This window comes from Malania oleifera, chromosome 7 (genome assembly GCF_029873635.1).
Source record: "Malania oleifera isolate guangnan ecotype guangnan chromosome 7, ASM2987363v1, whole genome shotgun sequence".
In the NCBI taxonomy this organism is placed as follows: domain Eukaryota; kingdom Viridiplantae; phylum Streptophyta; class Magnoliopsida; order Santalales; family Ximeniaceae; genus Malania; species Malania oleifera.
Genome location: NC_080423.1, coordinates 90,324,693 through 90,396,781, shown reverse-complemented (window position 1 = coordinate 90,396,781; position 72,089 = coordinate 90,324,693). Strand labels below are relative to the sequence as shown.

The window sequence follows — 72,089 nt, the reverse complement described above, 5'->3', positions numbered from 1 at the left end:
AATAGTAATTTTATTTCGTTTAAACAGTGAAATTGTAATGTAGTGTATAGGATAGGTAGTATTTTGGTTTTGGGGGAATTTTCTTTTATAGTTGTAGTCTCCTAGAACTACCCATGTAACCACGGTATTCCTCCGCCATAAGTGAGGGCAGGTAATAAAATAAGTAAACCATTTTGCCTTTAAAGAATGATGAGTTATAGGAATAGTAAATTTCGAGGACGAAATTTTATAAGGAGGGGAGAATGTAACGACCCGAAGAATAATGATATTTAAATAATAAAAAGGGAGGAAAATGGAAACAGTAACAGAAGGAGGCAGCCGACTTCGTCAATGAATGCGCGTTCGTCGACGACGTTGCACTTTGGGATGTAATGACCGAAGAGAATTTATCAGGTCCTCGTCGACGAACATAGGGGATTCGTCGACGAGGGTACAATAGGGCCTCGTCGATAAAGACAAGTTTCATCGATGAAAAGATACTGAGAAAGGATTTTTGGAAGTCTGAAATTTTTCGACGAGGGTGCAGGTTCGTCGACGAATTTTCTACAGGACTCGTCGACGAGGTGACATGTCTCGTTGGCAAATCCAGTTCTATAAATATCTGAAACTTGGATTTTTACGCAGAAAATTTGTAGAAACTCTCTTTTTCTCTCTCTCCTCTCTCTACGATCCTTCCCTTTTCTCTCTTCGATTTCGGCCTCGTTAATCGCTGGATTGACGATCTGAGGCCACCACGATGCTTTTGGGAAAGTTCTTTCCAAGTCTGCTGGAGCGGATTGTCGATGGGACGAAGTTGGATTTCATCCCAAATTCAGGGTAAGACCTTTTTGTTGAAATTTGATTTTCCAGCAGTTGTAGGAAATGCTGTAGACATGGAAATAATAATATTTTGTTTAGAGATATATGGTTTTTAGGGTGTTGAGTGAAGAACCCTACGGGTGTAGGACCCATCACAGTAGGGGGATTTTAGCAAAAATTAGGTAAGGGAAATATGCTATGCTAGACAGTTTTAGAATGATTTTTAGTATGAAATGTATATTTTTACTAGGTTATTATTCACAGCAGAACTTTATACAGTTTATCGATTATAAATAATATGTTTTAAATTACTGTGTGGCTTGAGAATATAGATATAGTACAAAAACATGCTTTACAATATTTTTTAGAGTTATGTTTTACAGAATATACAGACAGGGAATATGTTTTATAGTATTTTCAGAATACCATGATTATACAGTTTTTAGTACCATGACATACAATTTTACAGTTCATTTCAGAAATATAGTTGATACAGATATAGTCTATCATAGCGTCATGGTTAATATAATTATCACAGAATCATAGTAAAACAGATAGTTGTATATAAAGATGTATTATATAGTATCAGATCTTGATGGACCGTTATAGATTACAGAGCACGGTACCGTTGCTACATTCAGTATATAGTGCAACCACCTATTTAGATAATACGTGGTAAGTAGGTCGTTCAAATGCCCATGAGTGGATCCCACCTACGGGCCACACAACTCTGTCATGAGGGGTTAAATCTTGACATACAGTTATCCATCCAGGGAAGTTTTCAGCTATTATTATGTATGTACAGTTTCACAGAAATAAGGAATATATATATATATCAATATTAAAAGTTTTATGTATAGAAACCTAAAATACAGATATGTTAAGCAACATGGGAAATGTGGTGGTTATATTATTTGTACTATATTTACAGATTCAGTTATACATGATTATATAGAAACAAATCTTCATAGTATTATAACTCATTTGCCACACACTAGCAATAACATATTTTGTCTTACTGAGCGTTGGCTCATCCCATTACTTTAACATTTTTCAGGTGATCCAGGTAGGCGAGCAGATCAGGCTCGCAGGTAGAGGGCTTCAGTACCACCCTGTCAGTAGAGTGAGTATTTTTGGGAGTATTTATGTATAACCCTAGCTTAGTTGAGGGTATTTTGGGAAACAATCATATATGTATATTTTGAGGATCATTTTAACACTTTGGTATTGTATATTTTCTTGATTGTGTTTATATGAATTCTGCTTCTCGCTGCTTAGGTTGATGGTTTGGTTTAATCTAGTAGGTATCAGAGCATTATAAATTTCATAGTATAAAAAAAAATCTCAATTAATCTTGCAGGATGTTATAATAAACATTCATATGGATTCTAATAGACATACAAGAGTATCTAATTGTTCCTCACCTACATTCATCCGTATGTAAAACATAAATTGTATTACATTCCCATAAAGAAAACTCATCCTAGCTAAACAACCTAGAACTTATACAAAACTTACGTTAGCTAACCAGATGCTATGCTCCGAAGTCTTTCTAGAAGATTAGGACCGATTTCCTGTAACTTCTGAAATAAAGGTTGTAAGATTGGGGTGAGACACTTCTCAGTAAGGAGGAAGATGTTACGTCAGTGTGTGACTGTACAGTTATATTCTTGTTTGAAAATAGTTACATAGATTGCACATTCTCAATACCATAATGTGTACATAGTACATATATAAATCCCTGATAATATAGAACTCAACATCATTACAAGTGAGAATTCTCGAGGTTAGGGTAGGGTACAGGCTCATACACCGTACAATCCCTCCGCCCAGTACTCAAATCTGTGACTTTGCCCATTAAAGCTTTTAAATCATGTATATGCATATTTAGAACACTGTCTAACTTGAAACTATCATAACTATGCCAGTAACTCCCCGTGGCAAGGGTTGTGCGATAAGAAAGCATTGTTTGAGCCTTGTTCGTGCAGGCATTGTCAGGCATCATAGCATACTGCAGTCTGACTTGGCCATCACCACCTTGATCCCTTTTGACCAGTGACCCTTCTTACAAAGCCTACTACTAGGTACCCACACTGAAAAAATAATTGCGTGTGGTTGTACTGTACCTCTTTTTTGGCAACGATACCAAGCCTACATAATATAAACTTTTTAAGACTTCATATACTATTGAGACAAACTGCTGTCCCAATATCATATATATAATTTACATTAAAACATAATAACCTGTGCGATTCCAGTATTTTCACAATCTCATTCATGCATACGTTCATTCATACTGGGGTAAAAACTAGCTCATAACCTCTCGATTTTACCCTTTTCCCATACTTGGTATGGTATCTACCCGACACCTATTTTTTGCAATTTGTGATAACTACCTGGAACCTTAGTCCCCATAGTTCATACACATGCATCTCAAATCAATATAGAATCAATTCATATCATACGTCACACTTATTTGGTCAAATATACATTTCATATAAACTGGTTCGTAAAATATCATTTCTACTGCTATTAAGATTTTCAAGCATCTCATACTTTAGTTTTAGTGCAAATAAAGTAGTTTAAGAAATTTGGAGATCATATGTCGAAAACCTCATTTTTGCCAAAAACGTAAAATCGTGAAAACCGTAAGAATCATTATTTATACCCGGTAAAACTTTGTAAATAAGTAGTCAATAAGTACATATAAATATAAGCTACATATCCTGTCGTTTCCTTTTCTAAAAATACTGATATAAACAAATCCCCTTACCTTAATCCCAAAAATCGAAACATGAGTGAATCGATCTAAAGCAACGAAACGGGATCCCCGAAACCTAAAAATCAAAGAACAATACTCCACTAAAATCTCAACTATTACGTATCTACCGAACCAAAAATGAAATCAGATCCTTACCTCAATTTTAGGAAAAATCCCAAAAATCCTCAAAATGACGATTTGGTCCGCTATAACTGTAGAGTTTCCTCCCCTAATCCACACAAAAACTTTTGATCGTAGAAACAGACAACGAAAGACGAAGGATCGTAGAGAGAAAGAGAGAGAGAGAGAGAGAGAGAAAGAGCTTTTGGGTTTTATTACCCCTTAAGCAACCAAAAATGATATTTATAGAGCTTTTGACCGAGTCAAATTCGTCGAAGAAGCGAAGCCTTCATCGACGAACCACCTGGACTATTCGTGGACGAAGCTCTTCCTTTGTTGACAAACTCCATCCGGATATTTTCTTGGTTTGCTCGGTATTTCTTTTTCGACGACACTCTGAATTTCGGCGACAAAGAACTAAAGGGATGTCATCGACGAATATACTGACTCACTCGAAAAATGAGGAGCTCGGAAGCTATCCCAAGTATAGGAGTTCTGTCGTGTAATATTAAGCTCAAGGGCTAGATTGTCTCCTCAGGGAATGCGTTTAATCTCAAATTTTACGTTCTTCCAATCGAAATTGAAAAGGTACTGAACTTAATTCAGATTCGGATTTTTCAAGATTGTTCAATTTCACTTTTGATGAATTAAATGACACGTAATTTAAAACTCTAAACTAACATGTACTAAATAAAAGAAAATAAGAATAGAAACCCTACGTCTACTTAAGGAAACATTGGGACACGCGTTAATAAAAATGGTAACATTAATCATGGAATTAAAGCACATAATGGAAACTCAATCACACACACACACATTAAAAATCGAAACTTTAACAAAAATCAAGAATTCGAACCAAAATTTCGTATTTTGAAAACTTAAGAAATACCCAGACAATATATAAAAACACGAACTTTAAAAAAAAAAAAAAAAAAAAAACTAAACTAAATCAAACTTCAATTAAAAATTAAATTTTTTTTTAAGAGAAGAGAACAACTAAATTAATCTACTACTAATTTATGGGAAGACAAAACAAAGCAAAACACAAAGAAAAAAAACAATTAGATAACCATTACAAAATAAAACATTAAAATTCAAACTTGCAAATAACATAGATAAAAAATAATAAACACAATGGTATCCATCAAAAGAAATAAATGAAAGAAGAAAGGAAGAAGAAGAAGAGAGAGAGAGAAAGTAAAACAGAGGGTGGTTGCGGAGGGAGGCCTGCTGTGTTGGATTGGTGCTCTCGGGTCTACTATGGAGACTGGCCGAGATGCTGCTCACAGGTTGTTGGAGAGGTGGAGGTCCACGGCAGTTTCAACAGCAATAAAGCCTACTACTCTGTTCTACTAGAGTGGCTCGGGGACTGCCTGGTGTGGCTGAAGCTTGAGGAGAAGGGAGGAGCTGTGCAGCACTGGTGCTATGTTCTTGGCAGCATACTGCTGCTGGTGTGGCCTGCAGAAGAGAGAGCTCCCAGACTTCAACTGGTTGCAGCAGCTTCTCGGGTGGAGGCTGGATTGTTGTAGCAAGTTGCAGAGTTTCCTGGGATGGTGATGGCTGGAGCTTGAATAGGGGGTTGCGGCTAGAGCAGAGAAGAGCTCGGGTGATGGTGGCCTCTTGGATGTGGCTAGAGCAGAGGGACAGATAGGACTGAGTTGCTGGAGATCCCTAGACTCAGAGTGGCTGTGCAGAGGGAATTTCAGCAGGAAAACAGATGAGGAAAAAGAAGGGAAAGGAGAAGTAGAAAGAGGAAAAAGAAGAAGAGAAATACTAAAAGATAGAAAAGCTAAAAGAAATACCAAAAGAGAAGACAGGAAACAGCAAGGAAAAGTAAGGAGAAGAGAAGAAGAAGAAGAAGAAGGAGAAGAAGAAGAGTATATGGGAGAGAAGAGGATTTTTTTTTTTTTTTTTAGGAGTTGCGCTGGAGGAGTTTAAAAAGAAAATATAGAAGCCCTACCCGGATAGCATTGATCCGACCCGGCTATGTATGGCCGGGTCACATCAAATATTCATTCAAATATATTTTTTATTTTCTCATTTTATTTGTTCTCTGTTCGTCACAAATCTGACTCTTTTGGAGGCCGTATCTCACAAAACGCAAAACATGAAAGTTGTAGATAATCCTTTTCTATTTCTCTAAAAATTTGAATTGTCTCGATCAGAGCTCGGATGGAAAAGTTATGCTTAAAATACGAACAGGTGCTGGTTTTGGTTCCCGGGAATTTTCCTGCGATAAAAAATTACCAAAACTTCATAAATAGTGCAATAAAGTTCAAGAATGATGATTTTGGTACTTTATTAAAATATTGGACAATTTTAGACATTTAATTAAAAATGTAAATCATAAAGCCCGGGTTAAGATGCCCAATTACGCAGTTTTGACGCGTAATCACACCCCCCAACTAACGTTTTCCTAGTCTCTTGCAAATGACGTGAATGAATCTCAGGGTGGTGTCTAGAACTATATACTCCGGTGATCATGGAATCAATGCATATGTGACATAACTTTACCACTTCACATACAAGAACATAACTGAATTTCACACAAGTTCGTTCATATTCAATGCACACGACTCCAAAGCACGTCACTTATGCAAGTTTCATCATTTATATGTGATTTGAGAGCAGTATACTCACATAAAGTTAATCAGTGGCACATTCAGAGTTAATGTAATCATATAAGTTCGGGTATAAATAGGTAAACTCTCAAGGTGTGTGTGATGTGTGTGACTCAATACACCTAGGACGCCAGTGGACACCTACAGAACGGTCGCTTTGACTCGGCCTAACTGGTATACCCTCAAGAACACTCAAAGAAAATGGTTCACTCATCATATGTGAGGAGGAGTGTCGCGATCAAACATCCCACATATTAAAAGGAACAACGCTAAGTATATGGAGTGGACTAGTCTCGAAAGGATCTAGCCTATCTATGAGGTGTCGGGTCCTTCACCCTAGCATCTTCTCACCTACTCGCCATATCCAACTGAGACCGCCCTAGATCAACTTACTCACAAACTTATCGTGAATACATCTGAGGCATTAACCGGTTGAAGAATCTTCATACGTGAAAAAATATGTGTTGTCCTTGACTTTTTGTGATATGTATTTGGGCTGGCATTGACATTTCATTTCATGCGCATGTGTATTGCTTATTCTTTTTTTCTGCTCATTCTTTATTTTCTGTCTTTTCTTGAGCAATAAGGACAATATTAACACTTCTTTTGTAATCTTCATACCATCAATGGGAATTGAGCTCGAATAGAAGTTCATGAATTAAGTCTATCTCTAGGAGTGGCTCAGCCTTCACATTTTGAGTAGGCTACAAGACCTAGGTTTCTATCTTCCCACTAGGTGTCACCTCTAGGCTAATAAATCAAAAATAAGGACTAGTGTACAAAGGAATCATCCAGAAAAAGAGAATTGAGTTCCATGAACTCTGATTTGATATTAACGCTCAAAAGGACGATAAATAACTCAAGAATATCTCACAAAGGTGTCATAGATGCCATGGGTGCTCTCTCAGTGCTCACAGGAAACCCTAAGTGCAATGAGTCACGTGAATGTGTTTATTCAGCCTCGTGAAATACCATGTAAATACAGGAAATTATATAACCAAATTAATATGAGTGTACTACCAATCAAATCTTCATGGAGTCATAAGATCATATAAAGAGAAAACTACGCATGATTGACTCAAGTATGTCATTCTTAAGTTATATGCAAGTATGTGAAAGGTATACACAGTGTTAAACATGACATAGTGCAGTGTAATTCCTTAGTGCTCCTCTTTTCTTTCTCTCTTTCTTTTTTTTGTTTTTTTGTTTTTTTTTTGATTTTTTTTAATAATATGAAACTCAGTATGTGTACGTGCACAGTATCAAATGCGAATGCTCATCCCCCCAACTAAAGTAGAACATTGTCCTCAATGTGAAAGCGTAGGGGAAATAAAATTGTGCACGGTAAACAACTTAATGGAAAAGTACTACTGACGAATGTAAAAAGAAAGAAAAGGGAAAAACACAACTAAAACAAATAAATGAAAAAAAAATAAAAATAAAAATAAAACAGTAGCATAGAAAGGTCAGAAGACTCCCCTAGGGTCTTATAAAAGCAAGACCTCTTTGTCGACATCGAATGGGGTCATGAAAGGCTTTAGGCGCTGTCCATTGACTGTGAAACGGTTGCCATTCTTCGGATTTACAATCTCTACCGCACCATGAGAATGAACTTTTTCAACAATATAAGGACCACCCCACTGGGATTTCAATTTCCCAGGAAACACATGCAGTCGGGAATTATAGAGTAGCACTTGTTGAGAAGGGAAAAGTTGTTTTTCTCTGATGTTCCTATCATGTAGCAACTTCATCTGCTCCTTAGCCAAACGAGCATTATCGTACGCGTTCCTTCGAGATTCTTCAAGCTCGTATACCTGCAATTTTCTTAAACCTGTGACATCATCAAGTGAAAGCTTAATATGTTTGATAGCCCATAAAGCACGATGCTAAATTTCAACAGGTAAATGACATGCCTTACCGTATACTAACCTGTAGGGAGACATCCCTAAGTTTGTCTTGAAAGCTATTCGGTAGGCCCAAAGTGCGTCAACAAGTTTTTCTGACCAGTCCTTACGGTTAGGACGCACAGTTTTCTCAAGTATTGTTTTGATCTCTCTATTGGCCAATTCAGCTTGACCATTGGTCTGAGGGTGGTAAGGGGCAGAGACTTTGTGGGTTACACCATATTTTTGCATGAGTTTTTCAAAAGGTTTGTTACAGAAATGGGACCCTCTATCACTAATGATTGCCTTGGGCATGCCAAAGCGTGCAAATAACTCTTTGAGAAAACGTATGACAACCTTGTGGTCATTGGTCCGACAAGGTATTGCCTCCACCCATTTAGAAACATAGTCCACAGCGACCAAAATGTAAGAATGCCCAAAATAAATGGGGAAAGGTCCCATAAAATCAATACTCCAATAATAAAAAATCTCAAGAGTCAATATGGAGGACATAGGCATTTCATTCTTGGCAGTAATTTTTCCTAATTTTTGACAGGCCTCACATGCTTTACAAAAATTTTCAACATCTTTAAACATGGTGGGCCAGTAGAGTCCACTTTGTAATATTTTTGAAACAGTTTTCTTAGCAGTAAAGTGGCCTCCACATATCCCACCATGGCAAAAATGCATCACGGAACTAAATTCATCATCTGGAACACATCTACGCACCAATTGGTCAGAACAATATTTGAACAGGTATGGATTATCAAAATAATAATGTCTTACCTCAGTTAGGAACTTACGCTTGTCCTGGGTGAGCCAATGGTCTGGCATCCGGTCAGTGACGAGATAATTCACAATGTTGGTGAACCATGGAGCGGTTGACACAACAAAAAGACATTCATCAGGAAAGTTATCATTCAAAGGAGGGGACACCAGTACCTCGGGTAGCTGCAACCGAGAAAGGTGGTCAGCTACAACGTTTTCCACGCCCTTTTTATCGCGTATGGTGATATCAAATTCCTGGAGGAGTAGAATCCACCTGATCAACTTGGGCTTGGCGTCCTTCTTTGCTAATAAATATTTCAAAGCAGAGTGGTCAGTAAAAATAATGACAGGGGCACCAATGAAATAAGAGCGAAATTTTTCTAAAGAAAAAACAACAGCTAACAACTCATTCTCAGTGGTAGTATAATTTCTCTGAGCATCATTCAAAGTTCGACTGGCATAATAAATAACTGACGGCTTGTTATCAATTCGTTGACCTAGAACAGCACCAAGAGTGTAATCGCTAGCATCGGTCATGATCTCAAATGGCAAGTCCCACCGAGGAGGTTGCATGATAGGCACAATAGTCAAATTTCGCTTTAGTGTTTCAACGGCCTGTTGAAAATCATCAGTCCACAAAAATTCAGTTTTATTTTGCAACAAGGTACATAATGGTTTAGCAATACTACTGAAACTCTCAATAAAACGTCTATAGAAACCGGCATGACCAAGGAAGGAGCGAATATCCCGGACTGTCTTAGGGACAGGTAATTGAGAAATCAGCTCTACCTTGGCCCTGTCAACTTCTATACCATGCTCAGAAACCAAATGTCCAAGTACTAAACCACTACGTACCATAAATTGACATTTTTCCCAGTTTAGAAGTAAATTCTTTTCTTCACGTCTTTTCAGAATCGCAATTAAATGTGTCAAACAATGATCAAAAGACTTACTGAACACAGAAAAGTCATCCATAAAAATTTCGCACATATCATCTAACATATCAGAGAAAATACTCATCATACAACGTTGGAAAGTAGCAGGGGCATTGTATAGACCGAATGGCATTCTGCGGAAAGCAAAGGTGCCAAAGGGACAAGTGAAGGTAGTCTTCTCTTGGTCCTCAGGTGCTACGGCAATTTGATAGTAACCAGAAAATCCATCCAAGAAACAATAAAAAGAATTACTAGCTACTTTCTCTAATATCTGATCTAGGAAAGGTAACGGGAAATGATCTTTTTGGCTAGTCAAATTCAATTTACGATAATCAATGCACATTCTCCAACCCGTTACTTTCCTAGATGGGATCAATTCTCCATTAGCATTTTCAATGACAGTCAAACCAGATTTTTTTGGAACTACCTGTGTTGGGCTTACCCATTTGCTGTTGGAGATTGGATAGATGATGTCAACAGCTAATAATTTCAGCACTTCGTTTTTTACCACCTCTTTTATGGCTGGATTCAGCCTCCTTTGTGCCTCTCGAACTGGTTTAGCGTCTCCTTCGAGGAAGATGTTATGAGTGCAAATGGAAGGGTCGATACCCTTGATGTTAGCAATGGTCCATCCAATCGCTCCTCGATGTTTTCGAAGTACCTGCAATAATTTAGTTTCTTGTTCATAAGTAAGGTGTGAAGAAATTACCACAGGGAATGTGCCATCTACTGGACCCAAGAAAGCATATTTCAACTCGGCAGGCAATGGTTTCAACTCAAGTGTTGGAATTTCTTCTGCGGACGACTTCAGAATTTATGGTAGGTCAATGGCCTCAAATGTAGGCTTACGCCAACTACTTGTATAACTCGCATCAAACATATGAGGACCACTATCTGGGATCTGCTCCTCTGATTCTAGCACTAATTCATCAATCCCTTCAAACTGCGCAAAAGAGTCATTTTCAAGTGCGGCATCGATGTCGAGTACCGACAGTAGCTCTGAAGTGTCTAAGTCATCTATCACATCGACTGTATGAGTATCTGCATCATCACACCCACTTGACATCCTATGAGCGTTAAAAACATTCATTTCCAGTGTCATGTTCCCAAATGTGAGCTTCAGGACTCCGCTCTGACAGTTAATCAGGGCGTTTGAAGTAGCAAGGAATGGTCGCCCCAAAATGACAGAAGCTTGATAAATGGTGGAAACAGGCTGCTGCATATCTAAAACAACGAAATCCACGGGATAGTAAAATTTGTCAACCTGAACCAAAACATCCTCAACAATACCTCGTGGAGCTTTTACAAATCTGTCTGCCAACTGTAACATCATAGTAGTTCTCTTCAATTCACCTAAACCCAGCTGGTCATATAATGAAGACGGAAGCAGATTCACACTACTCCCTAGGTCAAGTAGAGCTCTCCCGAAACGAGATTCACCAATCATAGTAGGTATCGTGGGGGAGCCAAGATCTCTAAGTTTCTCTGGAGTCTGACTAAGAATCAATGCACTGACCTGCTCAGTTAAGAAAGCCTTTTTCTTCACGTTCAGTTTCCTTTTTACGGTGTATAGGTCTTTTAGAAATTTTACATATGTAGGGATCTGCTGTATGGCATCTAAGAGTGGAATATTGATTTTTACCTGCTTGAATATCTCTTGAATCTCCGTATGATACTTGTTCTTTTGTCCAGATGTCAAACGCTGAGGGTATGGTAACACAGGTTGGTATTCCGTAACTGGCTCATCCTCTTTATTATCTGACTTTGTTAAACTTGAGCTGACCTCATCTGATTTTTCTTCTCCCTTATCTGTCTCATTTGGCACCTCAGGTGTTGGCGTGGTTGTTTGTTGGTCAGTGGCCATTTCAGGACAGGGAACTTCCTTTCCACTTCACAAAGTAATAATTGCTTTTGCTGACTCAAACGTATCCTCTGAAACATTGTGCACTGACTGTTGTGGCTGTCTATATACCTGGGGATTAGGTTGAGGCTGTGCAGGGAATTTTCCTTTTTCCAAGGTATTAAGCTGTGTACTCATCTTGCTTACGGCATCTTTCAGTTCTCCATTGGTCGTAACTTGCATTTGCATGAATTGCTGGAGCATGGTTGCCACCTGCGCTACACTATCATCTGAAGCTTTCTTTACTAGAATGGGGGCTAACGTTGGTTGGAATCCTGGTGGTGCGTAGCTCCAAGAAAACTGTTGCGGTTGATACTGTAGTTGAGGAGCTACGACTGGATTGTATGTCGGTTGCGGAGGCGGTGCATATGATTGAGGTGCCTGCTGATATCGTGAAGATGATGGACCAGACTGATCATTTCTCCATTGGAGGTTTGGATGATTCCGCCACCCCAGGTTGTAAGTGTTTGAGAGCGGCTGATTCTGCGTCTTGTTAACCCAATTTGCCGATAATACCTGATCAGATCTGCTCTCTTGCAACACAGGTAAGAATTGACAATCCTGAGGTCTATGGTCTGAAGTCTCACAAATCGTGCAAATCTCAGCTTTCGACTTTTCGGATTCCATGACTTCCAATTTTTTAGATAACGCAGCTACAAGGGCCTGTAAGCTAGTGTCCTCTTTAACCTCATATCTGCCCCCGCCACTGATTGCTCGGATAGGTTGGGCAGCTATCGGCACCCGTTCAGGTCGTGCGTTCCACTGCTGGGCACTCTCAGCGAGACAGTCTAAAAATGATAAGCCCTCGTCTGATTCCTTACGAAAGAACATCCCATTGCACATAGACTGGACAAATTGTTTGCATACAGGGGTTAAAGCAGTAAAAAAATAATTCACTAACCTCCATGATTCGAAACCATGGTGTGGGCATATGTTCATCAAGTCCTTGAATCTCTCCCAACATGCCTGGAATGTCTCGCCATCTTTTTGCATGAACTGACTGATCTGCTCCTGCAGGTACTGAGTTCTCTGAAGAGGAAAAAACTTATGTAAAAACTCACGCTGCATTTTGGCCCAGCTAGTAATAGAGTTAGGGCGCAAAGAATTAAACCAGATTTTTGCCCTGTCTTTCAGAGAAAAGAGAAACAAACGTAATTTAATGTATTCATCAGTCCCAGCCCTATTAATGAAAGTGGTGCAAACCATCTCAAAGTCTGTCAAGTGTTGGTACGGACTCTCAGAGTCCATCCCGTGAAATTGGGGAATCACAGATAACATGCCATGTTTAAGAGTAAAATTCGGTGCATCTTGTGGCAACACAATGCATGAAGGTGTGGATGTGCGTGCAAGCTGTAGAAAATCTTCAAGTGTACGTGGTGCATGTGCAGCCATAACTTCTTCAAAATAATGGCCAAATAGATTATTCAGCTCAAATTCAGAATCACTCGTAGGACTAACAGGTGAATAGTCAGACTCGGTGCTATGTGTATCCTTATTGGTGCTAGGTGAAAGTCTATACAATTGATTCGAATTATCTCAAACCCAGGGCATCAAACATCACAATCGCCAGCAGAAATCCACTAACATGGCAACAGACAAAATTTTTTTTGCAATTTTTCAATTTTTTTCTATTTAATAAAAGAAAATAAAAAAAAAATTTGGGAAAACGCAAAATTTGAAATTAAAACTGGCAAATCCCCGGCAACGGCGCCAAAAACTTGACTCACTCAAAAAATGAGCAACTCGGAAGCTATCCCAAGTATAGGAGTTCTGTCGTGTAATATTAAGCACAAGGGTTAGATCGTCTCCTCAGGGAATGCGTTTAATCTCAAATTTTACGTTCTTCTAATCGAACTTAAACGGGTACTGAACTCAGTTCAGATTCGGGTTTTTCAAGATTGTTCAATTTCACTTTTGATGAATTAAATGACACGTAATTTAAAACTCTAAACTAACATGCACTAAATAAAAGAAAACAAGAATAGAAACCCTACGTCTACTTACAGAAACATTGGGACACGCGTTAATAAAAATGGTAACATTAATCGTGGAATTAAAGCACATAATGGAAACTGAATCACACACACACACATTAAAAATCGAAACTTAAACAAAAATCAAGAATTCGAACCAAAATTTAGTATTTTGAAAACTTAAGAAATACCCAGACAATATATAAAAACACGAACTTTAACAAAAAAAAAAAAACTAAACTAAATCAAACTTCAACTAAAAATTAAATTTTTTTTTAAGAGAAGAGAACAACTAAATTAATCTACTACTAATTTATGGGAAGACAAAACAAAACAAAACACAAAGAAAAAAAACAATTAGATAACCATTATAAAATAAAACATTAAAATTCAAACTTGCAAATAACATAGATAAAAAATAATAAACACAATAGTATCCATCAAAAGAAATAAATGAAAGAAGAAAGTAAGAAGAAGAAGAGAGAGAGAGAGAGTAAAACAGAGGGTGGTTGCAGAGGGAGGCCTGCTGTGCTGGATTGGTGCTCTCGGGTCTGCTATGGAGACTGGCTGAGATGCTGCTCACAGGTTGCTGGAGAGGTGGAGGTCCACGGCAGTTTCAGCAGCAGTAAAGCCTACTGCTCTATTCTACTGGTGTGGCTGAAGCTTGAGGAGAAGGGAGGAGCTGTGCAGCACTGGTGCTGTGATCTTGGCAGCAGACTGCTGCTGGTGTGGCCTGCAGAAGAGAGAGCTCTCAGACTTCAACTGGTTGCAGCAGCTTCTCAGGTGGAGGCTGGACTGTTGCAGCAAGTGGCAGAGTTTCCTGGGATGGTGATGGCTGGAGCTCGAACAGGGGGTTGCGGCTAGAGCAGAGAAGAGCTCGGGTGATGGTGGCCTCTCGGATGTGGCTAGAGTAGAGGGACAGATGGGACTGAGTTGCTGGAGATCCCTGGACTCAGAGTGGATGTGCAGAGCGAATTTCAGCAGGAAAACAGAGGAGGAAAAGAAGGGAAAGGAGAAGAAGAAAGAGGAAAAGGAAGAAGAGAAATACAAAAATATAGAAAAGCTAAAAGAAATACCAAAAGAGAAGACAGGAAATAGCAAGGAAAAGTAAGGAGAAGAGAAGAAGAAGAAGAAGAAGGAGAAGAAGAAGAGTATATGGGAGAGAAGAGGATTTTTTTTTTTTTAGGAGCTGCGTTGGAGGAGTTTAAAAAGAAAATATAGAAGCCCTACCCGGATAGCATTGACCCGACCCGGCCATGCATGGTCGGGTCACATCAAATATTCATTCAAATATATTTTTTATTTTCTCATTTTATTTATTCTCTGTTCGTCGCAAATCTGACTCTTCTAGAGCCAGTAGCTCACAAAACTTAAAACATGAAAGTTGTAGATAATCTTTTCCTCTTTCTCCATAAATTTGAATTGTCTCAATTGGAGCTCGGACGGAGAAGTTAGGCTTGAAATACGAACAGGTGCTGGTTTTGGTTGCCGGGAATTTTCCTGCGACAAAAAATTACCAAAACTTTATAAATAGTGCAATAAAGTTCAAGAATGATGATTTTGGCACTTTATTAAAATATTGGACAATTTTGGACATTTAATTAAAAATATAAACCGTAAAACCCTAGTTAAGATGCCCAATTACGCAGTTTTGACGCGTAATGATACACTAGCTTCGTCGATGAACCCTATTGAAATTTCATTTTTATCCTTTTCTTATTTATTTTCCTTATGTACGGGTTCAGGTCTCTAAACGTTAAGTAAGCATTAATAAAATCCTTGGGCTTGCGAGTTAGAGGTTGGGACGTTGGCATAGTTGGCCGAAACCCCGATAACATATTGTGTGTGCACTTTACTTTTCCGTAATTTATTTTCTACACGTGTATGTTATTTTATGAATATTGTGCATGATTTAATTTTTGCATATTATCTGCGCATTTGGGTTTATGTGTATATAGAAAGACCCTACGTTGTGAAATACTGTTGTTGGATTAGCTAAACTTAGGACAAAATTTTAAATATCCAATTCACCCCCCTTGGGAATACACCAAGGCTAACAATGCCTAAACTTCTCAAACCAAAATTTTGCTTTAGTTAAGTTATAGAGAATCTCCCCAAGATCATCATGGTAGCTTCTGATAATTGAATCAAGGAAAAACGGAGTCGAAATGTTAGAGAGAAGGCAGAGGAACCGAAATTCTATAGAGAGAGAGAGAGAGAGAGAGAGAGAGAGAGAGAGAGAGAGAGAGAGAGAGAGACAGAGAGAGAGAGAGACAGAGAGAGAGAGAGAGAGAGAGAGAGGAAAAACAACTAAATTTTCGCCAAAAATCTTATTTTCGCGTAATTATAGATGGCTGGCAACGTGGCTTTGTCGACGAGACACGTGACCTTGTCGGCGAACCGAAGAAAGGAGTTCGTCGACGAAAGTTATGAGTTCGTTGACGAAACTAGGGCGTTCGTTGACGAAACTTACTTTGTCCCCTTTAAAATTTCCTCCTATTTATGGCCCTTTCTCTTTATTATTTAATTACTATTATTTTTCGAGTCTCTACAAAGAGGGTCGCACGCAGACGAGCATTGGTTGCAATCCATTCCATTACACAATTACAAGAGAAAGAGAATACATATTAGTAAACCTAATATACGTACATAAACTAAAATACCCCTAGCTAAATATATATATATATATATATATATATATATATATTATTTAACAGTATTATTAGAAAAAATAAAATTATTCTTAGTGTCTTAATTTTTTTTGTGAAACTATTATTTATTTATTTATATGACATAATGTCACAAACCCTCAAATAATGACTCTAATAATGATCACGTGACACTTTTCGAGAGCTTTCTCCCAATCAAGTCAGCCAATGATTTCACTTTAACCTGGCAGGCATGAGCATAACATAAGTCTTTTTAACCACATGGTAGCCATGAAAGTGTTATTTTAGACAATCATAATTCACATAGAAAAGAGATATTCATACAGAAAACAATCACAGATCAATAAATTATATCACAATCGACCATAATAAGATATAGTAATGAAAAATACTCTCTATTTTATTCAATTAAGAGAACAACAATACATAAATCATTACATATTGATTAATAGTCAATAAAAATTTCTAGAGGATACATATAAAGTTTATATCTCTCTTGCTTTAACTCATTACATTATCATTCCCTAACACATAGCTTAAATTATAACTTTTACTAGAAAAATTGAATCTAGCCAACTCTTTTAGTTAATTATTTTTTTAAAAAAAAGAGAATAATATGACACAAGGCATGGGACGCCCCAATCAATTGAGAATCTCACCACCTTAAGGAAGCTGTGTTGGCTTAGTTTTTGTCGTCAATCATTAGGCAAGAATAGTAATAATTTAAAGTAGACACCCAAAGCACAAAAAATACCATTAAGTAATTGTTGTGTGGCCCTCAGGCCTCAGCCATTAGACCAGCGAGCAGAACAGAGCTGACACGCGAGAGGCGAAATCCTCAAGCCACATGCCACCATACATCATCATCCACAAATTATATTCGTACATTTATATTTTAAAATTGAAAATTTCCTTGTGGACCATGTCAATAGATCAAACGTGCATGTCATCGTCCCATTTTTCAAAAAAAGTTCTCACATATCTCCCGTTTCTTCCTTCGCCTGCCATAAATCTCAACTCAAAACATTCCTCCCCACCATACCACCCCCCTCTTCCAACCTCTCTCGCTCTCTGCGCCTTAGAAAGAAATTGGATTTGTTTCTTTTGATCGCTGTTTGGGTCCGACATCTTTTTCTGGATTATTCTCTCCTGCAGCAGGTTTTTGCTTGAACCCCACAAATTAATTAAGGATGCTAGCAAAGCGTGGCCACAGATTCTTCAAGTTCAGACCCACCACCATCCCCACCGCCATCGCCATCCCCACTTTGTATTTCGACTCCAATTGATCGATCTGTACTGTTTGATTTTACCGAGAGCCTAAAAATTCTCCTTTCCCAGCTTTTTCATCATCACCCACTTGACATATCTATACAAAATAGTTTTCGCTTCTCAATTCTTCTCCTCTCCCAGCTTTTTCATCATCACCCACTTGACATATATATACGAAACAAAATTCTTCTCAATTCTTGTGTTTGGGGGGAGACAAATGGTAGCAGGGAAGGAATACGAGCAGGCAGCAGGAGGAAGGATAGTGATGATAGGAATAATGGGATGGATAGTAATGAGGATTGATTACTCGAGGCTGTTCTGGCTGCTGTTTCGCGTCTTCTCCTACGAAAACCACGAGGGAAAGCCTCGGATCTTCTAGCACATATATCCATAATTCTTTAGTTCCGTCATATACAGATATATTAGTAGCTTCTGCTCCTCATCGATCGGATTGAAAAATCAAATTATACAGATAAATAATATATTTTATACAACTAGCCCTGTCGTGTCTGAACTCTGAAGAACTGAAGAAGAAGAAGAAGAAGAAGCAGAATAGAGTTTGGGGTGTTGATTGATTGACTGATGCATAAGAGACCCATGCAGAAATCGCGGTTGGGAGAAGCCATTAATGGTGTTGGTGAAGCACAGGTGCTGTCCGGGTACATCGAAACTGATCCATCCGGTCGCTATGGACGCGTGAGTTCCTTACTAATTTATTTTGAATTATTATATATGCACGCTAATCTGAAGCTTTTCTAATTAGTTGCTTTAGATTTAAATTTCATTATGATCTCTCGATCTCTCTCTCTCCTGAATTCAATTGAAATGAATTGAACAGCATCCTTTTCAATTTTTGGATGAATTCTTATTGGGGGAATATATGCTGTAGCTCTATGTAGGCTTAAATGAGTAGAAGCTTTGAAAGCTTTACACGGGTCAACGCTTTAGCTTCTTTGTTTTTCTTTTTTTACGTTTTTATTGGTGATGGGAAAATCATCATAATTCTTTTTCACATTGTGACACGGGATCCTCCTCGGTGCTGGACAGTTAGACTTTTTAGACCCAATAATTCTACCCACGTTGTAAAATATCAAATAACTAGTGAAAAATTCTTCATTTTTTTTTTTTCTTTTTTCTTGTTACGAAGAAAATTTTTGTAGTGGGCACAATTGAATGGAGGATTTTATTTAGAAAAAAATATTTAATTTTTAAATATATTTTTTTTTTTACATTAAACATTGTTAAAATAAAATTTTGTTTTACATGATTACAAATTTTAAAACATAAATGTTAATAATGTATAAAATTATAATTTGTTCATTTATTTTGTATTTTTTAAATGTTTTTTTCTCACTTTTCAGGATAATTAAACATGAAAATATGGATCCTTTGTATTTTATTTTCCTTTCTCACATTTTCTCATATCTAAACTGATTTTTTTTTTCTTTTTTCACTCTTTTGAGTTTTCCAAAGGCCTGATGAGTTTGGATTACACAAAACAATCCAATATTCCTTCTCAACCCTCTTAAGATCCATTTGGGTCAAGGATTTTACATGAGAAAAGAAAAAGAAAAGAAAATAAGGAGGAAGATTGTTTTCCCTTGTATTATCATTCTCTATTAAATACTATAAAAAATGAAAATTGATTTTAATATGATTAAAAAATGAGAAAAATTAAACATAAATTATAGGTAAAATCAAAATTTTGTTTACAATTTTGATATAATTTTTATTTTCTTTCTCATTTTCCTTGATAGTATAAACATAAAAATAAGGATTTCTTGATATTTTTCTTTCCTTTCCCTAATATTTTTTGATGTTCAAATGGGGCCTTAAGAGTTTGAAAATCAAAAGTTTAAATTTTTTAGAAGGAGTGAGAAATTAGTTGGTAAAATGAGAGAAAATTTAGCAATCAATTTTAATATTTATATAGATGCGCTTCACAAAACAAAAAGTGGACACCAAAGTGGTATGCATTTTCTCTGTATAAATATATACATATGCTCATCGAATATTTATCCAATATGGAGATGGTGTTCTAATGCTTTGTAAATTGTTGTAGACTATAATTGCTTAGAGCTGAAATTAGAGGCCTATGAAAAGTCTAGGTTATATATACAACTTGCAAAAGAGTAGTGCTAGTGCCTATCTCTATCTCATGTTTCTTTTCATCTCTTCTACGGCTAAATTTTAAATGAACAAGATAGGAAAAAGAAAAACACTTATATAGGTGTAAATCTAGAAATCAAAGCTTTTTCTCATTTTTTTCTTATTTTAAATTATGGATGTAATAATGTAAAAGTAGAACGAGTTTATTTATGTTTTTTCTATGTAAATATTTTAGTGTCACATGACTCACATGTCATTATTTTTCTTCTCTTTGTTACATATTGTTTTAATTGTGTTTAGAATGTTTAAAAGGCCAAATTTTCTCTCTAGGCTTCTCTCTCTCTCTCTCTCTCTCTCTCTCTCTCTCTCTCTCTCTCTCTCTCTTATTTTATGTTTTGGTTTTTATTCGGCATAATTTACATAAACTCTAACTAAACTTCATTTAAAATTTCCTCAAGTTAATGGTCTCCTCTAACATTCAAATGTCTCCTAAGTAGAGGTCTGACATATCTGATCCCTTCCAAATACTAATATGTCCAGCCGGGTTGGTTTAAGTGGTAAGAGCAACTTGTGAGTTTGGTGACCTTATGGTTACGTGTTCGATTTTCTCTTGAGAGTTTACCCTGATAAATTAATACAGCTGCGTCAATGGGGTAGTGACTTTCACTTCCGAGTTTGGTGCCACGCCATAGTATTCAAAATTTAAATTTGAAATTATATATTTGTTGGAATTAAACTACTGAATTTATTTATAAAAACAACAACAGCAGCAGCAGCAATGATAATCTTCCACATAAATAATTATTATCCATTTCTTGAAAACATAATTACATTTTTTTTTTTTTCAGTTTAGAGAGACACTAGGAAAAGGGGCCATGAAGACAGTGTACAAGGGATTTGATATGGCGATGGGGATGGAGGTGGCCTGGAACCAGGTCAAGCTTCACGATGTCTTGAAATCTCCAGGGGAACTGCAGCGGCTCTACTCTGAAGTCCATCTCCTTAAAACCCTAAACCACGACTCCATTATGCGATACTATGCATCTTGGATCGATGTCCATGGATCAACCTTCAACTTCATCACTGAAATGTTCACCTCCGGCACCCTTCGACAGTAATTAATCTTTAATATTCATCTTATCAAGCCCTTTCATTTTTACCACTAATTATTTTATGCTCGGTTGCGAATTTTTATTTATTTTATTTTCAATTTTCTTAATATTTCAAAAATATCATCTTATTTTTAATTTTTCAAATATCTTTTATTATTTTCTGCATTTTCTATACTGAAAAATCAAAAACCGAGCTCGTATTTCTATAATTATTTGAAAAATTAAAAAATAAGAAGTGAAATTGTTTTCCATAACTGGTATCCCTGCATTCATATTGAAAAGTTGGAAAAGATCATTTCAATAATTTCTAGTTTTTTTATACCATGGTGAAAAAATAACATGATATTTTTGTTATTTTTCAAAAAAAAAAAAAAAAAATTGGGAGAAATCATTTTCCAAAAGTGATGAACAACTAGCTTGCTACCAATTTTAATGATGCTAGCTACTTAAAACCCCTTATTCTGCAATGATTCTCTAGCATTGATTAGAACTAATCAAAATACAGAGTGGATCCTTCAACTTGCCTTAAATAAATGGAGATTCACGATTGACTTTCTAATTTAATCAACAAGAAAGAAAGAAAAAAAAAAAAACTAGTTAGGGACGTAGGGGCAAATTAGCATCTCATAGTCGAATCAAAAGTGAAATTGGATGATATGCATGCAGGTACAGGCAGAAGCACAAGCACTTAGAAATTGGAGCTGTCAAAAAATGGGTTCGACAGATCCTGCATGGGCTAGCTTACCTGCATGGTCACGACCCTCCAGTTATTCACAGAGACCTCAAGTGTGATAATATATTTGTCAATGGCCATCTAGGTCAGGTGAAGATTGGTGATTTGGGTTTAGCCACTATTCTTGGAGCCTCTCGACAAGCCCATAGCGTCATAGGTGTGTTCATCCTTTAGAAAATCAGCTCTTTACCTTTTAAAAATTTCAAATCATAATTTTTAATAGACTTTTAAATAGTTAAAAGTTAGTATTTTAAGAGTTCAAAATCTCATTTACCAACATCACATTCAATCATTCCTTTTTTGTTTTTGTTTTTTTTTTTTTTGGTTTTTCAAAATCTCATTTACCAGAGCTCGTATGCATGATTGCATGCTTAATAGTGGAAAACTTCCAACTTTAGGATGTTGGTGCTAATCATTATAGCTATCTATAACTTACTTCACACTAATTACTACGGAAAATCTCTGATTCTCAAGTTATACCAAAAGCTCTTGATATATATACCTATTTATTTATTTATGCATATATATATAAGGTCCTTAATTAAAAGTACTGTTCATGTCGACATATCTTTTTTTACTTGTAAAAGGTACACCAGAGTTCATGGCACCAGAAATGTATGAAGAAAAATATAGTGAGCTTGTAGACATATACTCATTGGGCATGTGTGTGCTCGAGATGCTTACTTTGGACTATCCATATAGCGAGTGCTCAAACCCTGCACAAATATACAAGAGAGTGACTTCAGTGAGTTTCATCTTTAGCATATTCCTAAATTTTTGTTTGTTAATAGGAATTTGACCATAATATATGACACTTTATGACTTAACAGGGAAGGTTGCCAGAGGCATTCTATAAGATTCAAGATTTGGAAGCACGAACGTTCGTGGGAAAATGTCTTGAGAATGCTTCGAAGAGGTTACCAGCACAAATGCTCTTGCTGGATTCTTTTTTAGCATCGCATGAAGGAGAGCCATTACTAATTCCAAGGGCTCCTACTCAAAAGGGTCCTCTGAATGAAACAAAGGATGAGATGCCACTACTTTTTCTAGCTGACCCTCAAAGGACTACAAACATGACCATCACAGGGAGCATGGACCCTAAAGATGATACACTTTTTTTGAAAGTACAATTTTTTGACAAAGATGGTATCCCTCCAATTAACTTCTCCTTTCCCAAATTTTAGTCGAATTTTTCATTTTTCATTTTTTTTCCAAATTAATTGGTTAATCCATGCACATTTTATAGGTAATGCTAGAAATATATACTTTCCCTTTGACACTCGCAATGACACTGCAATTGATGTTGCAATGGAGATGGTAAAAGAGTTAGAAATCAATGATTGGGATCCATTGGAGATCGCTATGATGATAGAAAAGGAGATATCTTCTTTGGTTCCATCTTGGAAGGAATTGGGCTCATTTGTTACTCACCATGCGGATTTCCTTAGTTATGAAGAGAATTGCGATGAATCACTCTATCCCTTTTGCTCCTTCTCCTCTTGTTCTTCCTCCCATGCTTCTCTCCTTGGTTTTAGCACATCATATGAGACAAGGGTTCATCCAACATGTAATGCCACTTTTAGCCATGACTGGCTTCAAGGTGCGTCTCATTCTCTTAGTGTATATTTGAGTTGACTTCTTCTTTATTAAATTTGATACATTTCCTAATTGGTGCAGAAAATCTAGTCCTTTTTAATGATGATGCAAGTTCTCAAGGCTCTTTAAACTCTCACAAGTGCTACAATTTAAATTACTATTCAGGAAATGATGATGATTTAGAGTTAAGTCTTGGAAAGGGAGATCATATCTTCATAGAAAACACCCACAAATCCACAAGGGTTTCTACTGTAAAAGGCATGAGGGTAGATAATTATAAAACCTACCAACAGAGGAAGATGACCAAGATCAAATCACTAATAGATGTGCGTAGCCAATTGTTGCATCAATCTTTGGTGGAGGAAATAAACAAGCGACGCTTATTTAAGACAATTGGAGCTCTTGAGAACATTGGGTTTCAGGAACCAAGTGAGTTTTCTAGCAGGTTATTACTAGGCAATGGATCTTCTTCTAGATCACTTGATGAAGGTGAAAAGGCAAGATTTGAATGTTGAAATTATCAATAAATTAATATCGGTCTCTTTGAACTATGAATCATCATACTTAGGGATTCTTTGTGGTGTGTCTAATTAATGTGTTTGTGGGCTACACTTGTGAAAAGAATGTGTATAAAGAATGAATGGTTTATAAGTAGCATATGAGTATGTAATGTGGATATCCTATTATTGTAAAAAATGAGGATATTATGCATATAAATAAATTGTAGCACGCGATGTATTTATTTAAAATGATTTATTGATTTGCACTTGGATCTCTATTGAAAAATTGGATTGGAGAGCTTAGTGTTTGTGCATTATCAATATCACACAATCCTTTTCAAATGTTTGAAAGGACAACATAGAGAAATAGGTCAAACAATTTTCAATCAAAGTTGACAAGATATCACAATGATTCAAAGAGGGGATTAAAACTATAATAAAAATAGTCTCTTGTGGCATTGTAAAAGTGATATTGTAGTGACCCAGATAAATTATAGTATATAATAAAAGAAGAGGGAAAAAGTAAAATGTATCAAGGCCTCATTGACGAGTACAGGGGGTTCGTCGACGAGAGAACATGAGGGGCTTGTTGACGAGGGAGCGTTTCATTGACGAGAGGATACCGAGAGGATGTTTTAGCAAATCTGAATTTTATCGACGAAGCAAAAGTTTTTCAATGAACTGCCTTCTTGACCTCGTCAACAAGGTGACGTGACCCGTCAACGAAGACCAGTGTATAAATAGGCCAAATCTTCATTTTTGACTGAAAACTCACGCACAACTCCCTCTTCTCTCTCTCCTCTTCGGTTCCCTACCCTTTTCTCTTAATTTCTAGGTCTGTTCTCTACCTGATCGACGATCCGAAGCCACCACGACACTCCTGGAAAAGTTCTCTGCATATCTACTGGAGTGGATCATCGGTGAGACGAGTTTGAAATTCATCCCAGATTCAAAGTAAGGCTTTTTATTTAGAATTTGGTTTTACCATAGTTGTAGAAAATGTTATAGATGAAGAAATACTGAAGTTTAGTTTTGGGAAATGTTGTTTTCAGGGTGTTGACCAAGGAACCCTGCGGGTGTTGGAGTGATTGTTTTAGGGGCTTTTTCAAGAATCAGGTAAGGGAATAAACTACGCTAGTTGTTTTATGAAAATGTATGTATAATCTTACAGAATTTGATTTCAATATATATATATATATATATATATATATACACACACACACACACACACACAAACATATATGCATTATGTTTGGAAAATACAGTGGTAAATGACGATATGTTTCAAATATGTGTAATACCTATTTTGCGTAGCATGATTAGTATTTATTATTAATTACTATTTTCTGAGAAAATATTAAATGATACAGAGTTTTATAATAATAAATCAGGGTACAGGCCGAAGGTTTTTATATGATATGCCGACGTATGGGCTGAAGGTTTTTATATGATATACCGGCATACAAGCCGAAAGTTTTATATGACATACCGGCATACAGGTCGAGGATGTCCTTACATGATATACCGGTGTACGGGCTGAGCCCTTTACATGATATACTGGCGTACGGGCTGAGCCTCTTATTTGATATGTGATACGGCGTATGGGCCGTGATTGATAAAATATGAAACATCGGCATACGGGCTGATGAATTTCACATTATGTAAATGAAATGTGGTATGATGATATTGAATTGACAATTATTATTATTGAATAGCAATGTATCACAATTTGGAATATGTTATATGTTATCAGAACCTAGTTGGCTTGGTTTAGGCTTGCACTTGCACAGTACCGTAGCTATGTATTCATGATTATCATGATATTGTGTTATCGCTGTCATACGGGGTAGCGTGAGGATGGTAGTCGATGTGGTTATTGCCCTAGTGTACAGACTAGGTCTGGCAGACCCATCGTACTTGCAAACTGTACTTTTGACTTAGCAGTGGTCGGCTAGCCATTGTCAGGTCCCGCCTTCGAACCACACAACCCAGTTATGTGGGGGTAATATATGACACCAGTCAGCTAACCTTCCAGGGTTGTTTTTGTATAATTATTATATGAGATGAATTATGCTTATGGAAATCTAGTATGTTCTGTTATGCTATGATTATACATGTTTTTCCCATAAATGATATAGACAGTTTTACTAAATATACCTATGTATATTTTTATGTATAACACGAAAATACTCATATTGCCACACACTGGTATTAGTTTATTTTCCTTTACTGAGAGGCGTCTCACCCCAAATTATATGAACATTTCAGCAGTCCTTGATAGGGGAGCGGATAAAGCTCCGCTGAGATAGTTACAGCAAGTCTGCCCTTTCTAAAGGGTAAGTGTTAGAATTGGTGTATTCCCAAGAGGGGGTGAATTGAAATTTTAAAATTTATCGCCGAGGGTAAATGAGATAGCCGTATAATACACCCAAGGGTCTTTCTATACAATTCATAATGTGCCTAAAAATAAAATATGCAGAAATTTAAATCATGCACATCATTCTTACCATAACATATACGTGCGGTAAATATAAAGTGCAGAAATGTAAACAGACACATGATATGTCATCGGGGTTCGTCCAACTGTGCCTATGTCCCCGCCTCTAGCTCGCAAGTTCGAGGATTCCACTAAAAGCTCACTTAATGGGTGGAGTGACACCGATTACAACCAGGTTAATTACCACAGGGTTGACCTCAACCTTTACAACCAGGTCAATTAGCGGGGCTGACCTCAACCTACACCTTACTAGGATGGTACATTTAGCTTTCCTAGTCAGGTCTACGCCAATCCGAGACTATTTCAAAGGGCTCGTCTCCCTCTTCAGGCTTGTGCCTGGAAATGCAACGGTATGTTCACAATCAGTGAAATGGTACAGTGATTATACTTTCATGTAAAGTAGATGTGTACCTAGTTACGCGCAATCACATACACCACCATTAAGATATAATAAGTAAGCTGAATGTGGTTTAATATATTAACTCTCAAATATATTTGCAATCGATGTAATCAGTGCGTGAGAGTGCAAACCAGTATAATCATTGTATCACAAAATGTATTGAATATAAATGCTCAAACAAAGATATAAGCCAATCCTTATATAAATATTTCAACTAGCAGATCTTCTCAATAATATAAAGCTTAAGCACCGTATAAATTGGGTTTGCAAAAGGAATTTTAATCTTTGTATCCAACAAAAGATATAAATCAATGAATATTGCCACAAAGATTTTTTAACTCATAAAAAAATATTTCTTCAAATATTTTTCAAGATAAAACACAATAGATATTTGAAAATGATTTTGATAAGATTTTGCAACCAAAATAAAATACGAGCTTCTCAAGATGTTGCAATGAGTGAATGGGGCTTAGAAATGAGTATTATGGGATTTGGAAATTTCAGAGAATTTTTCTTAATTAAGATTGTTAATCCCTTACTAATTACTCCAAATGAGGGGGTATTTATAGACTACCCCTGAAATATAACCGTTAGGGACATGGTTGGAATAATTAAATAAGTTTTAATGATTTTTAATTACCTTAACCCCGTTTTACCAAGTTAACCATGGTAAAAAAATAGGTCCAACTCGAGAGCATCGGTCGACTAGGACAAGTTCGGTCGACCCAAGTTCTTGGGGTTCGATCGACCGGGCCAAAAATGAACTGCGGGTTCGGTCAACTGGACATGTATATCCTAGGCGATTTTTTCAATTTTGCAAGGTTTGGTCGACCAGGGTCATTTTGAATTATAGTGGTCGGTCGATCAGACTGGGTTCCCACATGTGGGAACTCAGTCGACCAGGTTAGTACAATACAAAAAGTGTTCGGTCGACTAGAAAGTCAAAATGTTGACTTCCTAGGAGGTTCGATCGACCGAGGCCAAATGAATTATACAGTTCAGTCGATTAGACTATGGTCAACTTGTTGACCCAGACTAGGTTCGGTCGACTGGGGCCAGAATGAACTACATAGGTCGGTCGACCGAAGGTGCACATTTTGTGCATTTCGGTCCTGTTTCATCCAACCAACACCCCAATTCAAATAATAAAATATGTGTATGCATGAGTGAGTATCCTAGGGTCATTTATAAGCCTTCTTTAGGACACCGAAAAAATTCAGTGTCGATCGACTTCGGTAGACCAAAGGGTGTTCCCTAAGGTCCAACTACGGTCTTGAGTTTACCCTTTTTAGTTTGAGCTTACCTATTGTATCATGCAGGTGGTGCATATGATTATTACAAGCCAAGCACTATTTACTATTATAGACCCTTAAAGAGTAATGAAATTAAATACAACATAAATTGGGTCTTCAACTTCAATTCCTTGTGCCATTATTATGATCTGCCAATCAGTATACCTACACATAAACTCAACAGACATTAAATACCAGAGTATTTGTCATAATCAAAACAGGGTATGACCCATAGGGTCAACAATCTCCCTTTTTTTGATGATGAGAAATACTTGCCTACTTCTCCCCCTTTTGGCAACAGCAAAAAGGGCCATAAGAGTTAAGAGCTTTAGGTAATGGGTAAACATTATATTTATACATTATAAGTTTTGGAAAGTTTTTGAAAAATTTTGGCAGAGTGCCATTTGAAAAAAGGACTTTCCAAAACCAATCTTGTATAAATAATAACCTGTTTGAGTTTATAAATCCTAGCAGTTTATCCACAACTACTCAAACAGTTCCAGTATGATCAAAATATAAAATAGAAGTATAACTTTCAATCATTCAAGAAATATAATGTACATACAATGCAAAATGAATGACAAAGATAACTTCAACCGATTAGCTCACAAACAATACAACGGGCCATTTAAATGATTTAAATGACATGAAAACTAAATTAAATCATAAATATGCACAAGCCATGGCAATTGAAACATATCATAAGACCTGTGAAAGATTTGAGTTTAAAATACATGGCATATGATACCAAATAGTAGGTTTGAGCATAAAAACGATCTAGTTAGTTTGTATGCATTTTCATGTAAGATCCATGAACTAGTTATGCAACATCCTTTGTAAATTTTTTAGAACAAACAAAAAATAACTTCATGACTTAAAATTATAAAGCATAGATAACACAAGTCATGAAAGCCTTTAGCACACAAGCAAGAACAAAAACATGTTTAGTTTAAAAGCATTTCTTGCTATAATATAGTAAAAATATATATAATATATATATACAAGTATTAAAAATATATCCCCTTTGATATTTGCAAAAAGTACTAGGGGTTGCTAGCTGGAAAAATAAGATTTTTATTTAAAGCAAGCAAGTAAAAGTTTTCTGGTTTGTCCATTAAACATATGCTAAAATATAACCAGAAAATCACAACCACAATGATCATAAAGATGTCAAACACTTTAAAGCAAGGATCACATGGCAAGCACAAACAACATGTGGCAAGGAAATATATTTCAGCTTAAGATTTTCACAAAGATCATTTCGGTTAAGCATATGCCACAGTGAGTTCACAATAGATCTAAGCTAAAAATATTCGTGAGCAAAACAAGATAGGAATTTATGTCTAGATGCTCCCCCTGTCAATTTGAGTACGTGCTTAGATTCTTTAACTACTTATACTAACCAAAGATTAATTTCATTATGCTTAGTAGTATAAGCCATCAATCTAAATCTTTAAAATCAACTATTCTGAGTATTTGTCAATTGCATTTGTCACTTGATTAGTATAGTTGTCCTTATAGATCATAGATGCATCAGAGAGTATATATTGAGGCGTGCAATAATGTTCATGACCCAAGAACATTTCATATCAAAACATAAGCCTTTAAGCACTGGATATAATGTTTGGGTATTCTCAAGAGCCTCGATATTTAATAAGTGAAAGTGATGCATATGGATCATTTATGCGCTTCCTATAGGGATGGATCTGAGCCTTTCTAAATGGTTGACCAATTATGCTAGGATAAAGTTTAATTATCTATTTGGTTTCACTCATCCTTTCAAAAATGTTTAACATTAATTTTATCATAATCATCTTTAGCACAAGGTATTATTTTGGGAAAATTCTTGTCAAAATTTCGGCAGTATGCCGTCTGTAAATAGGACATTTTTCCATAAAACTTGTACTTGATAGGTTCAATTAAGCAATTTATAATTAAGTTCAAGGCACACGAGAACCTATATTTGTTACCAACATGCAATACACAACATTCTGCATCAGTCATGCAGTTGGCGTTCCATACAAGCATGCAAGTAAATAAGTTTCTGCAACAGCCTTACAGATGGCGTTCCATGCAATCCAGTATTATCAAACAATATATTCAATAACAACTCACAATACTAGATAATCATAAATCACTATCCATCAAGATATAATATGAACAATAAATAATAGTGGATAGTTATGAGTTTAGTGTTGTAATTCATTAAGGCATATAAGCTATGGTCATAAGAGCATTTAATATAAATAGTCATAAAAGAGAAATGCTCCCCCTGAGTTATGTACTTAACTCATTTAATGCCTTTTTCAATTTCTAATTTCTTTAGTCAAGAGTCATAAGATTTTCAATGGTTTAATCTTGGCGTGAATTCTTAGGCTTAACGGACCAAAAAGTCACAATGATTATTTCTTTTAGAGTTCTAAGCCTATATTTGCCTCTTTTCTTATGATTTGCAATATGTGAGAGGCCTAAGTTTAAATGGCTTTGAATGTTAAGGTTCATGTATAGGTTTCTTTGAATTTTGTACATTTGTCTAGATTGAAACCTATATTAATCATTTTAGCCATTTAACTTATTTCATGAGGATGAAGCTCTAAATGATTTTATATAAAATTTGAGAGCTCAGTGGAAAATTGAATACTCTTAATAAATAAATTTCTATTATGTTCAAAAGAGTATTTAAGATAGGAAGGGCATTTTTCAAAATATTTTTGTGATGATAATTATGTCCATGGTTGGGCAAAGAGCATATAGGATATGTGAATGTTGTGAACAATACTCTTTGGTGATTGGAAAGTATCCTTTGGATATTATCACAATTTGGAATAAGGATACAAACCAAGGAAAGGATGAATCTATACCTGACATGATCGTGGTTTGGTAAATATTTCCGATGGAGCGATTAAACCAAAATTAAAGGTTTTACAATTTAAACTCAAAGGGACCAATCCCCTAGTGGATGCCTCTAATTTGGTTATAGTTATGAGAAGCACTTAATATATATTAGTCATTTATGATCAATGGTACTTTAAGCCTAGAGTGATGACTTAATTTTGATTTAGACTTTTCATATTTAAAAGTGAGTTTAGGGTATAGTGATATATGATATAAAATGGAACCTTAACACTCTATTTTGTGTAATGGACAACAGTTGCTTAACTTTGTGATTTTCATGTTAGCATGGGTTAAGCATTTATAATTAAGTGCAAGGCATAGATGCCATGTCCATTTGGAAGTGGTTAAAGAGTCTTAGTATAACAAGATAGTTTAGTGAGTGTGTATACTAAGATTTTCATTTTAAGCAACAATCAATTCCCAAACCTACAGTCATCACAACCCCCTAAACCTAAACCTAGGATCTAAGGAAGCATCAAATAATTAATTAATTTAAATTCATTTTTCCTTAGGACTTACGGGGTTTGCTTTGTTGATTGTCCATTTCATTTCCTTTTCTAAGCCTCTGGCACTTCTAAGTAAGCAATTTAAACAATACGTGCACATAGTTTTGCAAAATAAGCAGGTATTGAATATACATAAAAGATTGTGCTTATTTATTCTATTTTTCTTCAGTGAGGCTAGACTATTGGTTTTATGCAAACAACTTGAATCCTTTTTTAAAAGAATATTATTTTTAAGTCCAAAGGGTTGTTTAGGTTGTCTTTCTAACTTGAGGATTTGAAAAACATTTTAGAACAATTTTCAATTTTTCTTTCTAAGCAAATGAATTTTAAAACCTTCTCAATTTTTCTCCTTTTTAGAGTGGCTTGATATTCTTCCAAATCATTTTAGTGCTTTGCCACCTTTTCATTTTCATTTTTCAAAAATGTTTTCTTATTTGATGTTATAAATGGTGTATTCCCAAGAGGGGGGGGGGGGGTGAATTGGAATTTTATACTTTTTCTCCTAGGTAAATCTATCCAATGGCGATATATACACGACCTAGGGTTTGTCTGTGCAATTTCCTAATGCGTAGATAAAAGTGATGTGGAAATTAAATCAAACGCATCATTCACATAATAACATATACGTGCGGTAAATATGAAGTGCGGAAATGTAAATGAACACATGATATTTTATTGGGGTTCGGCCAAATGTGCCTACGTCCCCGCCTCTAGCTCGCAAGCCCGAGGTTTCCATTAATAACTCGCTTAAGGGTGGAGCGGCATCGTTTACAACCAGGTCAAATTAACACAGGGTTGACCTCAACCTTTACCAGGTCAATTAGTGGGGCTGACCTCAACCTACACGCCTTAACAGGACAACGCACCTAGCTTTCCTAACTGGGTTTAAGCCAATTCGGGACTATTCCAGGACTAGTCTCCCTCTTCAAGCCCGTTCCTGAAAATACAACAAATGTGTATATAATCAAATGGTACAGTGATTGTGCTTTCGTGTAAAGTAGATATGTACCTAAATACGCGCAATAACATACACCACAATATGATTCAATATGTAAGCTCAGTGTGGTCTTGATGGTTCAACTCTCAAAAGTATTTTCTATCAGTGTAATGCATACATAAGAGTGTCAAACAAGTAATCTTTGTATCACAAGATATTCAGCCAATAAGTTCACACAAAGATGTCAAGTCTCAAGTATTTCAATCAATAAGAAGTCTCAAGCATGTGACTATCAAATAAAATATATGTTTGGTTTGCAAAAGATGTGTAATCTTTGTATTCAACAAATAATATATGAGTGAAAGAATATTGCAACAAAGACCACTATCTCATAAACAAATATCTCTTCAAATATATTTATCAATATAAACCACACTAGATATTTGAAAATGATTTTGAAAAGATTTTGCAAACAAAATACTATACGATCTTCTCAGAATATTGCAATGAAGGTGCAAACTTAGAAGATCTAACAAAGTCTTCTTAGGATAGACTTATCAACAAAGTCCCCTAAGAATCCTTAGGTTTTGCTCTCAAATAAAATCGTGTTAAGCAAATAAAACAAGGAGAGCAGACCCTTGCAATCAGACACTTAATCCACTTACAAATATTTAGACACTAATAGAGGGTAAGTTTGAGTGAATGAGGCTAAAAAATGAGTAGTATAGGCTTTTGAGTTTTCAGAGAATTCTCCCCTAATCAAAGTGGCTAATCATACTTCCTTTTTCACAAATGATCTCATATATATAGACATGTGAGAAAATATGACCGTTGGAGACCTATTGGGTATTATTAAGAAAGTTTAATGATGTTTTTAGTATTTTAACCCCGTTTAAAAAATATTTAACTGCGGTAAAAATTAGGGCAACTCAAAAGGTCCGGTTGACCAGAAATGTTTTGGTCAACCAAGTCTCATATGGTTCGATCGACGAGGGGAATTTTGAACTGAGGGCTCGGTCGACCAAGAGAGGGCAATTTCTCAATTTTTCGATGTTCGGTCTACCAGGCCATTTTGAACTGCCTGGTTCGGTCGACCAGGCAGCTGGGATTTCTCCCGAGGACCCTCAGTTGACCAAGTAGTTGGAGTACAAAAAGGGTCGATCAACTAGATGGTCAAAATGTTGACTTAGAGAGGTTTCGGTCGACCAGGGGGTTTTGAACTTCATAGGTTTAGTCGACCATGACCTTGGTCAATAGTTGACCCAGGTCTGGTTCGATCAACTAGGACAGAATGAGCTACTTGGTTCGGTCGACCGAAAGTGCACAAAGTGTGCATTTCGGTACCATTTTGAAACATACAAGCCCTTTTCAAGTGCCTAACATACATATGTGCAAATGTGTGTGTCTTAGGGTCATTTATGGGTCCTTTTGAAGACACCGAAAAAATCCGGTGTTGGTTGAGCTTATGTATTAAGTCATGCAAGTGATGCATGCAATTATTACAATCAAAACCCTTGTTGGCCTAATAAGGTTTACAATTCTTATTTTGATGATAACAAATCAATGATATGTTTAATATGTTTCAAGTAAAATTTTTTCAGGAAAGTGACAAAGCCCAAGTGTATAAAGAAGCCTATGGATTACAAAGAATTCTTGAAGAACACAAGTATAGTTTATGGATTACAAAAAATCCTTGAAGAACACAAAGAAAAGCTTATGGATTACAAAGAGCACGAGGAATAAAATTATACTGGTGAAAAACTCAAATAAAAGATTGAAACAATAAAGATGATGGAAGAACAAGACTGAAGATTAAAGAATTATATTTTAGGATGTTCTTAATGGAAGTACTTCAAAGGTTAAACTCAAATATAAAGTGGTTTGAAGCTCATAGAAAATCAAAAATATTTTTGTTAAACATATATACTCTAAAAAGTATTTTTTTTAATAAATAAAAAGGGCTTAAGAAGGGAAGATTTTTTAAACCATTTTCTTAAACATATATACTCTAAAAAGTTTTTTTTTTTACTAAATAAAAAGGGCTTAAGAAGGGAAGATTTTTTAAACCATGTTTTTAAACATATTTATTTCAAAATATTTGGAAATGAATTTTAGGAATCTTTGAGAGTAATGGATGGCTTCTAAAAATATTTATAAATAGTCAAAAGCTTCAAAGGTTTAAAATAATGATTATAGAGGCAATATTGAAAGGTTTTTGAAATTAAGCAATTCTCAAAAGTTTTAGATCCAGAAATCTTCAAAGTTTAAGATCCAACAATTTTCAAAGTTTAAGATCAAGCAATCTTCAAGGTTTTTAGATCAAGCTATTTTTCAAAGGTTTTTAGATCAAGTGATTTTCAAATATTCAAATTTCTCAAAGGATCTAAAATTTTCTTGTGCTTAAACTTTCTGATGTGATATTGATTTATATTTTTTGAAGCAAAGCTTTAAAAAATCAGAATCTTTCATTTTCTTTGAAAAATCATTTGGTAATTCATACTAAACGTTGAGCTTCAAATTTCTTATATTTGAATTACTTTGGAGTATAAGTGAGCTGATCATTGTACTAATCTACTCTATTATGAGAGTTCTCTTTTGTACACAAATTTCTTTATCATCATTTTTAAACGATTCAGAGTTATTGAATCGTTGAACCAAACAAGGGGTTATTGTTTGGAGAGGCGGGCTCTAGCCTGACAGAAGGAGTGGTTGTAAATTGGTATTGTTCCACCAGGTAACGGAACTGATATAATGGAATCCTTTGGTGTTTTGCCAAAGGCGAGGACGTAGGCTGTGTTGAAGCTGAACCTCGTAAAAATCTTGTGTCTTTCTCTCTGCTTTACTTTATATTATTTACTTGCTATTGTGGTATGATTTAAATGTGCAGGTTGCAGATTCTTAAGTGAGAAAGAAACAAAGGTACTTGATATTTAAAAAGTACGTTTTGATTAATTATTTGCAGAAAGCCAAAAAGGGAGTACGTTGGTTAATCTGCAAAAATCTTGATCAAGTAAAGTGCATACTAAGAGTTTACAGAAAAATCAACTAAAGCTCTAATATTTTTGGTTGAGTGATTGAATTGCGTTGATTTCATTAATTGACTCGTGAATTTAAATTTTAGTATTTTTAAGTGTAGTTATCATTTATATATCTTGTTTTCTGGGTAATTAAAATCAATAGCTTAAAAAATCATTAAAATTTAAAAATAATCCAATTCACCCCCCTCTTGGGAAGCTATTCCTCATTTCAGCCCTATTTACTATTACAGACCTTTCTTACTTAAATATTACAGACCCAAATATAAATGAATATGAAATACAATACAATAGACATTAGGTCTTCAATCTTTGATCTTCTCTTTGTGCATTATGATCTGTCACTTATAATTCCTACACAAAACCTCAAACACCCATTGGATATAATGAGTATTTGTCATTATCAAAACCGGGTGTGACCTATATCTCAACTAGGATTTTATGCATTTTAAATGAAGTCTTTTCTAGTTTTCCATATGAAGGCATCTCATCAAATGATTCATCACAGGATTTATCAAATTGAAAAGCACATGAATCATTGCATGCATTCGCACCATCATCATTAAAAGAAACATTTGAAGATTCATAACAAAATATATTATAGGAATCAACAGATGAATCAACACATGCAATATTAAAAGAATTATCATTATGTTTAATAGATGATTCAGCATGTGTAACAACACAGTATTCAGCAGAAAAATCATCAAATGAACTAGAGTGAATATCATATACCTCCTCATTGATTTTAAGCTCATGATTGACCTCCTCCTGATCAATTGAGCTTGGAGCATTTGGAGGAGTTACGATCTCCTTCTTCTGGGATTCTCCATATTTATTTTCTAGTTCATCCCACATTTCCTGTACACTATAACATGCCATAAACTCAAGTAGAATATTAGAATCTAAAGCACAGTATAATAAGTCCATGGCACATGAATTCATATGCATTAACCTAGTATCATTTTCATTTAAGGGAATGTGAATCCCATTAACAATCACTCGCCGGGCCATCCAATCCATTGATTTTATAAATATGCTTATCCTAATTTTCCAGGTGGTGTAATCGACACCACAAAACAATGGAGGACTAGACGGTGACTGTCCCTCACCGAATGGGGATACACCAAATTGAGCCATTGCGATCTTTTTGTAAAAATGTTTAAGTCTAGTGCATTGAGGCTCTGATACCAATTGTTAGAATTGATGTATTCCCAAAAGGGTGGGTGAACTGGAATTCTAAAATTTATCGCCTAGGGTAAATGATATAGTCGTATAATACACCCTAGGGTCTTTCTATACAATTCCAAACGTGCCTATAAATAAAATATGCGGAAATTTAAATCATGCACATCATTCATACCATAACATACACGTGCAGTAAATATAAAGTGCAAAAATATAAATAGACATACGATATGTTATCGGGGTTCGGCAAAATGTGCCTACGTCCCCGCCTCTAGCTCGCAAACCCGAGGATTCCACTAAAGGCTTACTTAACGGGTAGAGCGGCACCGATTACAACTAGGTCAATTACCATAGGGCTGACCTCAACCTTTACAATCAGGTCAATTAGCGGGGCTGATCTCAACCTACACCTTACCCGGATGGTGCACCTAGCTTTCCTAACCAGGTTTAAGCCAATCCAAGACTATTTCAAAAGACTAGTCTCCCTCTTCAGGCCCATGCCTGGAAATACAACAGTATATTCACAATCAGTGAAATGGTACAGTGATTTTGCTTTCATACAAAGCAGATGTGTACTCAGTTACACACAATCACATACACCACCAATAAGATATAATAAGTGCTCAATGTGATTTAATATATCAACTCTCAAATATATTTGCAATCGATGTAATCAGTGCGTGAGAGTGCAAACCAATAGAATCATTGTATCACAAAATGTATTATATATAAATACTCAAACAAAGAAATCAGCCAATCCTTATATATATATATATATATATATATATATATATATATATATATATATATATATATTTCAACTAGCAGATCTTCTCAATAGTATAAAGCTTAAGCACAGTATAAATTGGGTTTGCAAAAAGAATTTTAATCTTTGTATCCAGTAGAAGATATAATTCAATGAATATTGCCACAAAGATTTTTTAACTCATGAACAAATAACTCTTCGAATATTTTTCAAGATAAAACACAATAGATATTTGAAAATAATTTTGAAAAGATTTTGCAACCAAAATAAAATACGAGCTTCTTAAGAAGTTGCAATGAAGGTGCAATCTTAGAAGATCTAACAAAGTCTTCTTAGAATAGACTTACTAACAAAGTCTCTTAAGAATACTTAGGTTTGGCTCTCTAGAAAAATTATATCAAGCAATCACAAACCAAATGAAAGCAAACCCTTTTTAAGCAAACAATCACTCAAAACAAACTTGTTGACTTTTTGAGTCTGATCCATGTTTTGATAATGACAAACCACAGTATCCCACTTGTGTAACAGAGTGTGAATAAGTTTATATTTCTGTAAGCACAAGTGATGAATGCAAAATGGAAGTCATAAAGAGTACTGAGAAGAACACCAATAAGCGTATTCCATGGAGCATTGAGGAGTAGAAGACACAAAGACTTTATTTATTTTCTAGGTTGTAATAGTAATTAGGGTTAAATGTGCATGCATCTTACATGATTTAAATTAAAGCTCTACCTGACCTTAGATTGACCACAGGACCTCCAAGTAACATGAAAAACCATTTTCATAAAATGTCTAACTTATACAAAGGTTTTTAAATGGTTTTAAAGTTAAAAGAAGGCAAAAACTAAATTTTTCAAAGGGATCGGTCAACCAGTTAGTCGACCAAATGTTAGAAATGAGCAATTTTCTTAGTAATTTTGATCTCATCTCAAAATATATTCAACATGAAAATTGTGGAATTTTCCCTTAGATTTTGTTTGATACCAAGAACGTCCAAATTGGAGTTACACAAAAAAAGTTATTGCTAAAAAACGGAAAGGTGTCCATAACAGAAAAACCCCCTTCATGTTTCTTTCATCTCATTGATGGGCATTTTTATTAATCTAAAACTTCTTATATTAAAATGTGTTCAACATCAACGTTGTGGTATTTTCTATTATATTTCTATTGATATCAATAAAATACAATTTGGAGTTATATAGAAAAAGTTATAGCCAAAACACTAAACAGTGTCCGTACAGAAAAGTCGAGGCTGGTCGACCGAACCTTCATTACGGTCAACCGAAGCTCACGGATTTCATGCCTCGGTCGACCAAACCTTGAGCTTGGTTAACCGACCTTCTCAGGAAGACGTCCCAACAGCCAAAAAAAGGCTAGTTTTCAAAATAAAAACATATTTTAAGGTCCCAACGGCTATATAATGGTCACAAGGGATTTTTGCCTATAAATACAACCCCAAAACACTTGAAAATTGTTGGAGAAACCCTTTGTTAATTTAGTTTATCATTATTTGATTCTCCCACAATTCATACCCCACTTGTTCTTTAAATTCTCATTTTTCTCCTACTCTTTTTTTATTTGAAAATCATTTTGGGAGAAAATATTCTTGGGGGTTTTATGTTAAGAGGCTTGAGCATATATCATATACATATATATTGCTTGATGGCCTTCTTCTTTCATTTGTGATATATTTTAAAAGATCAAAATTTCTCCTATTCTCTTCTTTTGAAAACCATTTTTGGGGAAAATATTTTTGGGATTATATTTGAAGAGGCTTGAACATATAACATTCTCTATATGTATATTGCTTGAAGGCCTCTCTATTTTTCATGTTTTCAAAGATTAAATTTCTCCCATATTTTTTTATTTGGAAAAATATTTTTATTGGAGAAATTCCTTGTGAATAATGTCTTGAAGGCTTAGGCTAATATTCTTGCTCATATATTTTGCTTGAATGTCTTCTTGGGATTAATTTTACTAAGGTCAATCATTTTGAAGAAAACCCTTATATTCTCCTACTCTTATCTTGAAATACATTTATTGGAGAATTTCTTTGGGTTATACAAGAGGGAGCCTTGAGCATATATCAATTTAATATATACTTGCTTGAGAGGCTTCTCCTTTTATTTTATAAAGGTCAATCATTTTGATAGCAAAATCCTAGTTTCTCCTACTTATCTTGAAGTATATTTTTGGAGAAACTCTTTGGGTTATTTAAGAGCTTTGAACTTATATTCATTAATATATATTGGCTTGAAAAGCTTCTTGGAAAAAAAAAAAAAAGGCTAAAGCATATATTCATTTTTGCTTGGTAGCCTTTTGATTTGAATTTGAAAAGGTTTATCATTTTAAAAAAGAAAACCATTTTCCAAACTCTCAAGTTTTACTTGAAAAAATATTTTGATAGAAAAGTCATACTGTACATGAGCTTCATTTCAAAATCATATGAGAGTGCATATTAGATTTTAATGTTGTACATCCTTGCTTAGTTTAGAAGCATTTATTTGTATGCAAATTCTATTAAATATATATGTATTCCAGGCGTGGCCTGAAGAGGGAGACTTGCCCTATGAAGAGTCCCGGATTGGCTTAGACCCGGTTAGGAAAGTTAGGTGCGTCATCTTGGTAAGGCGTGATGGTTGGGTTCAGCCTAGAATTAAATTGGGGAGTCTCAGCCCCATAAGTGAGACTAGTTCGGTTCAACCTAGTAACTGAGCTGGGGTTTTCCTCACCCCGTAAGGAGAGGATGTAAAAGGCTTTTGCTTCGCCTGGTTAAGTGAGCAGGTTTAGTGGAATCCTTAGGGGGTATGCCCAAGGCGGGGACGTAGGTAGTATTGGCCCAACCTCGTTTACAAATTTGTGTGTCATTCATCTCTCTATCTTATTTAAATTCATGCACTTAAATTCTAGTATGTGTATGCTTGTACATGTTTTGTTATAACCATCTTGCATGCACACAAAACTAATTTTAATGAGATATGCAGCACACGTGTATGTATGCACACACTGATAACCTTGTCGTTGTTCATACACGTTTTCAATATTGAATGGGATATAAACTGTGGTGAATCGGCATAATTGTTTAAATTAGTAAACAATATTTTAAAACCCAATTTACCCCCCTCTTGGGATCACACCAATTCCAACAATTGGTATCAGAGCCTAGTTTCAATAAGCTTAACCGCTATTTGCATAAAGATTGCAACGACTCATTTTTCGGTGTATCCCTGTTTTGAGGGTCAGTGCCTTACAAATCCTCCATTGGTTTTATTGCATAGATTTTACCATGTGATTATCGAAAATAATTTTGTAAAATCAAATGATTGGAGGATTTGGAAAGTGTTTGTCATGCATATCATATACCATTGAAAATGTTTTCAAATTGCAAATTTCCCAAAATTTGAAAATGAATTAAATTTGCATGACTTGTGTTTCAATACATATCATTTGAGTGCCATGCATACTTTTACTGTGCCTTAGTCACTAATGCTTTTATGAGTGTATATTCTTCTATGTGCTAAGGATTTTGGGAATCATAAGGATTTTGAGAAATTAAGAGAGAAAAAGACTCCACTCTGAGCATGAACTATTATGGAGGAGTAAATTGTAAAGGTATATCTTTCTCCTTCAACTTTGTTGAAAATTCTATGTCATGATTTGTATGACTTGTGTTGTGTTAAATTTTTATGAATCATGATATATTGGATATTGCTTGCATGTCATCTTATGAGAAATATTTCAAGGAAATTTCTTATACTTATAAGATCTTAGAAATTGTTGTACATAGGGTTAGAATACTTTAAATGCCTAAATAGTGTATAATGCTTAAAATTCCAAACCTTAATATACACTATGACCATTTTGAGAACCCTAAGAAAATCTAGCCAATATGTAAGTTTTAATGATCTTATCAAATCTAAGCTTTATATATATATATATATATATATATATATATATATATATATATATATATATATAGATGCATATAATTATGATTGGTTAATATATGATAATGTTGGCTAGTGCATGCTTATATCATTATTAGTTCTTAAGTTAAACCTCATAAGCATATTTAAATAAATCTCATTCAAATGGGCAAAATGTTTTAATTGTTATATGATTTTTGATGTTATATATGCCTAAATTTAAAAATCTTAAATATAGCATGACTTGTCCTTCACACAGATTTTGTGTTTAGGGAATTAACATTATATATATCATATAGCCCTAAATTTACAATGGAACTTAAAGCTCATCCCCATATTCGAAAAATTTGTTATTCCAAATACTATTATTGAATATAAAATTTTTTGATTGCACAATTAAGGGGGAGCAATATGTTTTGAAAATTCATCCAATATGCATTTTGTTGTATTGTGCTTATTATTTCATATATATTGGATGTTTTGTATGAGCTGAATGCAAATATCCATGTGTGCTAAATGAATATATTTTCTGATGGATGGATATTCTTTAAATTTGATCTGCTTTGAGCTGAATGTCACTATCCATCACTTGCCTGATGATTATATCCTCGTATGGATAGTTTATATTTTATGTGATATATTGATTGAACTACCTGATTGCATGCTTAGTCTAGAATGCCTCCTACATGGCGGATGCAATTGATGGGAATTGCATGCTGGTAGTGGAAATAGGTTCTCGCATGCTTAAATTGAATTATCATGTGTTGATTGTGTGAATCTATCCGGATTTAGGTACATGGAAAAATGGGAAAATGTTCAATTTACAATCGAAATGCTGCCAAAATTTCAGTGGTTTTTTTTTTTTTTTTCAAAAATGAAACCATGTATTAGGATAATAATATAATGCATGCTAAAATATTTTTGAAAGGATGAGTGAATCATAAAAGAATATTAATTTTCATCCTTACTTATAGGTGTATGCTGAACCGTCCACTTGTGCATGTTAAATTTTAAATGGTATATGTTTAATACAGAAAGACATGCACAATCTTCATGTCATTTCCTAGGTTGCTAGATAATTAAATAGATTTGTACATGTAGAATCCTATTGGTTTGTGCAGAACTAAAAACATGTACACATTTTATGGACTTAGGAAAAACTTAGTTCATGGACACCATTCGGTCCTAATCTCGGGATATGTACTTTCACTACGGACCCAAATGGTAGAGCATCATCCCTTTTAAATTGAACGCCCCATATTTTGATGATGGTCCATTGAATAAGGAATTTGCATGAATTAGGGGGAGTTTTTCATTTCACACACACCATTGTGAATTTTGAGTTGTGTCATCCTTATTGAACCCCTATTGCATTACCCTTGAGTATAGTCTTGTTTGTCTATTGTGTATTAAAATTGAAATGCAATATGTCATGCTAGTATGTGCTAAATGTCTATATTTGTTACATGCTGAAAATCTTTTGAAAGGATGAATTTTTTAGGAATGTTCTTGAATGACTATCCTGAACTTAATACAAGTATGTATGCATGCAAATATACAGGGAGAGTTTAAGCCCCACTTTTAAGGAAAATGAACTTAATGCCTATAATCTCTTGCATGCTAAGTAATATTTAGAAGAATGAACATGTGTTGAGTGTGCTTAAATGAAATCCACCCTTGAACGTTAATACACTTTTGTATACTTGAGACTATACCGGGGAGGTTAAGACTTATCCTTGAAAAAGGATAAGAATCACCTGACCCATGGACTCACATTATTTCTATTGTTTCTACTTTTTAAGTGTGAAGCCTTTCTAAATACCTTGAACATCATATCCTGTCTCTGCTAAACATCTTTGATATGGTTTGTTTTGGGTACACATGAACACCATGCATGACTTAGTACTTGATATTTAATGTATGTGTGTTTAGGAACATTTTACTAGTGAAATATATTCGACTAACACATATCGAGTAAAATTTGAAATTAATACTTATACTATTTGGACTTTCACAAATTATATCAATATAAGTATTCACATTGATTGGGGGAGCACCTAAAAATTATTTTTCTATCTTGTTGTGCTCACAACATTTCTAGCTTAGAATTGGTTTTTGAATTCATTGTGGCTTGTGCTTAATTGTAATGTCTTCATTGAATATAATAAATAAAAATATTTTGTTTGCTACAGTGTTTTGGGTTTTGCCATATGATCCCCATTCTTAAATTTATTTAATATCCATAAACCCCCAGTTTTTTAAGCAAACATTATAAGGGGGATATATATATATATATATATATATATATATATATTATAATACTTTATGGCAAGAACTTATTTTAAAACTAGAACTTTTTCTCTTGCCTTATTATTATTATTATATACATATGAGTTATAAAATTGCATAACTGGTTCGGTAATTTCATATGAAAATGCATGTAAACTTATTAGACTATTTTTATGCTCAAACCTCCCTTTGGTATCATATGTCGTATGCCTTTAACTCAAATCTTCCACGGGTTATATGATATGTTTAAATTGCAAACAATTTGTGCATGCTTATGGTCTAACCTTGTTTATATGTCATTTTAACCTTTTAAATAGTCAGTTAAACTATTCTGTATGCTTACTGGTTATATCTTTTAAACAGTATTAAAATTTTTATGCCCAACTGTTATATCACATAAGGGGAGAGTTTTTCTTTTCTTAAAAAAGGGGGAGTTCTCTTTCCTGAGTATATTTTAAATGATAAAATTATTTTCTACTCAGTTTAGCCCTTTTGTTGATGACAAAAGGGGGAGATGTTTCTTGAGAAAAATTATAAACCCCTTTTATCTCTCTGCCTCTGCCTTTTGTTATTCAAAATGGAAAATGACAAATGCACAAACTTGAATATTTTGTTAAAATAGCCTCAAACATAAACTGCACATTGAATCACTGAGTTTAATTGTCAACTTGATTGTGAAGTCTTCATGTTTATGATTGAGATTTTTTTAATATCATTTTGAATTTATGCATATTGTAAGGGGGAACCTTATCAGGAAATCCCAATTTTGCTTCTATGTTTGTCATCATCAAAAAGGGGAGATTATTGACTTTCTGAGTCCGATCCCTATTTTGATAATGACAAACCACTGTATCCCACTTGTGTAACTGAGTGTGAACAGGTTTATATTTCTGTAAACACAAGTTATGAATGCAAAATGCAAGTCGTAAAAAGCACTAAGAAGAACACCAATCGGCATATTCCATGGAGCATTAAGGAGCAGAAGACATAAAAACTTTATTTATTTTCTGGGTTATAATAGTAATTAGGGTTAAATGTGCATGCATCTTACATGATTTAAATTAAAACTTTACCTGACCTTAGATTGACCATAGGACCTCCAAGTAACATGAAAAACCATTTTCATAAAATGTCTAACTTATAAAAAGGTTTTTAAATGGTTTTAAAGTTAAAAGAAGGAAAAAACTAAATTTTTCAAAGGGGTCGGTCAACCGGCTAGTCGACTGAATGTTAGAAATGAACAATTTTCTTAGTAATTTTGATCTCATCTCAAAATATGTTCAACATAAAAATTGTGGAATTTTCCCTTATCTTTTGTTTGATACCAAGAACGTTCAAATTGGAGTTACACACAAAATGTTATGGCTAAAAAACGGAAAGGGGTCCGTAACAGAAAAACCTCCTTCATGTTTCTTTCATCCCACTGATGGGCATTTTTATTAATCTAAAACTTCTTATATTAAAATGTGTTCAACATAAACCTTGTGGTATTTTCTATTATATTTCTATTGACATCAAGAAAATCGAATTTAGAGTTATATATAAAAAGTTATGGCCAAAACACTGAACAGTGTCCGCGTAGAAAAGTCGAGGCCGGTCGACTGAACCTTCATTACGGTCAATCGAAGCTCGCGGATTTCAAGCCTCGGTCGACTGAACCTTGAGCTTGGTCAACTGACCTTCTCAGGAAGACGTCCCAACGGCCGAAAAATGGCTAGTTTTCAAAATAAAAACATATTTTAAGGTCCCAACAACTATATACTGGTCACAAGGGGTTTTTGCTTATAAATACAACTCCAAAATACTTGAAAATTGTTGGAGAAACCCTTTGTTAATTTAGTTTATCATTCTATGATTCTCCCACACTTCATACCCCACTTGTTCTTTAAATTCTCATTTTTCTCCTATTATTCTTTTATTTGAAAATCATTTTGGGAGAAAATATTCTTGGGGATTTTATGATAAGAGGCTTGAGCATATATCATATACATATATATTGCTTGATGACCTTCTTCTTTCATTTGTGATATATTGTCAAAGATCAAAATTTCTCCTATTCTCTTCTTTTGAAAACCATTTTTGAGGAAAATATTTTTGGGGTTATATTTGAAGAGGCTTGAGCATATAACATTCTCTATATGTATATTGCTTGAAGGCCTCTCTATTTTTCATGTTTTCAAAGATTAAATTTCTCCCATATTTTTTTATTTGGAAAAATATTTTTGTTGGAGAAATTCCTTGTGAATAATGTCTTGAAGGCTTGGGCTAATATTCTTGCTTATATATTTTGCTTGAATGCCTTCTTGGGATTAATTTTACTAAGGTTAATCATTTTGAAGAAAATCCTGATATTCTCCTACCCTTATCTTGAAATATATTTGTTGGACAATTTCTCTGGGTTATACAAGAGGGAGCCTTGAGCATATATCAATTTAATATATACTTGCTTGAGAGACTTTTTCTTTTATTTTATAAAATCAATCATTTTGATAGCAAAATCCTAGTTTCTCCTACTTATCTTGAAGTATATTTTTGGAGAAACTCTTTGGGTTATTTAAAAGCTTTGAACATATATTCATTAATATATATTGGCTTGAAAAACTTCTTGAAAAAAAAAAAAGGAAAGGCTAAAGCATATATTCATTTTTGCTTGGTAGCCTTTTGATTTGAATCTGAAAAGGTCGATCATTTTAGAAAAGAAATCATTTTCCAAACTCTCAAGTTTTACTTGAAAAAATATTTTGAGAGAAAACCCATACTTTACATGAGCTTCATCTCAAAATCATATAAGAGTGCATATTAAATTTTAATGTTGTACATCCTTACTTAGTTTTAGAGCATTTATTTGTACGCAAATTCTATTAAATATATGTGTATTCCAGGCGTGGCTTGAAGAGGGAGACTCGCCCCGTGAAGAGTTTCAGATTAGCTTAGACCCAGTTAGGAAAGCTAGGTGTGTCATCCTGGTAAGGCGTGGTGGTTGGGTTCAGCTCGAAATTGAACTGGGGAGTTTCGGCCCCGTAAGTGAGACTAGTTCGGCTCAGCCTAGTAATTGAGCTGGGATTTTCCATAAGGAGAGGATGTAAAAGGCTTTTACTCCGCCCGGTTAAGTGAGCAGGTTTAGTGGAATCCTTGGGAGATATGCCTAAGGCGGGGACGTAGGCAATATTGGTTGAACCTCATTAACAAGTATGTGTGTCATTCATCTCTCTATCTTATTTAAGTTCCTGCCCTTAAATTCCAGTATGTGTATGCTTGTACATGTTTTATTATAACCATCTTGCATGCACACAAAACTAATTTTAATGAGATATGCAGCACATGTGTATGTATGCACACACTGATAACCTTGTCATTGTACATACACATTTTCAATATTGAATGGGATATGAACTGTAGTGAATCATTGTAATTGTTTAAATTAGTAAAAAATATTTTAAAACCCAATTCACCTCCCTCTTGGGATCACACCAATTCCAACAAAACTTACGAAGGATTTAGGCAATAGTAGAAGGTAAGTATGAGTGAATAGGGCTTAGAAATGAGTATTTTGGGATTTGGAAATTTTAGAGAATTTTTCTTAATCAAGATTGTTAATCCCTTACTAATTACTCCAAATGAAGGGGTATTTATAGACTACCCTGAAATATAACCGTTAGGGACATGATTGGAATAATTAGGAATGTTTTAATGATTTTTAATTACTTTAACTCCGTTTTATAGAGTTAACCACGGTAAAAAATGCGTCCAACTCGAGAGAACTGCTCGACCAGGACAAGTTCGGTCGACCCAAGTTCTTGGGGTTTGGTTGACTGGGCCCAAAATGAACTACCGGTTCAGTCGACCGAACATGTATGTCCTAGGCGATTTTTCCAATTTTGCGAGGTTTGGTCGACTAGGGTCATTTTGAACTATACTGGTCGGCGACCAGACCGTTGGGTTCCCACACGTGGGAACTCGGTCGACCAGGTTGGTGCAATACAAAAAGTGCTCGGTCGCTAGGAAGTCAAAATGTTGACTTCCTAGGAGGTTCAGTCGATCAAGGCCAAATGAACTACACAGTTCGGTCGACCGGACTATGGTCAGCTTGTTGACCTAGACCAAGTTCGGTCGACTGGGGCAAGAATGAACTACATAGGTCAGTCGACCGAAGGTGCACATTTTGTGCAGTTCGGGTCCTGTTTCATCCAAGAAACACCCCATTTCAAATAATCAAACATGTGAATGCATGAGTGTCCTAAGGTCATTTCTAAGCCTTCTTTAGGACACTGAAAAAATTCAATGTCGGTCGACTTCGGTCGACCGAAGGGTTTTCCCTAAGGTCCAACTACGGTCTTGAGCTTATCCTTTTTAGTTCGAGCTTACTTATTGTATCATGCAGGTGGTGCGTATGAATATTACAAGCCAAGCCCTATTTACTATTACAGACCCTTAAAGAGTAATAAAATTAAATACAACATAAATTGGATCTTCAACTTCAATTCCTTGTGCCATTATTATGATCTGCCAATTAGTATACCTGCACATAAACTCGGTAGACATTAAATACCCGAGTTTTTGTTATATCAAAATAGGGTATGACCCATAGGGTCAACAGTAAGTAATTGCTAAGGTCAGATGGAATTTGGGCGATTACCCTAGGACTGGTTTTTGACTATTTTGGGTTGTATATGATGAATGTAGTAACTCTGGTATTGTGTTGAAGGTGCATTGGGATGTATATGATTTTATGTTTCTTGCTGCTTAGGCTTCCATGTTATGTTTCTGATGTATCCCTAGTACTCATGGGTTCAAATTGATTATGATCTACTGGGTTTATTATATTGGTTTTGTTATTATGGAAAAAAATGGTAAAATAAGCAGGTCGTTACAGTTTGGTATTAGAGCCTAAGTTGCTAGGTTCTGTAGAATTTAGAATGCAGCAAAAACGAAACCATAGTATAGGAAAAGAATTTGAGATTTGTTCTACAGTCTAGATGCAAGACTTCCGTGGTGGTTTCTGTATTTTTCCTAGGGTGACGATTTCAAGAAAAACATAGTAAACTATTGTCGAGTATGTTCCTAAAATGTAGGACTGGGGTTAGGAATGAGCTGAGGAAGTTAAGATAAGTAATGATGTTAGGCAGGTAAATTATAAGGATAGGATTTCTAAGTTACGTTTGTGTCTTTCAGGATGGATCTAGGAGGAGGTAGTGCCCATTTGAGTGGCAGTGATGGAGCAGGGCCCTCGGATGCAGGCAGGACTGACTCTGACGCAGTACTACGTAGGGTGGTCCGTATGTAGGTCATGGGTGTACCATAGAGAAGTTTACAAAGATGAATCCTCTAGAATTTTCAGGAGGAGTCGATCCTGCACTTGCCGAGAATTGTATGTAGGAGGTCGAGAAAGTCTTAGCCTTGTTGCAGTGTATGGAAGAACAGAGGGTTCTCTTTGCCACCTATCAACTAACGGGCGAGGCCGAGAGGTGGTGGACTGCTGTGAGACTTCTGGAGCAGCAGAGGTCGACGTCGATAGCCATGACTTAAGATCGGTTTAAAGAGTTGTTCTTTGATAGATATTTTCCAGCTACTGTCAGGGAGGCTAAAGTGGAAGAGTTCTTAAATCTGAAGCAGGGACAGTTATCGGTTAAGCAGTATGCGGTGCGATTTATAGAGTTCTCTCGCTTTGCTCCGTATATTGTTCCTGATGAGGTGAAAATGGCAAGACCGTTTGAAAGAGGGTTGAGGCGAAGCATATTCAAGCAGGTAGTGGTGCTAAAGATCCAGGATTTGGCTGAGCTAGTCGACAAAGCAGTCTTGGCAAAGGTTGGTGAGCTTATGGATGCAGAGGATCAAGGACAGAAAAAGAGATCTGCATCTTCAGGTTAGCAGCAGGGTCCTAGACAGAGTCAGTGGAGGAGAGAAAACCATGACAGAGGAAGGAGGCAGGAGACTAGAGGTCGTGAGGTTCAGGTAGTGCAGAGTCCTCTTATTTTTCAGACTTATGGGAGGAGACACTGGGGAGAGTGTTGAGTAGGTGGAGTTGTCTGCTATCATTGTGGTAGACAGGGACATCTGATGCAAGATTGCCTTACACGACCTAATGCAACTCCTACTCCTAGACCATACCGGGGAGGTTATCAGGCGCCATGTGGGGGCCAATAGAGGAATATGGCTCTAGCTAGAGTTTTTGCTTTGACCCCGGGTGATGCTGAGACAACCGACAACGTGGTGACAGGTATGGTTAGCATGTTTTTTTTTAAAGTTATTATACTGTTTGATTCATAAGTTACGCATTCGTTTGTATCTGTGGGGGTGTATTAAATTGTGCGGGGCAGAAACTCAGTTGTTAAATACCGAATTGTTAGTGTCTACACTGACTGGGTTCGTAGTGAGGTGTAGTAGGGTACTCCGAGGTTACCCAGTTGATATTCAAGGGGAAATTCTGTCTGCCGATCTGATAGTGCTAGGCATGCATGAGTTTGATGTAATGTTCAACATGGATTGACTAGTAGCTAATTTTGCCACTACAGATTGTCATTCACAAGAAGTGATATTCAGATCTCCAGGAAGAGCAGAATTCAGATTCGTAGGATCACGAGTGCAATCTTTACCCCAGTTAGTTTCAGTTATTCAGGCGAGGAGACTATTGTTGAGTGGTTTTCGAGAGTTCGTGACTTTTGTGAAGAAGATGTCAGGGAATGAATTGAAACTCACTAGCACGTTAGTAGTAAAAGAGTTACAGATGTTTTTCCATATGAGTTACCAGGCTTGCCACCTGATCGTGAGGTAGATTTTCCTATTGAACTGTTTTTAGGTACAACACCGATTTCTAAAGTACCTTACCGAATGGAGCCGGCGGAGTTGGCAGAATTAAAGAATCAAGTGCAAGATTTGCTTGATAAGGGTTTTATACGACCTAGTGTATCTCTGTGGGGAGCCCCAGTTCTATTTGTGAAGAAAAAGGACGGATCTATGAGGATGTGTATAGATTATAGGGGAATTAATAAAGTGATAATCAATAACAAGTATCCTCTACCCCGTATAGATGATTTGTTTAATCAGCTCCAGGGTACACGGGTGTATTCTAAGATTAACCTCAAATCAGGCTATCATCAGGTAAAAGTGAAAGGAGAAGACGTCTCGAAGACAGCCTTCAGGACCAGGTATGGGCATTATGAATTCCTCACTATGTCGTTTGGTCTGACGAATGCTCTTACGGTATTTATGGATCTGATGAATAGAGTATTTCACCAATACTTAGACCAGTTCGTTGTTGTTTTTATTGATGATGTACTGGTCTATTCAAGGAGTTGTGAGGAGCATGAGACGCACTTGAGGCAGGTTCTACAGACGCTCAAGGAAAAGGAGTTGTACGCTAAGTTTAGTAAATGTGAATTTTGGATTGAGAAAGTTGTGTTTTTGGGGCATGTCATTTCGGGAGATGGTATATCTATGGATCCTAGTAAGATTGAGACGGTAGTGGATTGGGTTAGACTGAGGAATGTCTAGGAGATCAGGAGTTTCTTGGGGTTAGCTGGGTATTACCATTGTTTTGTTGAGAGATTCTCAGCATTATTAGGGCCTTTGACACGACTAACTAGGAAGAATGTCATATTTGAATGGGACGACAGCTGTGAGCAGAATTTTTAGGAATTGAAGCGGAGGCTAGTCGTAGTGCAAGTACTGATCATCCCGTCAGGGGGTGAGGGTTATGTTATCTACAGTGATGCATCTTTGAAGGGATTTGGCTTTGTGCTGATGCAGCATGATAAGGTAGTAGCATATGCTTCCAGGAAATTGAAAGGTTATGAGAAGAACTACCCTACCCATGATCTTGAATTGGCTACAGTGGTATACGCATTAAGGATTTGGAGGCATTACCTATATGGCGAGCAGTGTGAGATTTTCTCCGACCACAAGAGTTTAAAGTTATTTTTCACTTAAAAGGAACTGAATATGAGGCAAAGAAGGTGGTTGAAGCTTATTAAATATTTTGACTGCACTATTAGTTACCACCCAGGGAAGGCAAATGTGGTAATTGATGGTTTGAGTAGGAAGTCTGTGGGACCAGTATTGGCGGCTATGTATCCGATCATGATAAATCTGAAGAGACTCGGTATCGAATTAGTCGAGGGTAATTCTCAAGTATGTATCGCTAGTTTAGTAGTGCAACCTACTCTGCAGGAAAGGATTAAAGCCGCTCAGAAGGAAGATCCAAAATTAGCAGAGGTGATGGACATAGTGCAGACTGGTCAGGGAGAGGAATTCAGTATTGCAGATGATGGAGCATTGCAGTTCCGTTCCAGATTATGTGTTCTCGCCGATACTAATATGAGGAAGATTATTTTAGAGGAGGGTCACAGATCTTTGTACACAGTTCATCCAGGTAGCGCGAAAATGTATAGGGATCAGCGAGAGTCATATTGTTGGAGTGGTGTGAAGAAAGAGATTATCGAGTATGTAACCCAGTGTTTGACGTGCCAGTAGGTAAAAGCTGAGCACCAGAGGCCGGTAGGGCAGTTGTAGCCAATATTTATCCCAGAGTGGAAGTGAGATCATATATCTATGAATTTTGTGTTAGGACTGCTGATGGCGTTGCACGACTAGAATGCCATTTGGGTGATTATTGACCATTTGAGCAAGACCGCCTATTTTCTTCCCATCAAGATCAGCTACTCCATGGACAAACTAGCAGAGATATATATTTAGGAGATAGTCCATTCTTACGGCGTGCCAGTGTCTATAGGGTCAGATAGAGACCCACGTTTCACGTCATGATTTTGGAGGAGCTTGTAGAAGGCTCTAGGGTCTCAATTATCTTTTAGCACGGCGTTCCATCCTCAGTCAGCCAAGCAGATTTATAGGACGATACAAATACTAGAAGATATGCTCCAAGCGTGCGTATTAGATTTTGGGGGTAGTTGGACTTAGTTTATGCCGCTGGTAGAATTTTCGTACAATAACAGTTATTAGGCCAATATTGGCATGACACCTTTCAAGGCGCTTTATCGTAGGAGATGTCTTTCTCCTTTATTTTGGGATGAAGTGGGTGAGTGGCAATTTATGGGACCAGAGCTTGTTCAGCAAGCGTGTGATAAGGTTTGGCTTATCAGAGATAGAATCAATGCAGCTCAGAGCCAACTGAAAAGTTATGTTGATACCATCGCAAGAAATTGGAGTTTGATGTCGGTAACCATGTATTTTTGAAAATAGCTCCGTTAAAAAGGGGTTATGTGATTTGGGAAGAAGGGTAAACTTAACCCTAGGTTTATCGGTCCATTTGAGACTCTAAAGAAAGTGCGGTCGGTTGCCTACATGCTAGCTTTGCCACCTGTGTTGTCTAGAATCCACGATGTATTCCATGTTTCTATGTTGAGGAAATATGTCCCAGACCCTTCTTACGTGATCAGTTATGGTGTATTAGAGCTCAGTGATTCACTAGCTTATGAGGAGGTGCCAATATAGATTCTAGATAGGAAAGAACAAGAATTACGTAATAAGAAGATTTCTATGGTGAAAGTCTTATGGAGAAATCATGCAATAGAAGAATCTTTTTGGGAGCTTGAGGAACAGATAAAGCAAAGATATCCACAATTATTCAAGGGAATGTAAGTAGTAGGTAATGTTTCTTTTACAAGTATATGTAGCGGTTGAGTTAATAAGTAGTCTTTTAGTTTTGGGAGAATTTTATTTTGTATATGTAATCTCTCAGGCTTGGGATGTAACCACGGTATTCCTCCGCCATAAGTGAGGGTAAGGAATAAAATAAGTAGACCGTTTTACTTTTTAGGGATGATAAATCACATGAATAGAAAATTTCGAGGACGAAATTTTATAAGGAGGGGAGAATGCAGTGACCCAGAGAAATTATAGTATATAATAAAAGAAAAAGGAAAAATGAAAATGTATCAGGGCCTCATCGAAGAGTACAGGGGGTTCGTTGACGAGAGAACATGAGGGGCTCATCGACGAGAGGATACCGAGAGGATGTTTTGGAAAATCTGAATTTCGTCAACGAAGGGAAAGTTCGTCGACGAACTGCCTTCTTGACCTCTTTGACGAGGTGATGTGGTTCGTCGACGAAAGCCAGTATATAAATAGGCCAAATTTTAATTTTTGGCCGAAAACTCACGCACAACTCCCTTTTTCTCTCTCCTCTTCAGTTCCCTACCCTTCTCTCTTAATTTATGGGTCTGTTCTTCGCCAGATCGACGATCTGAAGCCACCACGACACTCTTGGGAAAGTTCTCTGCATATCTGCTAGAGTGGATTGTCGATGGGATGAGCTTGAAATTTATCCTGGATTCAAGGTAAGGTTTTTTATTCAGAATTTGGCTTTACCATAGTTGTAGAAAATGTTATAAACGAAAAAATACTGAAATTTAGTTCTGAGAGATGTTGTTTTCAAGGTGTTGACCAGGGAACCCTGTGGGAGTTGGAGTGATTGTTTTAAGGGCATTTTTAGGAATTAGGTAAGGGGATAAACTAAACTAGTTTTTTAATGAAAATGTATGTATAATCTCACAACATTTGATTTCAGGAATATATATGCATTATATTTGGAAAATACAGTGGTAAATGACGATATGTTTCAAATATGTGTAATACCCATTTTGTGTGGCATGAGTAGTATTTATTATGAATTACTGTTTTCTGGGAAAATGTTAAATGATACAGAGTTGTATAATGATAAATTGGCGAACGGATCGAAGGTTTTTATATGATATGTCAGCGTACGTGCCAAAGGTTTTTATATGATATACCGATGTACGGGCCGAGAGTTTTATATGATATACCGGCGTACAAGTCGAGGATGTTCTTACATGATATTCCGGTATATGGGTCGAGCCATTTACATGATATGCCGGCGTACGGGCCGGGCCTCTTATTTGATATGTGATACGGCGTACGGGCTGTGATTGATAAAATATGAAATGCCAGCGTACGAGCTGATGATTTTCATGTTATGTAAATGAAATGTGATATGATGATATTGAATTAACAATTATTATTATTGAATAGCAATGTATCACAATTTGGAATACGTTATCTGTTATCATAACCTAGTTGGCTTGGTTTAGGCTTGCACTTGTACAGTACCGTAGCTATATGTTCATGATCATCATGATATTGTGTCATCGTTGTCATACGGGGTCGCATGAGCATGGATAGTTGATGTGGTTATTGAAGTGTTGGAGCCCCTGGTGTACGAACCAGGTTTGGCAGACCCATCGTACTTACAGACTGTACTTTTGACTTGCCAGTAGTCGGCCAACCATTGTTAGGTCATGCCTTCGGGCCACACAACTCAATCATGTGGGGGTAATACATGACACCAGCCATCTAACCTTCCAGGGTTGTTTTTGTATAATTATTATATGAGATGAATTATTCTTATGGAAATCCTGTATGTTCTGCTATGCTATGATTATACATGTTTTCCCCAGAAATGATACGGACAATTTTATTAAATATGTCTACGTATGCTTTTATGTATAACACGGAAATACTCATGTTGCCACGTACTGATATTAGTTTATTTTCCTTTACTGAGAGGTTGCTCACCCCGAATTATATAAACATTTCAGGAGCCCCTGATAGGAGAGCGGATAAAGCTCTGCTGAGGTAGTTACAACTAGTCTACCCTTTCTGAAGGGTAAGTACTTGCTAGGGTCAGATGGATTTTGGGTGATGACCCTAGGACTGATTTTTGACTGTTTTGGGTTGTATATGATGAATGTAGTAACTCTGGTATTGTGTTAAATGGTGCATTGGGATGTATATAATTTTATATTTCCTACTACTTAGGCTTCCGTGTTGTGTTTTTTATGTGTCTCTGGTATCCACGGGTTCAGGTTGATTATGATCTGATGGGTTTATTATATTGGCTTTGTTATTATGGGAAAAAAAAATGGTAAAATAAGCAGGTTATTACAGATATCTTGCCCAAAGAACACTTTAGAATAATGAAAATATGTCAGTGGAATTCCTTGTAATTGTTGTTATAATTTTAGTTTTAAATATCATTAAGGTTTTACAATAACAATGCTTGTTTAGACCAAAATTGTGTTTACGACAAGCGTCACCATAAGTTATTTATTATACAGTTATTATAATTTGAGATGGTTTTAAACCAATGTTTGACTCCATCATTAAAATGGTGAGAGTATTGTTTAAATGATGCTCATCATTAAAATGGTGAGAGTAATTCAACAAAGGGCATATTTGGACGTAAAAAATCTAACAAAGGCAGATTGGTCATTTGGCAAGGGTAATTACAGTCGTAGCATAACTGTATTGGGTGGGAAAAGGAAGATTCCGCACTTTTGGGGTGGTTATTTAGGTGCCCCTATAAAAAGGAATGAAAAGAAGCAATTGAAGATTCAAGAGAGAAAGGAATAAGCCCTCCCTTGCGTACATGCATTTAATATATATATATATATATATATGACGAACAAGTTATTAGATTAGTTTACCCAAGCAGCTTGGTTGGTCAGCCGAGATGTGGCCACTTGGCCATTTTCTTTTAAATGGAAAATAAGAGTAATAAAATGAAGTTTAAAATGATAAAATTTTGGGAAATTGATAAAAATTAGGAAAAGTTTTAGAAAATTATAGGAAAAATCATAAAGGCTATAAAATTCTAAAGTACATAAATTTCGTAAATAATATGAGTCTAAGAAAAATTAGAGAAAAAATTTTAAGAATCAAAGAAAATTGGAAAAAAAAAAAAACACAAAAACACATAATTTTTTTTTTATAATTTTATAAAAATAATTTTGAAATATTGAAACTCCTTTTAATTGAATTTTGGATAATATTGATAGTATTTTCATAATTTTCACTTGGCATTAACCTTTGTTGTTCTAGTGTTTACTTAGATGACTTTGGTTTTCTATTCGCCTCATTGTTGATATATAGATAGAATATTGAGGTTATGTCTTGTGCATATCTCCAAAAATCAAAATTACAAGGAGGAATTCTTTGTCTTGTGTAAGTTTTCCCAAAGTTAAAATGATTTTTTCATAAAGTACTGATAATTCATTTTAGTACGGTATTATTGAGATCATGTCTTGTGCATACTTCTAAGAAATCAAAGGCAAAGGTGACCCTATGTTTTACATAGGCTTTCTCAAGATTTAAAAGGCTAAAGAAAAGAGATTATCCAGATTTGTGGCAGATCTTTTTATTGTTGAATCAAAATTTTAATTTAATAATTTACACCTCATCTAATGATAAAATATTTAAAAATAAAACTTAATTTTCTAAAACAAATAATATTTTTATTATACATACACAAATATATATAATACATGCAACTATGTATATGTGCATGGTGGGGCATCTTCATCTCGCCTAACACCGAGGGAAGAGAAGAGTTGAACCTAATGGAGGCGGATGGTGAGGTAAACCCATAGCGAAGACGTGCCTGCTACGCCAAACGTGCGCAGCCGCTGGGGCCCCTGCATTCTCTGCAACTCTTACTCCTCGTTATCCTTTTTCACTTTCCTCTTCTCCAAAAGCCAGCTGCTTCCATGGCTACCTTACGCACCAGCGCTCGCTTACCCGTTTCGGCGCCGCCTCCCTCTCCCATCCCCACGGCAAAAGGTTCGCGATCCGCCGCCGTCGACGACCAGATCTTCTCCCAGCAGCTCGAGAAATCACTGCAAGTGCCGGAGCTGACTCTGCCAGCGCCGCCATACTTTTCGGCAGGTACGCACCGCCCGAGCCCGGCGACAATCGATTTCCGGTCACTCGTGGCAAGAAATGGAAACGCGGTCGTCCGGTTTTTGCAATCAGCTAAACGATTTGGTGCTGTTCGAATCATAGGTCACGGGATTTCGGTCGACGAATTGTTGTCTATGGTCGAAGAAGCCGAATGGGTTTTCGGAATCTCGGTCGAACAAAAGGCGAAGTTTAGCCGAAACTACTTTATGCGCAACCGTAATGTGGAGGAGTTCGCGTGGTTTCGCTCTGACGAGATGATGTCGGAATTTGCACGACAAGTTATCGGGGCCAGGAAATATCGGAGTTTCAGGTATAGCCCGGAATTTTTAATCCGATATGCCGAATTTTTAAGACCGATATTTTCTATTTTATTATTTCGAGTCTTTTGACAAGTTCTGAAAGTTGGACTTAGCTGCCCAAGCCCAATACTTGGGCCCTTGGGCCGTAGCGTAAAACCCATATAGGAAACTCGTTGGCATGATTATCAAAAATTAGAAAAAAATAAAGTTAAAAATGAAAATTAAAAATTCAAAACCAGCAATTTATTTAGTTAATATTTATAAATTTTTCAATTAAAAACAGTTATTTTCGTCTTTAAAAAAAAATATCATAAAACTATATTTAAATTAATAAAATTATAAATAATACACATTAAAAAATTAATATAATACAAATAAAATTTATTATAAACATTTTACTTAATTGTTCTATTTTAAAAATATACTTTACAATACAAATTTTATTGAATATAACAATAAAAAAAAGTAAAAATATTTTTATAATTGGCTTTACTATTATTTTTTAAAATTTATGTATATTTTCCTTTTAATTATATTTAAATTCATGTGACCATTTAATTTTGATTTTAATTTAAAAGTGTATAAAATGAATAATTTAATTCAAAAAAATTATTCTAAATTCTAACAACAAATTGTCAACACAGTTGAAAACTATAATTTTGGATTTCAATTTGTTGGCGAATAACGAAAAATTGAGAATAAAAATAAAAAATAATAATAAATATATAAATGCATTTTTATAATTCGTTTCTTGGCTGTATGTGGGGAAATAAAAACAGAAAAAATAACAACAATACCAAACACACACTTATATGCCCATTGCTTAATATTTTTTTGTTTGAATTTGATTTGTGAAATTTGTAAGATGTCATCTTAAAGTAAAATTTTAATCAAATGAGAATATTTTTATTTTGATTTATACTATAAATTTCAAGAAAATGTGATATTACAATGAAACCTTTTTGTCGCCAAAACAAATATTAGATAAAATATTACAATCATATGTTTGGAAAGACCTTAGATTTGAATTTGTGTCGAATTTAGATAAGATATAACATAAAATTGTATTGAAATTTATGTAAATTTATCCAAATTTAAATTTAAGATTTGAAATTAATGCTATCAAACACAATATAATTCTTCTAGAATCCTAAAAGCCCTGTAAATGAAATAATATTTAAGTTTTGTTTTCGAGAAAAATAACAAACATATGTGAGATATATGGGATAAAAATTATAATTTAAGCATAATAGTAACAAATTACAAATGTAATTTTTGTTATCTTTTATTTTATAAAAAATATATATAATTAATTTATATGTCAACTCATGCATTTAATGAATATATTCAGAAAACCCATTATATATATATATATATATATATATATATATATTTATAACATAAATTGTGTAGGCCAATAATTTATATATTTAATTGTATGATTTTTTTTGATTGATTCTTAAAATTTGTTTTATTTTTAATTCAAAAAAATTAGCACTTAATTTTTCCATGCTAAATAGAGACCATTCATATATATATATATATAAAATAACCGATAGACACGGGCGATACATAGGGTATTATTTTAATATATATTTTAAAACTTAGTATTATCTAGGTGAATATTAGTTTATGCCAAAAATTAAACTCACAATTAATTTTTTAAAAATGAAATATTAATAAGTTTATTGAATTCTTAAATAAATGTGTTTCCTTTTACTATAATAATAAATATGTAGGCGTCTTAGTTATTTTTTTAGACATTATGAGAACGTTGAATATTTTCTTTTAAAAAGAACGCATTAAATATGTATGGTCATTACTATAAATATATTATTTATATAAAAAAAAAATATTTTATCACAACATCAACAAAATAGCATGCGTGGTAGGATGGATGGAATTGTAATTGAAGAATAAAAATATTAAAATAGTGACTTACAATTATTTTTCAAAATTAAACTTTTTGGGAAAAAAAATAATGCAATTAATTTATGTTTCAACCTTGCATTTAATGAATGCACCCTTTGAAAAATAACTTATTAAATAAATTTCATAAATGTCGTAAGGAATTATTAATAAGTATATTATTTATATATTTAATTGTGCAAGAAATTCTTGATTGGTTGATATATATTTTTCTATTTTTAATTAAATTTTTTAGAAATTAGTATTGAGATTTTCAAGGTAAAAGTGAGTGCCTTTTTTTGCTTTAATAATAATAATAATAATAATAATAATTATTATTATTATTATTATTATTATTATATGTACAATGCATGTCTACTCGATTCGGTCAAGCTTCGTGTTGGAATTGGTGTGATCCCAAGAGAGGGGGCAAATTGAGTTTTAAAAATATTTCGACTAATTTAAACATTTATATTGATTCTCTACAGTTCATATCACATTCATAATACAAACGTGTATGTAATTAATAAAACGATAAATGCAAGCATACACGTAAAACATATGTTAGGATCAAGAGCTACCGATTCTTCTAAAACCAATTGGTGATAGAAGAGTCCTTTAAACGACAATGCAGAGCCTTACACTAAGCGTTGGGTGGACATGAGGAGCTGCACCAATTCCAAGCAAGGGTGTCGACAGACTAGCACGCCAAGCACTATCGCCCACTGTTACGATCCCTCGCAACAAGGTTGACTGCTGACTTCCCATAAAGCCAACAATCACCCCCAGAAGCTACCCTAGGAGCGCTCGAACCCGTGACTTCGCTTTGATACCACTTGTCAAGATTAAACACTACCGGTTCTTCTAAAACCAATTGGTGGTAGAAGAGGTGTAACTTTTTCCTTTAAATGGCAACGCAAAGCCTCACACTAAGCATCGGGTGGACATGAAGGGTTGCACCAATTCCAAGCAAGGGTGCCGATGGGCTGGCATGCCATGCACTGTTGAGTTGGGGCCTATTGCTACGATTTCTCGTAACACGGTTGACTGCTGACTTCCCATAAAGCCAACAAGATATCTCATTTGAAATAGAAGTATGCATGCAAATAATTATAACTATAAATGAAAGCATACACATGCGAAAATTTAAGTGTAGAAATATAAATGAGACAGAGAGAGCAACATACGATATTTGTTATCGAGGTTCAACCAAACCAGCCTATGTTCCCGCCTTGGGCATAACCCTCCAAAGATTTCACTATCCTTGTTTACTTAAAAGGGCAGAGCAAAGCCGCTACAACCTATCCTTACGGGGCAAGGTAAACCCCAACTCAATTACTAGGTTGAGCCCAACTGGTCTCCTTACGGGGCAGAGACACCCCAGTTCAATTTCTAGGTTAAACCGAATCAGTCTCACTTACAAGGCTAAGATTCCCCAGTTCAATTTCGGGCTGAGCCCAACCAGTACATTAAAATCATTTTTGTACATAATGCAATATTTTTAAGTACAAGCAGGAATGTACACGTTAAAAGCTCAAATACATGCACTATCTTATGATATGAATTGTGCTCGGTTGTTGAAATTGGTGTATTACCAAGAGGGGGTGAATTTGGTATTTAAAACTTTTCTCCTAAGTCAATCCAAATTCCACAAACAGTATTACACAAGCGTAGGATCTTTCTATATAATCATAAACTTAATTAAATATTCAAACAATTAAATAGATGTATTGGACATAATAAATCAAACATAAAACATACATGTGCAGAAATTGAAAGTGCAAAAAAATAAAAGTTACACTAGATATGTTATCAGGGTTCAGCCAATACTGCCTACGTCCCCATCTCAAGCTCATAAGTAAAATTATTCTTCTAAGATTGCTCACTTGTGGGTGGAGCGATACCGTTTACAACCTCCCTCTCCTTACTGGGTAAGGGAATACCCAGGTTAGATTAATAGGGCTGACCTCAACCTTTACAACACCTTACTAGGATGATGCACCTAGTTCTCTTAACCAGATTTGAACCAGTATGGTGCTCTCCTAACCGGATCTAAGCAAATCTGAGACTATTCACAGGGCTAGTCTCCCTCTTCCGACAACCCAATACAATAGATAATCAAATGAAATATTTTTCATACAACAAAGAATGCTTCTATGCTAAGCAGATGTGTCTCACATATGATATGAAATGAAGCTTAATGTAAGTATGATGATTTTCTTACTAAAATAATCCTTAAATAAAAATATAATGATGGAAGCTCAAGGATTTAAACCCTAACAAAATATTTCTCCAAATATATTTTTCGCAGATAAAGTGCAGGAGAATTTAGGGTTTTTACTTACAAATGAACTTGCAAAAATAGTATGTGTGAGTGTAAGAACGATTGCAATAAGACTTTCCTAATACAAATTATATGTGCTCAACTCTTTCAAAAATAACTAATATAAAATTTCTCCTAATAATATTTATTAATAAAATATATGGGAGATCCAAGAAGCTAACTCTCAAAAATAAATTTTCACAAAAAAAAAAAAAAAAGTGAGAGTATAAGCTTTGGATGAAGAAAATAAATGCCCAAAGATTAGTTAAATGTTCTCTTCAAAATGATTTTAAAACAAACGAGTGTAAGAGAGTATGAGTAGTATGCTTGAAAAAGATTGAAAGAATTTGAGCAACAAGAGGAGTACGAGTATTAAAAATTTCAGAGAATTTTTCTTAATGATTTTTGCTAATCTTGTCCTAATTAAGACAAATGAAGGGGTACTTATAGATATTGCAAAAAATATAATCGATAGGAACATGGAGGTTATTTTGGAAAAAGATTAATAAAGTTTAATTAATTTTAATCTCAGTTAACCAAGGTAAAAATCTGACCAACTCGAGAAGTTCGGTCGACCACTTTAACAAGTTTGGTCGAGTGCGGCAATTTTGAACTGAAGATATGGTCGACCGTCGCAAGGTGATTTTGAACCCTTTATAAGTTTGGTCGACGAAGACAAAGGATGGTCGGCTACTCATCTAGGTTCGGTGATCGTGGCAAAAAAGAACTACACATTTGGTCGATTGGACAGTTAGGGGGTCAAACACATTTTAGTTCTGTTGACTTAGGACGATACGTTCATTTCGGAATGGTCGACCGCGTCAAGTCAACATGTTGACTTCTGATTGGTTCGGTCAACCAAAACTTTTACACTGCCAGGGGTTTGGTCGACTGAGGTTCAGTCTTTTCAGCCTACGTGTTCAGTCGACTAAGATGGTTATTACCAGAAGGGTTCGGCCGACCGGAGCTATTCAAAACATAATTTTGACCCTAATTATGCCCTTAAAAATCTAATGTCGGTCGACCGAAGTCTGGTTTGGTTCCCTACGGTCAGTCTATGGTCATATTAAGCTTTTCATCCACATCATGCATGCAATGCATTATATTGCAGCCCAAATTTAAATGCAATACAAATTAAAAACAAATGTCTTCTATATCTTCTTTTCTCTTTAATCTTCATAGAAAACAGCCGATCATATGAGCTTTATGCGTCTTTGGCTTCCATTTTCAGTCCCTTTATGTGTGTGTTTGAATTATAATTTGTTTAATCACTAATTACACACATAAGTAACTTATGGTTTGTTATTATCAAAATCAGGGATCGGACTCAAAAAGTCAACATCAGTAGAGTAAGGGTGCTTTCAAAATAAATTTAAACCCTAGTAAGAAATTTTCTCCAAAAATATATTTTAATAAAAATATAGGAGAATCTAGGGTTTTGCCCTTCAACAAATTTTGAACAAATAAAAATATATGAATATATATAAATGATAAATATGTTCTCCAACAAACATTTTGCAAATAAAAGCGTTTAAAGAATCTAGAGTTTAAGCTCAAGAAAAATATTTGTGTAATAAATAATTTCTCCCAAAAATATTTATCGAGAAAATAATTGGGAGAAACTTAAGTAGTACTCTCAAAAATGATTTTCAAAAATTAACGGATAAGTGAGAGTATATGCAAATAAAATGAAAATGAATGCCCAAAAATTTAAATGCTCTCTTCCAAAAAATTTGTAAGTAAAGTGAAGAGAGAATGAGAGTATAAAAAATTTGCTCCAAAGAAGGATTTTTGCAATGAAAAATATTTTGGGGAAACTTTGATTAAGAAATAATTTGAGAGGTTTTTAAAACTAATCAAAGTTGCTAATATGAGTTATGGAGAGGGTATTTATAGATTTTTAGGAAATCTGACTGTTGAGGAACACGCTCGTCATTTTGAAAATATTTAAGTGAAAAATTAATGACGATTGGCGGTTAAAAATTAAGTCAACTTGAGAGGTTCGGTTGACCATATCAAGGTGTTTTTGAACCCTTCGTGGGTTCGGTCGACCAAGGCAAAGATTGGTTGACCATTCATATAGATTCGGTCGACTAAGGTCAATTTGAACTACAAGGTTTGGTCGACCAAGTAGTTGGAGTGTTAGAAGTTAATGGTTCGGTCGACTGAGGACGGTGCATTCAATTCAGTATGGTCGACCAAACGAAGTCAATATGTTGACTTCTGACTTGTTTGGTCGACCGAGATTTTAAATTGAGATCAAGAATCGAACGTCGGTCGACCTTTAAGCCCTAATTTTTTATCTTAATTTATTTTGAAAACCTTTGTGTAATTTAGGTAATTTTGAAAAAAGTTTTATGTGGATGGTTAGGTCCCTAAGGTCAATCTAAGATCGTTTGAGCAATCAATACATATCATGCAGATGTATGCATTACAGACTAATTAATAAAAAATTAAATGCAATACAGATAACATCAAAATGTGTTTTCTTCTTTTTTGCTCTTTTCTTCATGGAATATGCTAGTATGACGTGAGCTTTAAGTCATTTCTAGCTTCCATCTTCCTCTTCTGTGCGTGCATTCTGAATTGTAAATCTGTTTAAAACACTAAACATACACATGAGACACTTGTGTTTGTGAACATCAAAATAGAGATCGGACTCAAAAAGTCAACACTCTGTATATTCTAGTTATAAAAAAAAAAATGTACCTTAATAAGTATTAAGCGCTCTCGATAAACTATAATTTTTGCTTGCAGGGAAAAGTTGGATAATATTGCAAATAAACTCGATGCAGTTGCACAAGAATTAGGCATGGTTTTCTGTGAAATTATGGATGAGAAATTTCAGAAAGAAATCCAGAAGAAAACATCAATTTTGAGCTTGTTTAGATATAATCATGATCATGATTTCATGGACAAACAGGATCAAGCGGTCAATGAGAAAAATTACAAATCAAATGATCAAACTTTGAGCCTCCACCTTCTCCTTCAGCAAAATGAGTTCCGTGTCCAATCAGGGCAGGATCCTTTCTGTTTCCAAACAGGCCCGGACACCATTGTTGTCACTCTTGGAAAACTGTTCCAGGTAAATAACACTATTTTCCTTGTTTTGTAGAAAATTTGTGGGGGCATGCTTTTCTAACTTGGGCTATTTTGTGAGTCATGGAGAGGCCCAATATTGAGATTGGGCCATATGTTGGGTGGGCTAACTAACTTTCAAGCCCAAAACATATACATATACATACATACATACATACATATATATATATATATATATATATAATTTTTTAAAATTTAAAATGAAAAACAGAACTATTTCCCACTAGTAAACAATGTCAAAAATATTTATTTTTAAATTTTTTTTTAACATAAGTATTGCAAAACTAAAAAGTAAGGTGAGCGATTTCTTCCTAATTTTTTCAAAAATAAAAAATAAAAAATAAACTGTTCTTACAACCAAACGAGTCTTAGAGAGTTAAATGCTATGCTTTAACGTTTATAAATCAGTTTGTAAATTATTTTCTTCAACTTATTTAAGCTTGGTGGCACGACTGCAGGAATGGAGCTCGGGAGAATTCAAATCAGCTGCTGGGGAAGTGATCTTTGAGCAAGACATCCATGGAAGCCAAGTCTCCTTCTCCATACACCACAAGTGTTGGCCTTTCAATGATCTTACCAACATTAATATTAATAATAATAATAATAATAATAATAATAATAATAATAATAAATTGATCTTCATAAAAGATCAGATTTTAGCCGCGGTGATCATGGCAATTCTATATGAATTTTTTGTGTTCATATCTTCGCAGTTTACAAGCGCATAAAAACTGTTTAAAGAATTTAAGGGCATCCAAACACACCATAAATATTTACACTTTTATAGTGGGATTCTTATTTTTGGAGTTTTATGGTTTTATTTTTTTTTTATTTTTTTTGGGGTTCTTTAAATGTACAGTCTGGGTTTGGTTTCGATGGTTTGTATAGAGTGGATTTGAAAGTGGTCTGGTAATATACAAGCACAAAAATTTTTTTCAACATAATAATATATAGAATTGTCTTGTTGTTTGGCTTGACTTTTTGTTGTGAACAAATGAATTTTTTCAATATTAGCTTCAATTTGGAAAGTTGTAAAATTTGTCCGAATAATTGTTGACAAAGATTTTGGTTCGGAGAATTGAAGGTCCGTGAGGGTGCTTATTTTTGGTTTATTCAGCTTGGGCTATACAAAAAATTGGAGGTAAGTCATCTTCTATCTCATGACTATGTTTTTTTTTTGTGACATTTAAATCTGAGTCACCTAACGTAAAAGTTTTTAGTTTTAAGTGTGTGAATGTTCTTAAGAGATAGCTTTCATGTTGATGCTTTTTGAAAAATAAAAATAAAGAGGATGAAGATAAAAAAAGGATTTTTATTTTTGACTCGAAGACCACCTAGCCAAAATGGTGTTCATTTGACAATAAACTTCTTTTAAAAGAGGATATATGAGATATTGTGGAATAGAGGAGAGAATGAGGTTAAAGAAAAAGAAAGGAAATGTGTTAGATTCAAGAAGGGAAGAGATAAGAGTGTATTTATAAAGATAAAATAAGAAGAAAAAGGGGCAAGGAGGAGAAGAAAAAAAAAATTGTTGTAATGTCAATTAGCAAAATTTTGTAAAATGGCATAGATAGGGTGATTTGTTTTTTTTTTTTTTACTCCAACACTCAAGAAATTTGAAGACAATCCAACCTGAATTAGTTTGCATTTAAACCTGCAACTAAACTCGCCAATGAAATCCCATTACTTATTTGAGTTTTTGTATTTAAACGTACAACTAAACTCGCCAATGAAACCTCATTACTTATTTGAGTTTCTATATTTAAAATTGAGTATGATAGATGGGAAATTATATAGGAGATTTGTCTCTTAAACTGTTTGTGTACATGTTTCCTAAATTCTAAATGTGATGAAAATGAGTCATCCTTTTTTATTTTTTTCCATTTTTTAGGAGTCTGATTTAGATGCATTCTTTGGTTCCCCAATGGAATCCTATGCATCTTAGTGGATTTTTGGGTACGTGCACTTCAATCAGTGGTTTCCTTTGTTTTTCTTTGTTTTGTTTTGTTTTGTTTTTAGGTATAAAAGTTTGACTCTTATGTGAAATTTATTACATTTATTCATATTTACAAAATACTACTATTTGTATTATGAACCAAATTATAAACCAAACTTGTTTCGTTTGATTAAATTCCTTTTTCAATCATATGTTTCCCTTCCATCATATTGTAGCACATGGAAGTAAATAGTTTAAATCTATATAAATATCCTTACAATTTAAATCTATAGCACTTTTGAATTCAAATGTAAACATGTAACAAGTCTCTATCACCACATAAGATACTTAGGTTAGGCCTTCTTCACAAACTAGCTATTCTTTAAAATAAAATGAAATACAATAAAAAAAAAATTAGAAATAGATAGTATAGTTATTCCTTGTATATTCTTTATTATTTTATCTAACATGCATAAGAATATTACTACAGATAGATATTTCAAGAATGAAATCGAACCTTACAAATACATCTCAACTAACTCTTTGCTTTATTACAATTCAAGCAATATTAATTGGTTACGCTACTTGAATTGGGTTGGATAATATTTTTATTCCGTAATTGAAGCACATATATGGCACAAACAATGTCCTTCAACTCATATAACTTTGACTATATGTAAAAGCACATTTAATTGATCCAGAGTTGAGGACACAATTTAAGACTTGCTTCCATCACTTGCTATATTAATATAACATTCAAGATTAATAGGCTTGGAATCCTCATAATCCTTAATATAATTAACCAATAAAGGATTCTTGAAATTTTCATGTTTGACAAGATTGGAATCTTCTTTATTTTCAATGTAATTGAATATTTGTTTGTGAAATTTTGTCAATCCCCAAGATAACTTGGAGATTGATTAATCGGTCATATTGTGTATGGAAGGTCAATGCACATTGGGGAAATTTTCTTTTAGTGCCACCTTGAGAGATTAAAACACACTATCCCAAATGACGAATGTTGCTTAGTTATTGGTGATCCCAGATTAATTTGACACTAACAATATTTGGCAAAAGCACCTTGTAGACCGCTAGCTTAGTCTCATCCCTATGACACAATCCTCCCGTAATATCATCTATCACTTACCACCTAGTAGCCAAAACTAAAGGAAGTGTCATCGTACACTACTTGAGTCAAATATAAAAAGACTTCATGTCCCCCAGTAATCTATTTATGTATGAGACAATGTTGCCCAAGAGTATACCTAAGGGTCAACGTGAGCATACGTCCCAACATCTGGGTTAAGAGTGATGTGTAACTTCATTCTCTAATAAGTTGTCCACGAGACTATCAATCCCACATGGAAGCCCAAGACACCTTCAAAGATATCAAGAGCCCACCCTTGAATGCTCATTAGGGTGCTTTTTTAGTACTCAAAAGGACATTGGGGAGGTAGACCCCTCACCTCGTGTTGCCCCTAAGATGATATCATCATCACATTCTCACTTACACATGAATAAAAATGTGGATCTAATTATCTCACATCATAGCTTAATCATGTCAACATGATGTGAATCTTGAAAGATGTTGTACAATGTGGATCTAATGTTCATGCATCAAAGCTCAATAATGTCACCATGATGTGAATCGTGAATCTTGAGAGATGTTGTCACTCAAATGCCTAAAAAATAAAATGTAGAAATCTCGAGTATCTTGGAGTGATTTAGGGGATATTTATGTAGAGAATTGTCTATTATTAAGAGAGATTATTTTAGGAGATTGTTTCCATCTTTAGCATACCCAATTGTATTATAAGTATCATGTACTGACTTGTACAAATAAATTCAATTTCAAGAAATACAGAATACCTATTCTGATTTCATGGTATCAGAGTTAGGGTTTCTAATAATCCTAGTTAACGATGGCAGAAGGAGCCATCAAAAGTAAAGGGTAGAGCACCTTTAAAGCTCTCGAGGGTGAGACTAAAGCCACCTCCACCTTGAGTTTGAATGGGCTAGATAGCTTGTCCTTTCGACTCTCAGTGGAGAGACTAAACAGAAAGAATTTCCATGACTGGGCTCAGTCAATCAAACTAGTGATTGACGGCAAAGGAAAGTTAGGCTACCTTATCGGCAAGAAGAAAAAGCCTGCCTCAACCGATGATGTAACTCTGTACAAGTGGAAGTTCGAGAACTCCATGGTGACTGCGTGGCAAGTAAACTCCATGAAACCTTCAATAAGCAAGACCTATCTGTTCCTACCGATGGTGAAGGATGTTTAGGATGTTGTCCAAGAGATATACTCAGACGTTGAAAGCTACTCTCAAATCTTTAAGATCAAAACTCGGCTATAGCATATGCGATAAGGAGAAAAAGACGTCACCGACTACTATATGGAGATGATGAATCTCTAGCAAGAACTCAACCTGAGCATCGAGGAAGAATGAGAATGCCTTAGAGATAGTGCGCAATACAAGAAAAGACTTGACAATGAACGAGTCTTCGAATTTTTGGCCGGACTCAACCAAGACTTGGACAAGGTGCGAGGGAGGATTCTCGACCGACGTCCTCTGCCTTCAACTCTAGAAGTTTTCTCAGAGGTGAGGTGAGAGGAGAACTATTGCAAGGTGATTTTGAAGGAGTTGATTGGAAACAGTGGGCCTGAAATGACTGCCCTTATTTCAAGAACTCTTGCTGGGAGAAGCCAAAAAAATACAAAAAGGAAGACCCTGGTATGAGCACTGTCGTAAATCGGGCCACTCAAAAGATAATTGCTACGAAATACATGGGAAGCCCACAGATTGGAAGCTGAGAAAGAATCAAAAAAATTGTGGCTACCAAGCTGCTATTGATAACCCAGCCAAAAAAAATCACAAGGTGAGAAAAAAAAAACAATTCCACTTCAAGTGGCGCATTCACTCCAGAACAGTTGGAGCAACTCTGTAAAATGTTTTCTACCATTCAAACATCGAGTCAGTCTTCCATAAGTATTCCTTCTAGTTCTTTAGCCCACCAAGGTAATTTTTTAACAGCCTTAAATACCATCTCTCGTTACAAATCACTATGGATAATTGATTCTGGTGCCTTGATCATATGACCAATTCCTATCATTTATTCTCATCCTATTCACCTTGTGCTGGAAATTTGAAAGTTAAAATTGTAGATGGATCCCTCTCATCTGTTGCAGGCAAAGGGAGTATTAGAATCTTTGACTCTATAACTCTAAAATCTATCCTACACAACTCTAAGTTGTCTTGCAATTTGTTATCCACCAGCCAGTTGAAAAAAGATTCCAATTGCTCTGCTAAATTCGTTTCCTCTCACTATTTTTTTCAGAACCTATCATCAGGGAAAACGATTGGCAGTGCTACGGAGTGGGAAGGACTCTACTACTTTAAAGAGGTGAATATGAGTAAACAATGTCAAACTACTATTTGTGATTCTGCATCTATTTCTAAGGATAGTGAAATTTTGTTATGGCATTCTAGGATTGGTCATCCAAATTTTCAATAATTAAGAAGTTTATTTCCTTCTGTTTGTTCAAATAAGACGTCTTATGATTTGCAATGTGAGATTTGTGAACTTGCAAAACACCAACGTAATTCCTTTCCAAAATCCACATACAAATCATCCAGACATTTTACTATGATTCATAGTGAGTTATGGGGACCCTCATGCTTCCTTAATCACACTCATACGAAATGGTTTGTAACTTTTATTGATGATCACACTCGTATTTATTGGGTTTACCTGTTGAAAGATAAAACTGAAGTTTGTTCTCTTTTTATCAATTTTCACTCCATGATTCAAACACAATTTCAAACTCATATTCAAATCTTGCGTACTGATAATGGTATAGAATATTTCAATAATATCTTGGGAAATTATCTTTAAAAAAATGGAATCATCCATCAAAGCTCTTGTGTGGATACCCCTCAACAAAATGGGATTGCCGAACGAAAGAATAAGCATATCCTTGAAGTAGCTCAGCCATTGATGTTCACTACAAATATGAAAAAATATTTTTGGGACGATGCCATTTTAACAGCTACATATCTCATTAATAGAATGCCTAGTCGGGTTCTTTCTTTTGTCACTCCTCTCCAAAAATTCCAAGAATGTTTTCCCACCTCTTGGCTCAACTCCAATCTCTCCCTAAAAATTTTTGGGTGTACTACGTTTGTACATGTTCATGCTCACAATAGGGATAAATTGGAACCTCGTGCCATTAAGTGTGTTTTTATTGGTTACTCTCCTACTTAGAAAGGCTATAAATGTTATGATCTTGGCACAAAAAAAATTATTTATTAGCCTTGATGTCACGTTCTTTGAAACTACTCCTTACTTCCAAAAGCCCTCTTTTCAGGGAGAGAATTGGAGTGAAGATCGGTTCTTTGATTTCTCTATTGATGAATCCGTGCCATATACTAAGTCTGTCAACACCACTGCATCCTTCACTAATCTTTCATGTACAAAAGACCACTTAAACTCCCGCGGGGGGGGGGGGGCAATGCAGAAAAACAAAATAACAAGGAGATACTTGCTTACTTAAGGAAGCCAAAAACAAAGAATAGGGAGAATCTCATACCTGAGGCACCAAGAGAGTTAAAATTGGTGATAGCTCTAAGCAACCACGAGTCTATGCCCAATCTTGATCAGGTAATAAATCCAAATGTCTATGAACTTCCTTCTAATAAGTTTGCTCCTAATGACATCAATTTACATATTGCTCTCAAAAAACAAACTAGGTCATGTACTCTCTACCCCTAATCAAAATACATGTCTTATAAATCTCTGTCTACAAGGTGTTGTGCTTTTACCTCTAACTTTGACAGGATAAAAATTCCAAAGAATATCCACGAAGCCTTGGAGATTCCGAATGGAGGGAAGTCGTTATGAAGGAAATGCAAGTCGTGGAAAAGAATGGAACTTGGAATATTATGAATTTACCGAGAGGGAAGAAGCCAGTAGGCTAAAAATGGGTCTTCATGGTGAAATATAGAGCTGATAGGATAGTTGAACGGTATAAAGTCTTGTTGTAAAAAGGTTTACATAGACCTATGACATTGACTGCATAGAGACATTTGCACCAGTGGCAAAATTGAATATAGTTAAGGTTCTCTTATCCTTGGCAGCCAATTTGGATTGACCACTTCAGCAACTCGGCATTAAGAATGCATTTCTAAATGGCGAGTTAGAGGAAGAAGTCTACATGATGATACCAATAGGTTTTAGTAATAAAGGTGAAGAAAACATAGTATGTAAACTCAAGAAGTTCGTGTATGGACTCAACCAATCTCCTAGAGCATGGTTCGATAAATTTGTGAAGGTGATAA

The 72,089-nt window shown here is 35.2% G+C and overlaps 2 protein-coding genes and 1 non-coding gene across 6 annotated transcripts; all 3 read left to right on the top strand.

Annotated features, from left to right (window-relative positions):
• Positions 1-12,699: 12,699 nt before the first annotated feature.
• On the top strand, positions 12,700-12,805 carry LOC131161144 (small nucleolar RNA R71). Its single transcript, XR_009138301.1, has one exon. It is a non-coding gene; the product is annotated as a small nucleolar RNA R71 (small nucleolar RNA).
• Positions 12,806-17,250: 4,445 nt separating this feature from the next.
• Positions 17,251-23,996, top strand: LOC131161014 (probable serine/threonine-protein kinase WNK5). Of its 3 annotated transcripts, none has more exons than XM_058116874.1 (7): positions 17,251-18,393; positions 20,655-20,920; positions 21,585-21,808; positions 22,239-22,396; positions 22,482-22,797; positions 22,898-23,251; positions 23,329-23,996. In XM_058116874.1, exons 1-7 carry the CDS (start codon positions 18,280-18,282, stop codon positions 23,760-23,762), a joined length of 1,866 nt encoding a protein of 621 aa, XP_057972857.1. In that variant the 5' UTR covers positions 17,251-18,279; the 3' UTR covers positions 23,763-23,996. The 3 variants fall into 3 exon arrangements, with proteins under 3 accessions (XP_057972857.1, XP_057972858.1, XP_057972856.1); XM_058116875.1 differs by having other exon boundaries at positions 17,346-18,393; positions 23,413-23,996; XM_058116873.1 differs by having other exon boundaries at positions 17,391-18,393; positions 23,338-23,996.
• Positions 23,997-56,727: 32,731 nt separating this feature from the next.
• LOC131161013 (uncharacterized) lies at positions 56,728-65,800 on the top strand. Of its 2 annotated transcripts, XM_058116872.1 has the most exons (4): positions 56,860-57,173; positions 57,291-57,498; positions 64,476-64,803; positions 65,276-65,800. In XM_058116872.1, the coding sequence occupies exons 1-4, from the start codon at positions 56,996-56,998 to the stop codon at positions 65,543-65,545; spliced, it is 984 nt and encodes a 327-aa protein (XP_057972855.1). In that variant the 5' UTR covers positions 56,860-56,995; the 3' UTR covers positions 65,546-65,800. The 2 variants fall into 2 exon arrangements, with proteins under 2 accessions (XP_057972854.1, XP_057972855.1); XM_058116871.1 differs by having other exon boundaries at positions 56,728-57,498.
• Positions 65,801-72,089: the final 6,289 nt, after the last annotated feature.

Excerpts from the sequence above, each read along its gene's own strand:
- LOC131161014 (XM_058116874.1), top strand. The coding sequence starts at position 18,280 with ATGCATAAGAGACCCATGCAGAAATCGCGGTTGGGAGAAGCCATTAAT. Across the intron at positions 20,921-21,584 it reads ACCTCCGGCACCCTTCGACA|GTACAGGCAGAAGCACAAGC; the intron begins GTAATTAATCTT and ends ATATGCATGCAG. Across the intron at positions 22,397-22,481 it reads TATACAAGAGAGTGACTTCA|GGAAGGTTGCCAGAGGCATT; the intron begins GTGAGTTTCATC and ends ATGACTTAACAG.
- LOC131161013 (XM_058116871.1), top strand. The coding sequence starts at position 56,996 with ATGGCTACCTTACGCACCAGCGCTCGCTTACCCGTTTCGGCGCCGCCT. Across the intron at positions 57,499-64,475 it reads AGGAAATATCGGAGTTTCAG|GGAAAAGTTGGATAATATTG; the intron begins GTATAGCCCGGA and ends TTTTGCTTGCAG. Across the intron at positions 64,804-65,275 it reads CTCTTGGAAAACTGTTCCAG|GAATGGAGCTCGGGAGAATT; the intron begins GTAAATAACACT and ends GCACGACTGCAG.